Genomic DNA, 71690 nt, shown 5'->3' on the forward strand with positions numbered 1-71690 from the left:
GAATTTAACTCATAAGTAAGATTTTAAAATTTTAAAAATTGACGGATGAGATACCTTGGGTGGGAATAAGTCTTTTGGCCTTTATTACTTGTCCCTGCCAAGGTTTGGCCTATAGTCAATTTGTTTTTCATTCTAAGAATTCCAAGCCAATTCTAATCTTCTATACACAGATAAGCATTGAAGCATAGACATGAGACAAAATTCTCAAAAAGCCTTTATTTCTATTAATTGCTGCTGGCAAGTTTGTTTCAAAGTTGATAGAAGAATGTTATCCATGCATGTCCAAAACCCAAGGTCTAATGTTAGGAAATGGAGATCTAGAATCAGTACATAAAAGAAGCAAAGAGAAAAGAGTTGCAGAAGTTGAATGGAAATCAAGAGAATGCATGTTTAAACATGTTGGGCATAATTAATATGACTTGTTTATAGCTAGAATGAAAATGGAAGTCCAGCTTATTTTATTAACGATATAGAAGAAAAGACTAAGTAATACATTTATTTATACAAATTAAATAGCTAGCCAGTGCCAGTGACACCCAAGTCTTGCTTGTTTTCATCTTTTCCAGCACCAAATACAGGTCCTCCTTTGCCAGTCGGGTCTTCAACCTTGTCCTGAAGTTCATCGACCTTAATCCCACGCTCATCTTGCTTTGACCTGATGTCTGTCTTTGGCCTGCTCTCTTGCTCTTGCACTGACCCGTATGCCGTTACCGTCTTTGATCCCGGCGGCTGTGCTCCTTGCGCCCCTGACATCTTCTTCTTCTCTATGATATCTTATGCTGTCCTATATTAATCGACTCCTCAATTTAGATGCCACCTGTGATTCATGCAACATCCTCGCTGAAGCCATAGTTAAGTGTTAACATTAGATCGGTCATGGATCTTTCCACACACACACAATTTGTATAAGGGTAAATTAATCATCTCAACTCAAGTATTAAAAAATAATAAACAAATTAGTATCATCGTTGTCTCACATTATGCATACACCACCAACCTAATTTCGAAGGTTGGTGGTCCTGAGATTCTGACAAGCAAGCAAATGTTTCTTTATGAACAGAACATTCAAAACCGGGTGCATTGCAGCACAAACGGGTGAAGAAGGAGGCGCCAATGACTCATCTCAAGAAGCGTGAAAAGGTATATGATCAATCAAGCCAGAAACTGTAAAAGAACTCTTCATCTCTCAACAGCTGGCTTTCTGAAGGTAATTGTATAATTGTGTTACCATGCTGCTCCTGGTTAATTAACATCATGAATCGAAAACTATATGTAGCTTACAACTGACAAATGCATTCAACAGAAATTCTGATATAAACTCATAAGCAAAAAACTAGAGAGAATCTAACTACCTAGCAAAACTCCAAACAATGTACTATCACCCATCAGAAATGGCTTAAAAAGATCTAAAATGAAGAACGGGCATTCGCTGCCTATAATCTTTACAAAGAATGCTATCTGTTTGTAAGGGCCCAATTATACAATATCACAGAATATATCACTTAATGAAGAACAGACATTCTCTGGCTTAAATTTCACAAAATATTTACATGAAATCCATGCAAAATCTCTTGTTTTATTCTGCAATTTCAGCTCAATACCTCATTATGCAATAAGCAATTTTTGAGATTCACATATCACCAGTCATTGTGTCTTTACCCACAAAGAATACAATATTCTATAAGATTTTCTCCCACACACATGAAACGGGAGTGATACTGGCGAAGGAACGAGGTTCTGATGACTAGCTTGTGCTTGCATTAATTGTTAGTAGCATTCAAGACTATTCATCAATAAGAGTTTCTAAGCTCAGGGTTTAGTTATTCTTAAAACTGATTTTCAAGAAATGAGTCATTACATGGTCCGATAAGCTACAAAGTCCTAAGTTGATGATATAAATTGTTGACGTAGTTCTTATGCAACTAGAGAGACATATGCTGGCCAAAATTGCAAAGAAGGATGAGAAACCACAGATCCCCCATGAGAATGAATGCGAGCATTATGAAACTCTGAAACATGCCTGGTCTTGAAAAAACTTACAATAGCCAAACTGAATAAAATGGGATTCATTCTGATTCAAGTCCCCCGATTTGTAAATAAGTCATCTTTAACAGACAAGACAGATTGACAAATATTTGGAATTCACTGACTGCCATACAAAGATAAAAAATGTCATAATAAAACAACCATACCTGGGCTTCATACATGAGAAGGCCCGCATAAACGAAAGTTAGGTAGAAAAAGGAATCTGCGAAACCCCTTACTCAAACAACAGAAACCAAGAATAATGCACCAACCTTTCAAGAGCAAGACATGTTGCAGTAGCCACAACAGACTATTTATAAACAAATAATAGAAGGTAAAAGCTAAATGAGACACAAAAGTTAAGAAAAAAAAATTGAAATAAGGAAAGAAAAGCATAGAATGAATGAAGAGACGTACTGAGGAATGAGTAGAAAGGAAGCCACCAGCTTGAATGGTTGCTTTTAAATTAAAACTCCCGCCATGAAGAAGCGAGGGAGTGAATGGCTGATATCAAAACCTTCACTTTAGTTTATAAATGTTATTGGTACATACCCAGAACAAGAAATGCATAACAGAACAACAGAAAGAAAGAACTAACCTTGTTATGGACAATTTCGGCCATATCCTCAAATCCAAATTTGATAGCACAAGTGAATTTAGAGCAAGGGCTCTTTGGTTTTTTGAAACCACCAAGGCTATAGTTGGAAGAGAGATGTTTTGGGATGTGAAAAGGCTAAGAAGGCTGTGTATTGAGCTCAAGTACAAGATTGTAATGACATGTTATCCCTTCTTATCGATTGCCAGAAGAGTGAAGATACCAAAGGTAGCAGTCCATACATTAACTGTAATACGGTTAAACGACCATATGCTAGCCAATGAGCCAGTAATATCATATTTCTGCGCAATTAACACACTGTTATAAGACAATTTTATTTTGGTTATTCTATATACTTCAAACTTATGCATTGCAAGGACAGCTACAAAGTTTACCCTCTAAAAAGAATACAGGATAAGCATCAAATCCTCGTTGAATCTTAAATGAAAGTAAGTTCCAACTGTGATCATTACAATGATAGATTTTATAAAATTTGATCATGTTTTGCATTAAATATATGGTTGACATATTGCATTGATATGTCAAATATTCTAATCGATACGGTTGGCATGTTTGGTTGATATGTCAAATATTCTAATCGATATGGTTGATATGGCCAAATATTCTAATTGATATGGATTAATGCAATCAAATATTCTAATTACCTTATACATACCGTAAAACCTCTATTTAGTTGCTTATTTACCTCATTGTATATTTATTGTATATTTTTCTTCTTATTAGAGATAGTTTGATTGTACATATTCTTTCACAATATTAGAATACACAAATTGAAAGTTTTACATAATATTATTTTTTCTTATGGTATCAAAGTCAGGTTCCATATAAAACACAAACGAAATAGATGATTCTCCATACCTTATTTATCCTTCAAATCATCTAGTCTTAATCTTTGTACCAACACCATACAACGATGACAATTTTGCAACATGGAAGAGTTTGATGGAGACAACCTTATAGGCAAAGGGAAAGGGTACTTCATTGACGGAAGTTTGCCTTAACCAAACAATACCTAAGAGATTTTCAACAATGGAAAAAAATGAAGCGATGGTGAAGGCATGGCTCAAAAATTCCTTGAGAAAAAAAAAATCTAAGAGAGTGTTTTATATGAAACGACTGCTCACAATATGTGGAATAAGTTTTGTGAGAGATATAGGTAAAGCAATGCCCCTCGCCTATACAAAATTCAAAAGAAATTCTCAAATTTGGTCCAAGGAGAAAATGAATCATTGATTTAGTATTTCACCAAATTTAAAACCTTGTGGGAGGAATTATAGATGTGTGATCCTATGCCACTTTGCACCTGTCATGTTGCAAAAGATCATCAACGACGTCAAGAGATAGAAAAGGCACATCAATTTTTGTTAGGAATGGATGGTAATTTTGATTGTCTTTGATCAAACATTTTATCCATGGAGCCAACACCAACTGTAAGCAAGATATTTTCTTTCGTCTTGCAAGAAGAGTAAACAATTAAACAAGGACAACAACCACAACCCATGCTTGAAGGTGCAGCCTCTGTAGAAAAGAATGATCGTTCAAGATGACTAACCAAACAAAGTAGAAATAATTATCAAAAGGTATGTGATCATTGTGGAAATAATGGGCACCTTAAAAAAAAGTGTTTTGAAATTGTAGGCTATCCACCAAATTAGAGGACAAGCCAACCAAGGGGACAACAACAAGGACATGGTGCAAGTCTAAATAAGCAACCCACAGGGGCTAGCAATAATACACAACAGACACAACCACAATATAGTTGTTGCAGCCTATAACAAAACACAAACTTGTAAGGGTGCACCATTCCAAATTTGTGACTGACAATAAAACAAATGTAGCATTGTTGGATTCTCAATAAAACAATGGTAATGAGACCTTAGCCAATTTTGCATGTAAAAACACCTCCATGACTAACCCTTGGATCATTGATAGTGGAGCCTTAGGCACATGGTTGGTAATGATAAATTATTTGATTTCACTAGACATGTTTACTGTTATCCCCTTGTTAAAATACCCAATGGTACAACATTAGAAGAATAAGAAATTGGACATGCCCAAATCACATCTAACATTAAATTAAAGGATATGATGCACATATTTGGTTTTACTTGCAATCTTATATTCAGAGCCAAAATTACCAAGGATTAAAATTGTTATACAACCTTTTTCCCTTATTTTTGCGTTTTTAGTACCTACATTTAAGGAGGCTAATTGGTCTGGATAATCTTCAAGATAGGGTGTGTCAACTAGAGAAAGGGCATCAAACTGGAAGCCATAGCATGTTTCAATTAAATCTAATTTTGTGGCATTAATGACTTCAACAAGTATTAAAAAGGTTGAAGTCCAACCATTTGTGTGTGTAGAAAAATATGTATGTGTGTGCAAAAATAAGAAGTGTGGGTTCAATGTGAGTGCTAAGTTAGTGAGTATTGAGTTTGTGAGTTGTAAGTGATTAATTTTGATATAGTGTATATGTGTTGTTTTGTATAAATTTGTAATTATTGTAATTTATAAAATTATTGTTTTATAATCACCACTTTTTACTCAACAGAGATAATATTGTAATTATAATGTCTTTTTTCTTTTTATTCAGATTTTTCATATTAAACTAAAACATGTTATTCTTTAGCTTGAGGTAGGATCTAAAGAATGTAGAAGGAAGTTTTGTTTGTTGACTATTAAAAAGGAAAGGTTGATATTATGATTAAGTGGGAAACGGTCCACTTTGAATTGTTGAGTTTGAAGACAGTGTTAGGTTGGTATTTTACTGAAGGTTAAGAGTACAATTGTTGGGTGTTTTTATTTTTTAATATGGGCTAGAGCAAACGACATTTCTTCGACTAGAAATTGATTTTGTGTATGTTGATATCTACTATACAATAAGTTGCATGGTTTACTAAACTTTTCCTTCCCAAATAAGATTGATAAAATAAATGATGTTTGCCATAAGAGAAAGCAAACTCGATTATCTTTTTCCTTTAAGTTGTACACATAATGTTAAGTCTTTTGTTCCTATTCATGTGGATACTTGGGTCAATATAATCAACCCTCTTTAAGTGGAGCACATTATTTTTTCAACTATTGTTGATGTCTTTTCTAAATGCACTTGGATATTTCTCATTAAATTCAAATTCAAACTTGTGATTACATGGCCATGTTCTATAATTTTGTTGAAACACAATTTGATACTAAGATACATGTTATTCATAGTAACAATGGTATAAAATTTTTGTCTTTAAATGACTTTCTTACAGAACATGGTATCGACCAACATACGTCTTGCATTGGTACTTTGCAACAAAAGGGCCAAGCGGAACACAAGCATTGTCATATACTTGAGGTAGCCCAAGCATTACCTTTTCATGCTTATTTGCCTTTGAAATTTTGTGGGAAATGTGTTTTAATTGTTGTTTATCTTATTAATTTGATGTCTATACCCATTCTTAATAATAAATGTCTTTATTAAGTTCTTTTTGGTAAAAGATCTAGTTATGAAAATTTGAGAGTGTTTAGATTTCTTTTTTATGTCCATAATAAAACACATGATAAATTCTCACCTCACTCTACAAGATGTATTTTCCTCGGATATCCGCATGATAAAAAAGGTTTTAAAGTGTATGGTCTAGAAAAAAGAAAATATTTGTGTCAAAAAATATTATCTTTTATGAAAACCATTTCCCTTTTCAGCCGAAGTCTTCAGTGACAACCTAAAAACCAATCATGACAAGTAGTCCAACATTACCAGAAAATTTTGAAGAGTTTCTAGTACCCACCACAACAAAAACACAATTGCAGGAAAAAGTTTCTTCCCAAACAATTTCTCAACCAAGCCATGAAAGCTATGTAGAAATTGCCTTGCAACAACCTGACTCATCGACATCGCACAACATAGCCAATACCAAGCCACATCATAATTGATAGTTGTCCACAAAATTAACAAGCTATGGCTATGAATTATTGCCCTCTTTAGTTCCACCTTTTGTAGCTCCTCTACCAATAACCAATTTGGGTAACGTCTATCATTTTCCACAAACTTTATCTTATTCTCACTTTCCTAGCCATATAAAGCTTTTCTAACTTATATTTCCTCCATAGATGAACCTAGGAATTTTAACCAAGTTGTTAAAGACCTAAGATGGAAACATGTTATGCAATAAGAAATTAATACACTTGAGCAAAACCAAACATGGAGCCTTGAAAAGTTGCCACCAAGAAAAAAGACCATTGATTCAAAATGGGTCTACAAGATCAAATATAGGTCAAGTGGAACGATGGAGCGCTCTAAAACATGTTTAGTGGCCAAGGGTTACACTTAAGTTGACGAAATTGATGATCATGAGACATTTGCACCTGTAGCTAAGATTACAACCTTGCAAGTTCTATTGTCCCTAGCAACAATCCGTCATTGGGAATTACACTAATTAGATGTGAACAATGCCTTCTTACATGACAACTTAGAAGAAGAAGAAGTATACATGAAAGTTCCACAAGGTTTTGCAAAGCCTAGAGATAATTAGGTGTGTAGATTACGAAAATCTCTATGGATCAAAACAAACATCTCGTAATTGGTTTTAGAAGTTTGCCATTGCTCTTTAAGGAGTTGGTTTCCATCAATCCATGACTGACACATTTTTTTTTACTTTTATGAGAGGCATCTTCTTCACTATTATTCTGGTTTATATAGATGATATGGTTATTGTAGGAAATGATCCAATCACCATTCAAAAAATTAAAGATCATCTCAATAATGCCTTCAGTATCAAAGATTTGGGAACCTTGAACTATTTTCTTAGCATTAAAATAGTCATGAATAAGGAAAAGATTGCGATGAGTCAATGTAAATATATCTTGGATTTGCTTGATGAAAACAAACTCTTAGATGCCACACCTACAAACTTTCCAATCGAATCCATGCGTCATTTGACAAAAGATACAAGAGATCTATTTAAAGATGTAGGCTAATATCGACGACTTGTAAGGCGATTGTTATATCTCACTATCACAAGACTAGACATTAAGGGTGTGCATAATTTGATTCAAACTGTAAAATTATATTGAACTCTTTACAAAGTATGGTTTGGTTTGACTTGGGTTAAAAATTTTTTGAAAAAGGTTTACAGTTTAGGTTGCGGTTTCCAAATCAAACCAAATTGAAAACCATATATATATATATATATATATGCATGCTATTTTATTTGTTAAAAGTTTCAGTCATCATCTAAAGCTTCAATCAATTCACCATCACCGGTAAGTCATTTGCATATCTATATCCCTTTCATGGTTATTTATGTACACTAAGTTTCTAGGTTTAACTGTCATGGGGTCATAGAAGTGGTTATATGTATACTGGTTTAAGTGGGAGTACAATTTAATTATAGACCTGGTAAATATAGATTGGAAATGTAAAGTGAAGTATAAGAGGTTAAATAGGAGTACAATTTAATTCTAAACCTAGTAGGTTTAACATTCATGTTGTTGAGTGTTTTTTTAGGTGTTGTTACTACTTGTTGTGTGATTTTTGGGTGTTGTTGTAATTTTGTCTATCTCCTATTCTTCTCTAGTTTGTCTTTGTGTGGTGGACATTAACTCTGGTGCATTTCCTTTTCCATTTATTGGCTTGTGTCTTTAAGGGATAATGCTTATCATGTAACTTGTTTATGCTTATGTTGTTGTGTGATATATTTTTTAGATGTTACTGTTGCTTGCTTTGTGAATTTTTTCAGTGTTGTTACCTAAGACATTCTATTGCAATTCTATTGTTTTAGTTTATTTTAGTTGTTGCTAATAAGCCTAGTTGTTGTGTTTTTCTCTACAAAATTTACTCTCATTAGCATCTTCGACAATTTGTAGACAGGTTATGGTGGGTTATGTTTTGTCGCTTGTCTTTCCTTGGGTTAGTGGTGTGGTTTTGGGAATCCTTTATGCTATAGGGTTTGTTTGGGTGGTTTTTAGGTCTTACTGTATAATGAGCATTTTAGACATTTGTATAGTGAATCATAATTCTTTTGTATAGCTTGTTATCTTATTCCATATTTTGCTTTTGTGAAGATAGTTTAACAAGATGAGCTTAGATCATCTCCTTTTGATTTTGTAATATATTCTTACTTTCCAAAAAAAATTATTGGAAGTCAATGATTTTTATTCTATTCAAATCGTAAACCAAACTGCACTAAATTGTATCTTTTTAATTTGGTTTGGTTTGGTTTGTAATCTAAAATGGTTTGATTTGGTTTGAAATTTTTTTAAATAGCTTTTTTCAGTTTGGGTTGAAAAATATTGTAAATCATACAAAATCGGACCGTGTTCACCTCTACCAAACATCATTTATCCAATGCAGGTACTTAGCCAGTTTATGTTGAAGATTTCTAGATGCATTTCATGTGACACAAGTTCATGAATATATTTTTATGTGCATCTCATGTGACAAAAGTTCAATGTTTGCACAACTCAAAGTTCAATGTTCACAACACAAGTTTATGTTCATGCATGATTCATGTACAAGTTCAAGTTCATGTTCATACAAAAGTTCAATGTTAGTAGTATAAGCTTAATGTTAAGTTATTAATGGCTAATGTATAAGTTCAATGTTAGGTTCATATATTTAGGAATTTAAAAGTCATCTTTGTACCTATAAATACTCTAGTGGTTTTGTATTTGAAGTATGAATGATAATTGCAAGTCTTCCTCTCAAATAATTCTTTCTCACACAAAGCCTCTCCCTTATAAAATTACTTTTCTTCTTTCACAAAGTGGTATCAAAGTGTGGTTCTTTGAAATATGGCAAAGTCACACAAAGTCTACTTGTTTCAATTTCCTTGCCTCACAAAAGGAAATTATGGCACATAGTGTCTACGTATAAAAGTCATACTTAGCTCACAAGATACATGGGATATTGTTGAGAAAAGTTATGTACAACATGAAAATGAAGCAGATTTACCACAAAATGAGAAGAACGCCTTGGTGAAGATAAAGAAAAAGGATCAACAAGTTCCCACCCTCATCCATCAATGTTTAGATGATTCAATGTTCATGAAGGTGGTCGATGCAACTACCTCAAAGGTAGCATGAGAGATTTTGCAAAGTTTATTTCAAGAAGTTGACAAAGTGAAAAGAGTACGACTTTAATCATTACGAGGTGATTTTGAAGCTTTGTGTATAAAGGATTTCGAGTCCATTTCGGATTATTACTTAAAGGTAAAGGTCATTATAAGTCAAATGAAAATGTATGACGATCAAATTGAAGATATTCGTGTGGTAGAAAAGATTTTTTGTTCCTTGACTCTGAAGTTTGATTATATGGTTTGTCATTGAACAATCTAAAGATTTAGACTTCTTGTCACTTGAACAATTAAAAGGCTTTTTACAAGCCCATGAAGACAAAAGTAAAATGAGGGAAGATAAACCATTGGAGCAAGCTTTAAAAGTAAAAGTTTCTATGAAAGATGATAATGGCAAGAGTAACCACAAAAGAGGGAAAAAGACTATTTCCTACCCAAGTTTTAGCCAAATCTCAAAAGTATACCCATTCCTGATGAAAAACCCAAACACTCACCCAAAGTTTAATTTGTTGTCCAAGAAGGACGACCATCGTCCAGATCTTTAGATGACGAAGCGTCGTCCATTTTAGACTACGAAATGTCATCTATTCTAGACGACGCTCATCACTCTCCCTTCAGCCACGTCGTCGTCAGTGGTCGAAAGGAAAGTGAAAAAAAATTAGGGATTTGAAGGGTTAAAAGTCACTTTTCAAAGTTTAGGTATGGGGTAAAAGTTAATTTTTAAAATCGGAAGAGAAAAATACAATAAAATTATATAACTTGAATATAAACAGTAAAATGACAGTTTTACCTCTATATTTAATAGAAAACTTACAGCGGTTTAGAGATGGGTGGGTGTTTGGGTTTTTTATCAGACATGAGTATACTTTTGAGATTGGACTAAAACTTGAGTGGGAAATAGTCTTTTTCCCCCACAAAGGACAAGAACGAGAACAAGGTCGGGGTTAAAGAGGACGAGGTAGAGGTGATTATAACAACTTCACTAATGATGAAAAGAGTCATCAATCGTATAGAGGTTAAAGAAGAGCAAAAGGATGAGGAATAAGTAACAATCTAAAGTTGAGTGTTACAACTGTCATAATTATGGTCATTATTCTTGGGAATGTTATTTTGCAACGACTTGTGTTGAGGAACAAGCGAATGTTGTTGATGACAAGCAAGAAGTTGAAAAGCTCGTTTTGTCGCTTACATTCAAAGACGACAAGAGAAAAAAAGCAAAACGCTTAAAAGTATATATGAGAGATTCATCTAAAGAAGAGGTTTCCATCGAGACATATAGGGAAGTGCTTGTGAAGTTAAATAGCGAAAGACAAGCCCGATAAGCAATAGAGAATTCACCATCATAATTGAGTGAGAAATTCAATTGATTAAAGATTATAACACAGAAGTCAATCAAGTAACGCGACAAGTATGCAAGACTAAAAAACGAAGCATTACATGAGAAGGATGAGGTTATAAGACTGAATGAGAAGTTGCCATAAAAAATTATTGAAGCTAATAATGTCAAAGATCAGGTTTATGAGGAGTCCAATGCAAATCAACAATTTTTAATTAATGAAGTGCAGAAGCGCAATAATATAAAACCTTAGATTCTAAACTCACTCGAAATGCAAAACTAATTTAATTCATGACTTCATTCTAAATAAAAATAATTTTATAGCATAACATATTCTTATTCTTCCCAAAAGTAATTAAACATAATCATGTCTTATAAATAATAATCCACAATTACATTAAGACTCTTCAATCTCTCAACTCATTTTGAGTTCATTTTATTCAACTCCTCCTAGCTAATCTAAAAACCTTATTCTGTAAAATAAAAGAGACAGGGAGTGAGTTGTCAGCTCGATAAATAAAAATAAACATAATACATAACTTTTTAATAAATAAACGTTGTAAAACTTCTTTATTTTCAAAATAATTAGTCCTAAAGAACAAAAAAAAAAAACAAATAACAAAACTCTTGATATTCTTTACCTATAATGAAAATAAAACATTTCCATAAATTATAAGAAAAACAATGTAAACAAGTTCAAATTCATTATCATAAGAAAAAAACAAACATAAATATTTTATATTCACCAATCCTAAAGACAATCAAGATTCATCATTTGTCATAAGATAATCTTAAAATAATTCATAAACATAACTCATAAATAGAAAACATAAAATTTGTACTTAGCCTTTGTCACATAGTGTCACATATATCCACGGTGACTTGGTCCGATTCTTATTCATATTCATCATAAGCCCACAAATTTTTCATAATTCATATTCTTATTCGTGTTGGTTTGCCAATCCTTTATCGTATTCATATACGTAATAGGTCTACAAACCCTTCATCATATTCATGTTCATGTTCATATTCATAATTGGTCTACAGACCTTTTATCATTCAACATATGTCTCTGGATGCTTTATGATCTGGTCATATTTATCGATTTATAAATTCGTCAATTTTCTTATCATAGTATGGATATTTGGCAAAAACAATCTTATAAAACTTGTTTTTCTAGCAAATCTTTATCTTTAAAAAATATTCAAAAATTTTTATTCAAGAAACTCATTCAAATACTTTCGTCTTGGCAACCATATAATATAGCATAAGTTTTCCTTCCATAGAAAATATCAAAACACTTTTCAAAAGTATTTTAGACTAAAAAAAGATTATATACTTCTAGCATATATTCATAAAATAAAATCATAATATAATTTATCAATCTTAATAAAAAGAATTTTATAGCATAAATAATCATATAAACATTTTCCATATAAAACAAAAATCATTACATATTATGTAATACTTACTTCAACAATTTCTAACTACGCCTTTAATCATCCAACGAAATATCAATATCTTCACGTTATCCTAGTAATCATAATTCAAACTTAATACTATCAAATCTTAATCTTAAAAGTATCCACTAATAGCCTATAAACTTTACAAATCACCATCCTAGTGTTAAATCATACTAAACTCCATTAAAACCAACTATGCATATACAAACTCTTCACTGGATAGTTATAGATACAAGAATTTTTAATAAATTAATCACTCATCGTAAATTTGCAAAATTTACAGAAATTAAAGTGGACATGTAATAAAATATTCATAAAAAGTTTCAAATGAAACGAAGTTAAATTTCACTTTCAAAACGTTCAATAAAGAGAGGGCATCAACACTGTCAAGGAAACTAGATCTTTACTAGCTAACCCTTATTACTTGGTTTTTAAAAATTTCTATAGGCATTGAAACTTTTTGAAATTTGGGCATAAATGACTAGGCATATAATAAAATTTGCAGAAAAATCTTTAGATAAAATTGAGTTCAAATATTTTATCAAAATGTTTAAGAAATTCAGATCATCAAATTGCCCAGAATGCAATTTTTTTATTGAATAGTCATTGCTCTAAGTTTTTTAATAAATTCTATAATCATCAAAAATTTATGAAAATTTGATATAATTGAAAATACATGTTATAAAATTTCCAGAAAAATTTTCGATTGCAAACAAAATAAATTTCCTCATCAAAACATTTAATAAAGATATAATAACAAACTGTCCAGAATTTTCAGTTTCTAATATGCACAAACACAAGTTTTGACCTAAATATGATTCTAACACACTTTAAATCTAAATAATCAATTATCTGATAGAGAAAATTAAAAACTCAAAATTTAACTTAACTAAATAAAATGAAATTGAAAGTTAAACTTACTCAAATCTCTAGCCTTTTTATTGATTGAAATAACTCTACACCTCCTCCTTTTTCAATTGCCAAGTGTAAAAATAAAAACTAATATTATTGTTTTTCTTATGAGGCCTAAATTCTTGAAAAAACAATTTTATAGCCTATAACAATCTATTCAAGGGGATAAAGACTCTTTTAATTATAATCAATTAATATTTTTCTATCTCCAGATTAATCAAATCATATCTCTTGTTTCTATTAAAAAAAAAATCCATCAAATCCTTAAATCTTCTTTTTTTTTTTTGGTCAAAGAAAATAATTCCTCCAATATATAATTTCCTTAACCTTGCTTTGCAACCATATTTATTTAACCTTAATATCTCCTCATATTTTCTTTATCAAATAGTGGACTTGTTTCCGTTTTCTCTTTATGCAAAAATTGTATATTACAGATAACATGATAATACTTGTATAAGGCAAAGTTGGAAGAACAACATAAAAAGCAAATTGATTTTTATAAGCTTGAGTGTGAACTTTGTGTTATGACAAATGTCTTTAAGGGATATAAAATTTGCTGAATATACAGCATGATGCCTATAAACTGATAAACCACTTTACATGGATCTTATAAGTGGTAAAGGTTTAGTTCTAAGTACTATGAAATTGGAAAAACAACATGTGAAGCTAGAAGAAGATGAAACTTTGAACCATATGCTAACTAAAAAGAAAATTAAGGAGTTTGAAAAAGGATGGATTTCATAACAAAAGGTTTATGAAGATTTTCATCTATCACGAACATATATTAGACTGAAGAAGAAAATTTCAAATTAAAAGGGAGTGTTGAAGATTAATTTGAAGATCTCTAGGTGCATTTCATGTGACACAAGTTCATGAACACATTTTTAAGTGCATCTCATATGACACAAGTTCAATATTTGCACAACTCAAAGTTTAATGTTCATAGCACAAGTTCAATGTTAAGTTATTAATGGCTAATGTATAAGTTCAATGTTAGGTTTATGTATTTAGGATTTTAAAAGTTATCCTTGTACTTATAAATAACTTAGTGATTTTGTATTTGAAGTATAAATGATAATTACAAGTCTTTCTTTCAAATAATTCTCTCTCACACAAAGTCTTTCCCTTATAAAATTACCTCTCCTCTCTAACAGTTTATACATAGTTCTCGGACACTACGCTTACAAATTGCACATCGTGTCCTCAGATACTTGAAGCAAGCACCAAGTCAAGGAATCCTTTTGTCCTCATCTAGTTCCATCTAACTAACTGCCTACAACCACTCTGATTGGGCTAGTTGTCTAAAGATGCATAGGTCCACTACAGGTTATGTTATTTTTCTTGGACATAATCCAATTTCTTGGAAGTCCAAGAAATAACCCACAGTTTCATGTTCTTCTACATAAGTTAAATATTGTTTTATGGCTAATGTTACTAGTGAATTGTTGTGGGTTCAATCCTTATTTTTAGATTTGCAAGTTTGGTTCTCTAGTACAGTGTCTTTAATTTGTAATAATCAAACGACTTTTCATATTGTTACAAACCTGATTTTTCATGAATGCATAAAACACATCAAGATTAACTGTCATTTCATTCAAAATCAATTGTTCACCAAAGAAATATGCACTACGCACATTTCTTATTCTCATCAAGTAGTTGATCTTCTCACCAAAGTGTTAGAAAAAAGTATTTTTCTTCCTCTTCTTAGCAAGTTGGGCATTCGAGATCTTCATACTCCAACTTGAGGGAAAAGTGTTAAGAATATACAGTTGACATATTGAGTTGATATGTCAAATATTTTAATTGATATGGTTGATATGGATTGATATGACCAAATATTTTAATTGATATGGGTTGATGCGATCAAATATTTTAGGTACCTTAAGCATGCTATAAGACCCTTATCCAGTTTTTAATTATTTCATTGTATATTTTTTTATTCCTTATTAGAAATATTTTGGTTGTATATTTTCTTTCATAATATTGGAATACACAAATTGAAAGTTTTATCCAATATTATTTTTTCTCAACACCAATTCATTGTTATCCACCTTCTACATAGCAAGCCAAAAGTAATGACAGATAAAAATAATCAAGGCTATAAAAATATTTAGAAATTAATTAATATGAATTGAGTAGTAGAAAACCACATTTATCGATTGTAGTCGTAGTTTTGCTTTGGTAGAAATAAAGCTCTCCGAAAGCCACCTTCGCCTTGGCCTCTTTATGTACCAAGCAATACGATAGCGATGATATAGTTGGTTGCATCTCCATCACCATTTTTCAAAGAGCAATTATAACACCCTTGGTCTATTAGTCTAACCCACTATCAAGATACTATCTACTTTAGATACACAGTCTATCATGTTTTTGTTTCTAAGCTTTGTAACCCAAAATGCATCTTGATAGTTTGAGAAGCTCACAAGCTATTTAACAAGTCCAATCTTCTCATACCTTGTAACCCAAAACGCGTTTTGATAGTTTGAGAAGCTCACAGGCTATTTAGCTAGTCAAATCTTCTCATCCCTAACAGATGTAGGACACATAGACAAAGTACAGGCAAACCTAACATCTCTCTCGTGTTTTGTCGATATTAGATTTATCTAAGGATATCACATACACCTACAAGATTTGTCTAAGAGTATCACATACACCCCCGTTACAAGACTCAATATCTTTGTTGAGGTTTGTCTTACTATCACTCAAGAGGAGAGGCAAAACCGCTCTGATACTATTTATAATATCTCTAGTCTAATAATCTAACCTATTATCAAGATATTGTCTACTCTGGACACACAGTCTATCATAGTTTTGTTTCTGAGTTTTACAACCCAAAACGCGTCTTAACAATTTAAGAAACTTATAGATTATTTAATCAATCAAATCTTTTTATCCCTAACTGATACAAAATACACAAACAAAGTACAGATAGACCCAACATCTCTCTCATGTTTGTTGATATGAGATTTACCTAAAGGTATCACAATAATGTTACATGCACAAATAATGATATATCAATATGTGATTATGTAGTTTTAAATTAGAAATAATCTAACATCCAATTACAAATGATATGTCATTGTTTATGCAGAAAGTTGTGCATATAATTTTATTGTTTCTGAAACCCACTATGGAGATCACATTATTATGTTGCTTATAGTAATTTTGTTTAAGAAACTGTTGAAAATATATTACAAAATTAACATAAAATGCTTATTTTAGAATGGGCTTGTTTCACTCAATGGGAAGTCAAAGCAATAAGTTTATACGGGGAAGCAACCAGTAAGATAACAAGTAAAAATGTAGAATTTCAGATGATTTTAACGAAGGGTCGAGGAAACAATAGAGAAAGGTGGTTTTGTTAAGAGAGAGTAAGTAGGTAATTGTTGAGAATGGGAAATAATATAATTGATGGCACGTAACAAAAAAAGGAAGAAAACAGTTAAAACAAACTAGTATTAAAATTGTACAGAGAGGGATAAAAAAAAGGTGATCCATGGAGTTCACCCCGCTTTCATTGCAATATGCCTATGACCATTTCCCTCTCTCTCATTCCAAATTTTCTTCTTCTGTTATAACTTAATCCCTCAAAAGCCAATCAACTTTTGTTGTCCCTTCCCTTTTGTTTTTTTTATTTCTATGCATGGGCCAAAATTTATTACCAACTCATTCCCATTACCCCTCTAACCACTCCACCTCTCTCTTTTGTTTCCTTTTCTTTTCATGAATATTTATTCATTCTTCTTCTACTTCTCAAACAAGCCTTTTTCCTTTTTCTTCCTCAATTTCTGGTTTGTTCTTCTCTCCTTTTTTTTAATGTTTGTCTATTCATGCTTTTCATTTCTGTCTCATCATGTTCTTCATATTCAGTGTTATGAAACATGTTAAACAAACAAACTTTCCAACCTGGACGCTTAATTTGTAATATCAAATGATTAAAATTAATATTAATAATATACATGACGTGCCCCCCACAAACCAATCTTCACCTGCTAATATATTACATGCAATGCAATTCACAGCCATAGGGTTGGGGTTCAGGATATATATTGTTAACATAAATATTAATAATGGAGAAAGCTAAGGTATATGAGAATGGCCTAATGCAGTTTAGAATTGTTCTGTTATTTTGAATCTAGCATACTATTACTTTGATGATACTAACTTGCATATTCCATTTTGACATATTGATCAGGAAAATCTAGTGAGGGGTGTTTTTGTATTGCCCCATCGATGTCATCAAGGCCGATCAACTGGCTCAACTCATCTGAGGTAAGTATTAATTATATGATGTTTTGTTGTTAGAAATTCTGAAGCTTGATTTTGATGTGTAGAAATGAATCATGTAATGTAGTTGGGCTATAAAACAGCACCGGAAGAACTACAGAAAAGGGATGCCGCTGGCAAGAATAGTTCCTTAAATTGGGATGGGAGAGCAAAATTAACTGCGAACTCAGGAGCTGTTGGTTCATTGACAGAATCTGGACATTCAACCGCGATTTCAAAGAGTGTGGATCCTCTTGCCAAATCTACTTCCAAGGCGGATCCTCTTTCAAAGCCTAATACCAATTCATACAATAATCATCAACGCTCCCTGCCAAATCCAGGTAAACCACCAAATTCTGATCAAACAACCACTACTTCAGCAAGAAATTCTGAAATGAAAAGCAATTCCATAACGAGCCATGGACAAGGATGTGGCAATTCCAGTCGTAGTGACAGCATAGAGAGCTCCTGTGCACCTCATAAACCTCATACTGGTGGTGATGTTAGATGGGATGCCATTAATATTATGAAAGCCAAACCTACTCCAATTGATCTCAGCAATTTTCGGCTTCTCAAGCGCCTTGGTTATGGAGACATTGGTAGTGTCTATCTTGTTGAACTCAGAGGAACCAACGCACACTTTGCCATGAAAGTTATGGACAAAGCTTCTCTTGCAAGTAGAAACAAGTTATTGCGAGCACAGACAGAAAGGGAGATTCTTGGACTTTTGGACCACCCATTTTTGCCTACTCTGTATTCTTACTTTGAGACTGATAAATTTTATTGCCTGGTAATGGAATTCTGCAGTGGAGGAAATCTCCATTCCCTTCGACAGAAGCAACAAAACAAGCACTTTACTGAAGAGGCTGCAAGGTTTGTTGCTTATTGTTTCATAGGTTTTGGTAGGTTTATCTTTTATGCATATAACTGCTTTTACAGATACATCAATATCAATCATAACAGAATGCATTTAGAAATCGGTTTGGTGCTTGGTTGCATCGTTAAGGCCATTTCCTATGATTGCCTTGCATGTAATGCTTACCTATTCTTGCAAATGATTGAATTCTCCACTGGTTTTTTCATTCATTTTCTATTTTGTATTCAACTTCTTATATTGAAGAGTGAAGTTATCGATCATTGATCTTAAAGCTCTGTTAATGATCCTACAAGATATGTTTGACGTTTCTTGTTGAGTACTGAAACTTCCTGTCTGCATCTGTCTGCTTTTAGCCGTATTAAGTCCTTTTTTTTTCAACTGCTTTTTTTTACTAAGATAGTTTTTTTATCTTTTTCTGCTCCTCTCTTCAAATTGAGAGAAACAAGCCCTTATCCCCCATATGTCAATATTTAAAGTACCATCATTACGCTGGACGTCTTTACAATGAAGCCTTTTTTCATCTGGCCTTTTGGGCTGCTCAGTTTGGTTTCACCGTTCAACAATTTCTGCTGCTTAATTTTGCTTCTTGTATTTGTCTTGGCAAGACTTACTAAATGAATACACCGTCAAGAACTCAATAGATTTACCATTCATCCCCTTGTAGAATTACCATTAAACTGTCCAGGATGCTCTAACTATCATTGTAATTAATTAAACCCGTACATTCTCAGTTCAGCATATGGGAATATTTTCCCACATACGAATGACTTTTTGCTATTAATTCCATATTCTAGTGGATTTATGTTTTTCTGCAAAGATTAACTAGATGGGGAAAGGATGCCTTATTTCTTCATTATCTCTCCTTTTACAGGTTTTATGCATCAGAGGTGCTACTGGCTCTTGAGTATCTACACATGCTAGGCATCGTGTATAGAGATTTAAAGCCAGAGAATGTGCTAGTAAGAGATGAGGGACATATCATGCTTTCAGATTTTGATCTATCACTTCGTTGCTCTGTCAGTCCCACGCTAGTCAAATCCTCATCTGTACATGTCAACAATGGTACTTCTGGTTCTGGAGCAATTCTAAATGATGAGCATGCAGTGCATGGTTGCACGCAGCCATCAACTTCTTTTTTCCCACGTATTTTGCCTTCCAAAAAGAACCGCAAAACTAAATCAGATTTTGGTAGCTTGGTTGGAGGTGCCCTCCCAGAACTGATGGCAGAACCTACGAACGTACGGTCCATGTCATTTGTTGGTACGCATGAATATTTAGCCCCTGAGATTATCCGTGGAGAGGGTCATGGAAGTGCAGTGGACTGGTGGACATTTGGTATCTTCTTATATGAACTGTTACATGGCACAACTCCCTTCAAGGGACAAGGAAACCGCGCAACCCTGTTTAATGTTGTAGGGCAGCCATTGAGATTTCCAGAAAGTCCGCAAGTGAGTTTTGTGGCTCGAGATCTTATAAGAGGACTTTTAGTGAAAGAACCACATAATAGAATTGCCTATAAAAGAGGTGCTACAGAAATAAAACAGCACCCATTTTTTGAGGGAGTCAACTGGGCTCTAGTGAGAAGTGCAATGCCTCCCCATATACCTGAACGTGTAGACTTTTCATTATTTGCAGCAAAAGAGTCTGCTCCTGGAGCTGCAGCCAAGAAGGTGGCACCAGAAGCTGTAGCTGATAAAGACTATGGAAGTCCTAAAGATTCTTATGTAGAATTTGAGTATTTCTAGAATTTGGATAAAAAATTGTGCTTCTTTTACTTGTGTACAAACAACTATAAGGGAATCCTAATAAGACACTTTAATGGAAGGCGATCATAGATCATGTTACCAAAATTCATTTATTCATTTTTTAGGTGAGAAAGAATAAATTTTGTATATGTAGGAATGGAACATTTTCCCCTTTTTTTTAATATTTTAATATTTTAAATCATATAGATTGTTAAATTTGCTTTGAACAAATATAAGCCCAATACAAATGCCAACTTTTGAACCTCTCTCTCAAGTCTCAAGTAATGTTAAATATGCAGATGGCACTTTAGGCTGATATTGTTTGCAGCCCTTAAAGGGATTGAAGGCACAATACAAATAATGAATAGAAATCTGGGACAGTTTTGCTTTGCTTTCACTCAATGTTGCGTAGCTTAAGATGGTGTCAATTGTTTGATGGTTGACAATTTCTCTGGAGCTTTCGGGCAGACTTGGTTGCTGAAGAAAGCAAAAGAGTGCAAGCAATAGAGACATGAATTGTGAATGCTATTATTAGCCCCTGACTCTATCAAAATCCTTATCTGATAGACTCAGCAACAGTCGTCTCACATAATCCTCAATCTTAACTTGCAATCTTCTCAATAAAAAAATGAGGATTCAAGAACAAGAACAATGGATAAAAGTCAATCAGTCTTGAGGGCAAGTTACGCAGCAGAAAAGGGTCCAGGATTTCTGCTACAAACTCAATTAATCATCATCATTTCTAGCTGTTTTCAATTTCTTTTCTTGATTTGAAACATCAACCAGACAGTCTTTATACATATGTTACCACTATAAGCTTTATGGATTTATCATGTCTCTAACTTTCACATTTGTGGACTTGGACTAGTATTAGTTTACATACTTAATGGAATAATATTCTCAAACATATTATTGTTATAGAATTGACGTACTTCTTATGTACTACAACTAATTAAGCTATATTTATAGACATAGCCATCTGATTCTGTCCATATATATATGAAACAGAAATATTTTACCTGTTCCACATTGGATCCTTGCAACATAACTATATCAGCTAAATGATATTCATATCCTCATATTTATGTATCCAGACAGCTGAAATTATATCCAAGCACCTTTCTTACAAATAATCCTTGAGTGCTAGAGATTTATTGTTAGTTCTAGATATCTTTGTTAATTTTTTGGATGGTTTTGATTTGTATATGTACCGAAAAGTCCAGTCATGAACCGCGTGCAACCTGACTCTTGAATCAATCGATTTCATCCTATTTGTCTTTTTCCATCTTGTAAAGGAAGGCTTTTCTACTTTGAGTCGGCCAATATTTCTTCAATAAGGAAGTCAAATACGAAATATACAAATAAATCAACGACAGGATAGAGTAATATGCAGTAAACTTACATATAATAATACTAATCACCTGATGAAATGCATGGTAAAAGTTGAATTCAGTTGCAGCCAGCTGGGCATGTTGAGTAATCACACTTTGTGAAAGACATATTTTTCTCTTTGGTGCACGTTTGCTGTAGTTATTTTCTTTATTCTTCAGGTTTTTCTAAGGCCTTGATTGTATGAATCTGGGAATGCATCAATTACACAAGTTACATCAAATACAAATATAAACTACTGTTTCTGAAAATATAAGATATGGGGGTTCTCATATTCATGGGCGGCAGCAGCCCCCAACTATATTTGTTTCATGTCAAGACTCTTTTACAAGCATAGACCCTTTTTTTTTGGCTTATACTATTACTTTAAGGCATGATTTACAGATTATATGGAACGGCTTGCTTGTTTAATTTCACAAATCCCAATCATTAACATGCCTAAGCGTATGTCAAGACAAAATGAATTCAAAATTATTATATAGAGGAGGCTATGAAATCTATCTATATACCATATTTTAATGATATGGATCAGATGAGAAAATTGAAGCCAAAGTCTATTTAGGGAGAGCTCAAATCCAAATAATTGCGCCTCCCATTCGACTTCACAATATCTAAGTTTTCAGTGTGAACCAAATGAACATTTTCCCAACTGCCAAAGTACCTTCAACGCTCCTATTTTAAATTCTTTTTCTCCCTATATATTCAGTTTTCTCATTTTTCTTGCTTGTTGTTGTTCAATAACATCATGGTGAAGGGGAGGCCTTGTGCCCTGTTGATGATCTCTTTGGTTTTTATCATTCAATGTTCTACTTCAGCTTTCGCAAATTCTCATTCATCTTCAATGAGGATGGAGTTGATACATCGTCATGCTCTTTATCTAAATACAAGGCCTAAAACTCAACTTGAGCTGATGAAGGACCTTTTCCACAGTGACATTATCCGCCAAAAGATGATTGCTCATAAACGCCGCCTGAGTCTAAGTCCAATAAGAGATGCTTTGGAAACAACTAACACTAGTAGTACTGCCATTGAAATGCCATTGCGTGCTGGTAGAGACTGTGGAACAGGCGTGTACTTTGTTCAAATGAAAGTCGGAACACCAGCACAAAAGTTTACCCTGGTTGTTGACACAGGAAGTGAGTTGACATGGGTGAATTGTCGATACAAATGTGGTGCCGATTGTACCACAAAGGGAAGATTAGACAAAAGGAGAGTGTTTAAGGCAGATTTCTCCTCTTCCTTTAAAACAGTTGCTTGCTTTTCTCATATGTGTAAGATTGAGTTAATGAATCTTTTCTCTCTCACACGTTGCCCCATGCCCTCCAATCCCTGTGCCTATGATTTCAGGTATCTTCATTTTCTGAACTTTCATAATCAAGATTTTGACTTTCAAATTGCAAGCTAAATGTTAAGACTGTGACGTAATTAAGTTTTAAGACCATTTATGAGGTTGGGTTACAAGGTTGAGGTTTTTCCAGGTATGTCCAGTGAGGGGGAATTGGTTCGGGTAATTGAAAAAGTGTCATTATCATTTAATAAATAGAAATGGTTGCTTGTGATATTTGCTTTATCAATGATATTCATGTTAGTAAATGTCAGTCTCAGCCTAAATTGTAGTTTGGTTTTGGATGAAGACAAAGAAGAAAAAAATGGAATCAGAGAAATCTGACGGCCAAGTCTCAGCCATTCACATGAAATTGTTAGTTAATGTGCTGCTGATAAAGAAACAACTGTGCTTACCAACATCTAGCAATACATATAAATGGCTATTAATGTTAGTCCCTTTTAGCTTCTGTGTCATTAATGCGACCTTCCAACAAAGACACTTCACAGCTCTCCCTCTTTAAATGATAAATCTGAATGCGTTTGAAAGCTTTGATAAAAGGAAGATACAAACTTTACGATTATGCAACAACTGGATTTTTTTCTAAATTTGTAATGTTCTCTGCTCTCAGGTATGTAGATGGGTCAGAAGCAATGGGAATTTTTGCCATGGAAACAGTCACTCTAGGCCTTGCAAATGGTCAGAAGTTGAGACTAAAAAATGTGTTAATTGGTTGCAGCGACTCTTTCCAGGGCCAGAGCTTTGTGAAAGCTGATGGTGTAATGGGGTTAGCGTATGGCAAGTACACTTTTGCTAAAACGGCCTCCGAAATTTTTTATGGCAAGTTCTCCTACTGCCTGGTTGATCACCTAAGTCACAAAAACGTTTCAAATTATATCATCTTTGGGAGCAACAATAATGAATCATCATCTATATTGGGGAAAAAAAGATACACCAAGCTGCAGCTTGGTTTGCTCAGTCCATTTTATGCTGTAAATGTTATAGGCATGTCCATTGGTGGGGTGATGTTGAAAATACCAGTTCAAGTATGGGATGCAAACAGTGGTGGTGGTACAATTGTTGATTCTGGTTCAAGCCTAATATTTTTAGCAGAGCCAGCATACAATCCTGTGATGGCTGCATTGCAAATGTCTGTGTCAAAATTCCAAAGATTAGTGCTAAAGGGAGTGCCAATGGACTATTGCTTCAATTCAACAGGATATGATGAGAAATTGGTGCCAAGTTTAGTGATTCACTTTGCAGATGGAGCTAGATTTGAGCCGCACAAAAAGAGTTATATGATTGATGTTGCTGCTGGAGTTAAGTGTGTTGGATTTGTGTCAGTAGCTTGGCCTGGAATTTCTACAATTGGCAACATTCTGCAGCAGAATTATTTGTGGGAATTTGACCTTGCTCAAAGTAAATTGGGTTTTGTTGCCTCCACATGCACCTAGAAAGGAATTTTTTATGTTGAATTTCTCCAACTTATACACATGATCTGTATCTTTATACATACACTGATTTCAACTTTCTGATTGCAACCGGGGTGATGTGAATGCATGTAGATGCTTCTAGTTAGGCAAGCCATGTAATGTATTGTGTCATTATTACTAGAAGAAATGTGGATGACTAGTGCTAATTAATAGTAATTCATTCTTAATCTTCAATTATTAAAACATTCCAAATGACAATTTATAAAATAGTTTATCAAAATCAAAATCTTCTCTGTTCATTAATATAATCATACCAACACTATTCTGACGTGCAAGTCTAACATATCAATAACAGTTGTCGTCTTATAAAGTTTCTATTTTCTATCAATAAACAACAATCTGAATAGTTTTAAGTCTAGAAAACACCACAAACACTCAATCTGAAAGAAGATTTAGGCGACCAGATTGCAGATTGCATGAATTATTATAAGCATATATAGATTTTAAAGTTGAAGGCAGGCAGATGGAGAGAAAATGACTCGAGAATGGTTCATGTTTTGGGTTACAAAAATCAAGGCGACTTCCCCGGTACCTAACGTAGACAACTCTAGTCAGTATTCTGTCGTTTGCATTGAATTTGAACCATTCTCAGTCTAGGCCTTTTGTTAAATGTGCTTCTCCAATTCTTTCATCTACCAACACTTCAGACTTTATCAAGAGCCAAATATTCTGTCTCTGAGGGAAAAACTGTTCACTTTACAATATTTGTCGTGCGCTTGGCTATAACATCAGCCGCCTGTCAAGACGAGTTCTTTTACTGGTGACACTGACACAGGTGATCGTAATTTTAGCTTCGGTCATATCAATGAATCAGGCCCAAAGGGCCTCATGCTGTTCTCAAATGGATAAGATTTTTGGCCATTAGAAATCTAGCTCCAATTATGACTCTGAGTTGTTGAACATTTCTGGGCCTTAGATGTTGCATCATGATCCATTAATCCAAATTATGGTCAAGACATTACCTGTTTTTGTGTTGTACAACTTGATTTGAAAGTTTAAAAGATGATAAGTTATTTAACTAGTTTTATTTAATAATTTTTAAGGTATATAGAATATTTATACATATTTAGTATTTTATATTTTATAATATGAGATTTATCTTGGAGTAAAATATTTACCGTTTACAAGACTTGACACTTTTGTTAAGATTTGTCTTACCTTTTTTAAAGAAGATACGTAAAATGACTATAACATTTTAATCTAATTTGCATAGTGTTATATCTGAGATGTGGGCAATAGGGCATATGGCAGATAGATCCATAACTAAACTTCAATGAACATTCTAATTTTAAATCTAGAAGAACAAGTAATGTTTTTCCAAGAACAAATAAGTTTGGAAATGTCAATTGAATATGGTCAAAACGTGTATGGGAATACTTTGCCTTTGCCACTAAGCAATTCTTGATAATATCATCTCACTTGCGGTTCCTTCTGGTTCTCTTCTATACCATCTGGCTTCTTCTGTGATGACTCCAAAGCCCACATTAATAAATTTACAATTAAAGCTTCCCATTTTATTATGTATGTATGTATGTATGTATGTATGTATGCATGTATGTATATATAACCAACATAATGTATTACTTTTCATACCACACAATTTATACACAAACTGCCTCATTTCATTGCTCCAATAATATTGAAAGCTCTGTTGTGTCTGACCACAACATGACGTGGAAATTCCATGAGCGGCCCTTTTGTACTTTCTTTCTTTTCATTTGATTGCAGTCTCCCTCGTCTTTCTGGAGTTTCACAGCCCACCATAATCCCATTCTAATTTTAACTTCCTCAATATATTCTCCTTGTTCAATTTTTATTCTATTATAGAAATTGAAGCTGGGAAGCAGAAGCTAAAGCTTCAACAGAAGGAGGAGATTTTGTGTTTTTTTTTTTTCAGCTTTAGAAGAAATGAAGGGGAAGCTTCAGGTTGATACTTCAACTAACAAGATGCTAAACTAATTTCTTAATAATCATGTTTATTGTGTTTAATATATGGGATTAATTTATAATTTATTGGAATATTTGAAATTTAGGCTCCTTCAAAAGAGGGAAGTTCATCAGATAAAACATCTTGTATTTCTTCAGCTGGAGATAATTCAAGTACCAACTTGAAGGAGACTGATCTGGAGTGTGAATTAAAGCCAACAGATCAGGACTCAACTTATCACAATTATGGATATTACTATCCAGGTTTGTTGTTCTGAATCAAAAGCAATTGCTTTGTTTTACCGTGTGTTTTTTATTGATTTTTGTTAATGTTTTCTCGTCTTACAATAGCTTGTTTGCAGGTTTGGATGTTTCTATTGGTGAATTTGATGATCAAGGATACTACACGCCTGCTGATCGATCGGAATTTCAGTACCCTGTAAGTATTTATCAGTCCTAATTTGATTTAGTTGATGAAATGCTGAATTTGATAATATGCTTTTACCCTTTTGTTCAAGCTGATGGACGCCAGTGAGAAGTTTATATTTCTTTATGAGAGCTTCCTTGGGTTGATCTGGCTCGCTTAAGTGTTTCGCAATGCCATTTTTATGTTCAAAATGAATTGATCATCCGTTCACTAATGATTCATCTAGATTTTACAAGCAGATGGATCTCTTGTATGTGTCATGCCAGCATTTCAGCCTGGCTACAGTTCATTTGGAGTAGATGGGCCATTTTCACCTGGCTCTGTGTTTCAACCATCCATTACTTCCCCAGGATTTTATCCAAACGCTCTTCCTTATGGAAACTTTATTCTCTCACCCTACATCTGGGATCCATCCTTGTTGGTTGGGGATGCAGTATATGGAGATAATCACAGTGGACATCCTGAAATACGTGGTTCTAAACCTCGTATATCTTCAGCTAATCATACCTGTGCTCCTTATTCCAAAAAATCATCACAGTCAGAGTTTACCAAACCATCAGAAATGAAGAGCTCTGTACCATCAGGCTACAGTGTGCAAAACCAATTGAAATCTTCAAGCAAGGTATTATAGTCCTTTTTATTTCGTGTTACAGCTTCTTCTCACATTCATTTTGATAACTTTTGCTATGCTTTGCAGGCATCACAACATGGGTCGATTATCCAGTCGGATGCACCCGGAAAAGGACATTTCCCATTTGCAAAATACCCCTTGTATAATCAAGGGAAGGGTGGAATGCTCTATTTAAACTATTATGTTAATGGTAAAACAAATGCACAGGTTTGGGGTGGAATTGAAAAGACGAAAACAAGAAGCAAGGGCACCAGTGTTAGTGATTTTGGTTTGCTTAGTGAACAGAATCATGTTCCTAGGATAACAAATGCTAAAGGTGCTTTGGTATCTGGAGGCAATGCTTCTGGACCTTTGGCTACCGATGGGAATGGAAGCAACAACAGCATAGCTTCTCTTGTGAGGAGGGATCAATATAACCGTCCTGACTTCCCAACCAAATACGATAATGCGTATTTCTTTGTAATAAAATCTTATAGTGAAGATGACATTCACAAAAGCATCAAATACAATGTATGGGCTAGTACTCCCAATGGAAATAAGAGGCTGGATGCTGCATATGAAGATGCACAAAGTAGGATAGTTGAGAAAGGGAGAAAGCGTCCTGTGTTCCTTTTCTTTTCGGTATGTTTGGATTTTATAGATGATTTTCTTTAGGAATTGGGTAGTTGAGTCGTAGGTTTAACACTTATTGCTGTTTTCATTTTAATCTTTCTCCAGAAGGCAGTTGCTAATGCTTCTTCTTATGCTCTTGTTTGTGGTTCAGGTAAATGCAAGTGGTCAGTTCTGTGGAGTTGCTGAGATGGTTGGCCGAGTGGATTTAAATAAGAATATGGATTTTTGGCAGCAGGATAAATGGAATGGGTTTTTCCCGGTTAAGTGGCACATTATAAAAGATGTTCCAAATCCGCAATTAAGACATATAATACTTGAAAATAATGACAATAAGCCTGTAACCAATAGCAGAGACACACAGGAGGTGCAGTGTACTATCATTTAACTACTACTTTTCTTAGGTTTCTCTTGCGACATATGTTCTTCCCTTTATCAATGCTAGTTGTTTTCCTTCCATCTCCAGTAAAATTTTCTCAGGGTGTTGAAATGTTAAACATTTTCAAGAACTATGCATCAAAGACATCTATACTGGACGATTTCGAATTTTATGAAAGTCGACAAAAGATGATGCAAGGAAAGAAAGCAAGACCTTCTGTGCCTCATTTTGATCATATACAGGTTTGTCCTTTGTCCTTCAATTCTACTTTCTTCTCTAAGAAGATAAGAAATTTGTTCTTTTTCTTTTCATCTTACAATCTTTTTATTAGTTTTTTGGAATGCATTTGAAAATGGGACCATGTTCTTAAAAAAAAAAAAAAAAAGGGACCATGTTTGCATAATTGGAGGTGGAGACTTGGGAATCTAATGGACTGTCAGGGCCATGAGTATGGTGGGTGAATTGTTAATCTTAAGATTCTAAAATCTGTTCTTTTCCATTACTGAATGATTTAGAATAAGGTTCTTCGGCAGGGTTGTGATATTAAAAATTTGCAAATTGGGATTGACTTTATTCTGTTTTGAAGCAAGTTAATGCAAAATAATTTTCTTTTGTCCTTTTAAGATGTGCATGCATGATTCTCCATGATTTGATTGGTTTGTTTATTGATATTGTTTTTGGTTGCTGCAGAAAGCAGATGAGCTAACCACCAGTTTCAAGTCAGTAGATTTATCTTCAAGGGAAAATGTTGAAGAACCTTGCAAGGAATTAACCCCCATTATGGGCATAGTGGACGATTACCAAAAACCAGCAGCTGCATGGGATTGCTGCAAATTTGAGCCTCATCACTGCTGCTGATGGCATTACTGCCTGAATACAATATAGAAGTTTGAAGGAGGAACAGTTTCTGAAGAAGAAAATGTGATATTTTGGATAGAAGGTGAATGGAATTATGATTATGAAGATCTTTTATGATGGTACACTAGGTGAGAATACTTTCTTTAGAAAAGAAAATAAAAGAAAAGAGGGTAAATTCCCATAGGTTTGAGAAATATCAATAAATCTCCCCTACTTTTTAGTTAACAATACAAGTAGAGAGATGAAATTTCATTAATGTCCCACATTATTCCCAAAAAAGATACAAGACTTGTAGGGAGGTTTGTCATTATTTTTCAAACTTGGAGGGTTGTAATTGTAATTTACTTTTCATACCTTAGGGAGTTTGCGTAATTAACCCAAAAAATAATAGGAAGATGATAGTGGTTCGGGCAAGAAGGCGGTCTTATGTGTGCCATAGAAGAAGTTTGGATGATGGTCATTAAAATGGCCTGAATGTGGTGTCACTTAATGCAAGTTTGCTCTGTATACATTGTTAACTTACAAATTGTAAGTTTACATGCCCACATCAATAAATGTATTCCACTGAAATTCCCGTCGTAGTGTGAAGAATAGTAACATTTTAATCATAAATGGTATCTACTGGTTCTTGTCATATTAACATGGCAAGCTATACATACACTGGAAACTAAAATATCTTCAACCGTAAACCATCATGTCAAAGCAGTTTGAATGGTTAAGGTTATAGTTAACTTCCAAGATGAACTGAACATGCATGTTTAAGCCAATGATGTTTTTCCTAGACAGCCCAAACGGTGGCTGAAATGGCTTTCATAAACTGAATTTTGGTACACTTCCTACTATGGAGTCATGTGTATGACCTACTTTAGGGCAAGGACAGGATTTTAACCCCAGCAGTACCTATCAGATTGCAATATATATACTCAGATAGTACGTTAACAGGAAGTCTGCAACCCAGAAAAACATCAACTTGCTCACATATTTGTGAGGAAGACACACTAAGGAGGCAGAAGTGGCAACCACAACAAGAAAATTTAACAGGAGTACTTTGTTTAATAAAAATAAGGGAGGAAAGAACCATACCAAGGCTTCCTTGATTGAGAAACTTCCATTTCAAGTTCATTCATCGAAATTGACCAAATTCTATAAAATCTCACTTCCATAGCCTTTATGCCTCCCTTCAAGCTCTCCTGCAACTTTCCTTATACATTCGATAAGCTTATTTACCCATATAATTGGCAAAGTTATTATGACAATCCCCACGAAATAAAGAATAAAATGCAACTACAATGCCAAAGCATACATCCAGTCTAATGTAATTACCCAAAAAAACAAAATTATATTTTGTTCCACCCTAAAAAAAGGGACGATTGTCAAGACACAGCAAAACGCAAACCCAACTCAAAGGCAGGATCTTCCCTTCACCAGTTATTTTACTCATTCACAGGAGCTATGTAACCAAAAATAATTCAAATCTTTCATTGATTAACTTCCCCTGCAATGAAGGCTAATACTAAATAATATATATGTAGCTAACAATTTTCGTAAACTCACCATTGAAAGCTCAGCAGACAATCGCTCTTCATTGACTGCAGCAGCATCTTTGGAGGAGCAAAATTCATTCTAAGTGACAAAAATAATATGTTGAGGCAACGGTCTCTCAGCCTCAGATTCAGAAAAACTTTGAACGTTGACAGCATTGCCATGCAATAAATTGAATAAGAAATTCATTTCTTATGCAAAACAAAAAAGAACACATTGAACTCACACTGCCTCGTGTCTATTCATTGCATGGAGTCCCACATGGTGTAGAAACAAAGCAATAACTAGACAATAAGTGTATAAATAAGGAGCTCCAATTTCATGTCAACATACTTACCTGGACGGGGTCAATGGGTGTTCCGGAAGGCCCATGGCCTAGGGTGGTGGCCTTCATTGCACTTGGAAGGTGCACCACTCTAAGGTCTCCCCAAGTGGGAGAGCCTACGTCATAATTTGTGTTAGAGGGGGCCTGCGTTCGCGCGGCCCCTACCAATCTAGTCTGAAAATGCTTGGTTGTCAAGAGTGGAGTACCTACTATTAACACAATAGATCAATACAGACGAGGCTCCATAATGAAGAGAGGATTGTCTCTATCAAGTCTTAATTCATTATACTTGAGACGCCCAACAGAGAAGAAGCAATTTGAATCTTCCCTGAAATGACCTGTACTATGTAGTGTTTATTTTTCGTAAAATTGTACCTTCCACTCCGTTGTATCTCTACAGAATCAATATCTCTTGTTTTAGGAAGTCCAGTTGCGGCAGCTGGCAGCAACATCTCTGATACTGAATTATGGCAAAATGGGCATAGCAAGAAAGGGATAAAGAAGAAGAAAACTTAACCTTTGAACAAGTCAAGGAATGGGAGTGACGAGAGAAGCCTTACTCAAAGAGGATTCAAACTCAACCGAATTTGAGCTAAAATTTCTTCAATTTGAACACTTTAAGTCGGATCTACCACTAAATAGAGCAACTAGGTATTAACAAATTGGGTGCTTCCGATTCCCAGGGCCAAAATTTTGGTGAACGGTAATCATGAGATCCAACCTAGCTACATTTAAAAAATCTAAGCCCAAACTTTTAACACCTGGGCCCAGTCTAACCTTTTACTCCATGTCTGGATCCCCAAACAAAATACGCCCACATTGGGCCGGGTGGCCAATGTTATTAACCTCCCAACTTAAATTTGTGTATTTCATATTTCAATTAGAGTATAAAAAAAAGTTTGACTTAAACGGTCTGAAACTAATTCGAATTCAAGTTTAATAGATGTTTGATTTGTCAATATAACAAGTCTAAAAAAATTTAATATAAATTAATTAAGATAATATTATTTTAATTAATATATTTTAAAATGATGTTTTTTTCTTAGTTATAGTATCAAATTGAGGTTAAAGTTTGGATAAGTTCGAACTTGAGTTTAACTCTTTTCAAATTAACTAAACTCAAAAAACTTTGGGGGGAGTTTGACAAATTCAAACTCAATATCTCTCAAATTAAACTGAGATCAAGCTTAGATGAATTAAAGCTCAATTCAATTCAAAATGCAATTTGAGAATTGTTTGGGTCAAGATGCCTTTTTTAACTGATTCTATAATTACTTGGGTGAACAATACAATAAAGGGATGGGCTTGAAGTCCAATATCAAAGCTAATTTTTTCACAACTAATTATATAATAATATATCATTATTATTATTTAAATTAATATTTATTATAAATTCACATAGTATTACTTATATCTTAAAAAATAAAGCTATGGATATTTATAATAAGCATTTAATTTGAATATTAATGATGATATATAATTATATAATTGAGTGATTTTAAATAAAATATAAAAATGAAATTCAATCATATAGTGACACATTATCATTAATGTTCAAGTTAATATTTATTATAAGTATATATATCATTATTCATCTTAAAAACCAATAAAGTTAAGGTTGAATTCAATCCAACCTGAGTCCAAACAAGACCCAGTTTGATATTGGCTCAAATCCAAATGAATCAATTCATGATCAATTTGAAATCAACAAATTAATGCTTAAACTCAACTTAAAACTAATTCAATATTGAATTTAATTCAAGACAACTTGAACTCGATTTATTTACTCCAAACTCAAGTAGTTCAAATCAAATTCAACTTCAAATAAGGTTGTGCCTCATGTTACAACTACTAATATATGATTGCATGTTTTGGGTGGGGGGGTGTGACCCATAATAGTATACATATCACTATCATGCATCATAATTCATTTAATATTTTTCAATATATGAATCCTGATAAATTCAACATGCAATCCCACCACCATTACATTGAAAATTTCCCTATCGGACTAAAATTCATGCCTTCATGCAAGGTACAGCCATATTTTATTGCGAGAGATGGATGCCACGAAAGTGGGCACATGGAGAAGATAATTATACAAGACTACCATTTAATTATTGAGTGGCCACATGCATCGACACAGGGAAGATACTTCTCTTGTGTATCTGGTTAACAATCTTCAAAAGTATAGCAAGGAAACAGTATATAGAAAGCCATTGCTTTGCACATGACAAATGCTTCAAACATGATTTATAATCATTCTAAGAATCCACACCAAATCCAAGATACATATTATTATTGGGTTAATTTTCTGATAATATTCACCCAAAGTCACAAAGGTTAGCAAATACAATACAACTCAAACCCCAAAAGAAAAAGATCAGAGATGACTATAGCTAAGCCAAGGAATATGGATGGTGGGTGGGTCTACGCAGACAGACGCTCCTCCTATAACAGCACGCACAGCCTGTTAAAGGGAAGCAAACGTGACAAATAATTCAAGTTTGATCGATTCTCACATGGAATTTTAAAAGCAACTGACATCCCACACATGCATTTGCCTGCCATTTCCAAATGCTCTCATCTGTCTCTTCCACCATAGCACTTATCCCAATCCCCTTTCTTCCTTTCTTTCTTTTTCCCATTTTCAAAACACTCACACTAGGCAATCAAAAGTATCAAACTCATATATATCCCATATTTTACATTCAAAGTAAAACATATATATATGGTTAGAAATTGAATATATATATTAGATAAGTCTATAGTTGATGATGATCATCAGTGGTTGGTTCTTGATTAATTATGGGGCGGCGGCGAGCTGCAAATAAGGTGCATGGGAAGTGCCGGTGGCAAGTGATTAAGTGATCGTTGGTTAGGCCTGCGGCTTGCATGAATGAATGGACCACTGTTGGACCTACGAACCTCAGTCCTCTCCTAACCATGTCCTTGCTAATGCTCTCTGATTTTGATGTCTTCACTGGAATTTTGTGCCCAAATTTGTACTGTGTGTTGATCGCTTTCTGGTTAACAAATCCCCATATGTATTTGTCCAATGATACAAACTCCTTTTTAATCTGCACTCATTAAATAAACGCACATAAGAAAATGATCATGATCCAGCTATAGATATGTAATCAATGTTTTCATTATTTAAATTTTATTTTGCAGCTGCTTTGTTGTTTCATGGTGCCTCACAGTTCACAATACTTTTCATCATATCAAGTCTTTTGTATATTTTCTTAATGACATAAAATATGTAAATGTGTCCTTTTAACCAACTGAAAAGTTCTTTTTAAGTTTGAACTAGGAAATTTTAGTTATATTAAGGAACAAGCTTCTTAAAAGAAGGATGTGTGAACAAGGGTAGATGATAACGGAGCTGGTTTCGGTTCGAATCTACATTTAGATCGAGTTCAAGGATTCATTGGTGATTCACATTTCTAGAATTTCTGTTTATCTTTCCAATATTACTGTTCACTTCAAGTACAAACTGAATGTTTGGAATTCAAACCTATTTTGAGTTGACTCTTATTTGGATTCATTTTAACTGGAATCTACCCTCTGCGTAGCTAATATAATACCTCAAGAATTCGGATAGCATTGTCGACAACTCCTCTAACTCGGCTCATATCAATGGCATATTGTGTACTAATTGACATCATCTGTTTGTCAGTCAAGTTGGCCACTGTTTCTGCATCAAATCCTGAAAATGCGTCCCTGTGAACACAAAGAAAGAGATTATCATTTACCTGTGTGTTTAAATATAGGCAATAAGTACACATTCTAACAAATTTGGTATAATTAATTGTATATATGACCAACCTGAAATCTTGTCGCTTCTTCAAGATTGAAGTCCAGTCCGAGCCAACTTGAGCACTACTCAGGACAAGCAATTCAAACAACATACTGCAAAAAAATTAAAAGAAAATAAAAGAGCCAACCTTAGCTATATGTAAATTACAAGAGATGAGAGAGAGAGAGAAAGAAAAAGAATGAAAGAGACAGAATCTTACTTATCATCATGAACTGGAACTCCCCATTCTTCATCATGGTAAGCCACATAGATGGGATCTGTAAAATATGAAACCAAAATGACTTTTAACATGAAGATGCAATTTAATGGCAGTAAATATTATAAATTATCAAAATTTTCTCATAATGGGTACCTGAATTTGGCGTAATAAAGCCGCACCTCTTCTCTTCTTCTGTAACTTTTGTTGTAGTTGTGCTATTAGAATCATCAATGGGAACAATTTTGGCTTCAAATTTGGCGGACTTTGATCTCCCGTAATGAGCAATTCTCATCACACGTTGAGCATGTTGTAGAGCCATTTGTTCCCTCCTCACAGCAGCAATGCTTCCTGGTGACTCAACAACCAAAGAAGAAGAATAACTCAAGGAAGCCTCTATATTGTTATTGCCAAGACCAAGACCACCTTCCTTGAAACTTTTAGACTTCATTCTTTCTAAAGTCTTGATGGTGTTTCTAGGAGTAGTAACAACTTTTTCGGAGCTTGAATTCAATCCATTGTTGTCACTACCAGCTCGCTTAATGGCTGGCGGCCTAGGTGACTTGGACTTGGGAGAAATAGGAGGAGTGAGACAAATCTTAGAAGCAAAAGTCGGCAATGGTGGTGGTTGGGGTGGAGGAGGAGAAGATTTTGTTGATAATTTCTTCAACGAATTACGGCGTTCTAAGTTAGGAACACGGTTGCAGGCAGGTTGAAGAACAGGTCTGCCATTAATTTTAGCAACCGCCGGCGTTGCTTCAATGCCAGTGGCGACATTAGCCTTATTAGAACTACACATGTTGGTATGTTTTAGCTAGCCGAAATGAAACACTAGTGTATATAAGAATAATTTATAATGAAAGAGAGATGATGATGAGGTATTGAAAGAAGGGGATGAAGGAGAAGAAGGGGGTTTATATTTGTCGATAAAAAGAGAAGATGACTGGGGACCGGGGACTGGGAACTGAGGACTGGGGACAGGTAAAGAGAAGAAGCAACATGGGGGGGTTGGGGTCTGTCATACAAGCTCTTGTGAATAGAATTACTTTTTGCTTACCAAACCACGAGGTCTGACCATGACACCCTTCTTAATTGCCCTAAGTTTCTTCTAATAATTTATTTTTTTATTCTTATTCTTATTCTATGTACAAGAATCAAAGGAAGTTGATAGAAGGGATTCGTTTGTTGGAGTTATTCATGTCTATACAATTTCAATATCTCAAATATGGATATAAAAGATATTCTAAAAATGTATTATGCATGTTAAACTAAGTAATATATATTTTGTGTGTGTGTGAGGATATTTAGTGTTTACTTGTGAGTTCCTGGTTCCAAATATCATTCAGATGATATATGTAAGAGTTTGAAGCCCAGGAAGGAATAGAGGTGGAGTGGTGGATAAGGAAGGTCAGAATGGAAGAAAAAGACCAATGCTTGGTGCATTCTTTTTAGCTGGAGGGGAATCAATCAGTATCTAACAAGAATTAATTCTTCTGGGTGTGAGGGGAAGGTAACATGGGAAAGCCAGATATTTTAGAGGTTGAATTTATAAGTCCACACAAGACCTTTTATAACATTAATTAATTACAATATTATAAGTTGATATATTCTTAATTAATTATTATACATATGCAAATTCTTAAAGAAGGACAATTCATTTTTCATATATGCTAGCTTTCTATATATTTTTGGCTGCATTAATATGTTACCATCCAAAAAGGGACTAAACCATATATGCAAACTACCCTTTGGCTCTTGGTTGGCTTGAAATGTTGATGTCCCTCTTGTGTGATAGCGTCATAATTAAAATTTAGCCCCACAGAGAGATGGGGTTTTTACATTAACTTGTCCAAAGAATAGAAATAGGAGACGTGGACCCTTTACAAAGGTCACAGGAGGGTTTCGAAAATAGTATGAGAAAAACCTTGCTTGCAAGTAAAACTATCTCCCCCCAAGTAAGAAATCAAGAACTGTAGAGAATCAATTTTTATCCTATAGTTTATATTCTGTCTTTTAATCCTTACCTCGAACTTCAAGATTGGCAGAGAAATTCAATTTATTAAGATTAAAATGGTTTAAAAGATGGTCAATTTTGTCATTGAAATTAAGCCTAAAACATTACATGTGGGATAAGTATGATTAACTATAATTCCCAAGGACAGGACCTAAAAAGAAAATTAATTTTAATCAATCTTGTGGTTTGTGGCATTCATTAGAAAGTGCTCTCACATTATCGTCCTGGTTATTGCTCCATCTTGAGACATCCCATGTGACATAGCCCGATAATATATACCTGTAATCAATAATTAACATAACCAAAGCTCTTAGAGACCAGGCAAAATAATATCACCAATTATATATTGTGGTTTTGTTTTATAAATTTATTACAATCATTTTCTCTCTGAAAACACATGCTTTTTCATTTCCTGGAGGCTTCTATTTTTGTATTTCCCCAATTCTTTTTCTTAAAGGCTAAAACTTCAGGAAAGTACAAGGCAACCTTATTCAATTATTATTGGGCCAAAGGACTATGGCAACCCCAAGTTTAACTGCTATCCCAAGTCACACTATGAGGTTTGAAAAATCTAAAATTTCCCCCATCTATTAAAAATCTCCATTATGATTAGGGGTAAAATAGTTATTTAATAAAAAAATTTAAAAATCTAAAATTTTATTACGTTTGCCCCCCTTTAGCTTGAAAATCTCACAATTCCCTCTACCTGAAGTTTGAAAAATCAAAATTTCTCCCCTAGAGTTTGCAAACGTTGCTAGAGATGGTCGTCTCCGATGGCGTCGGCTCTCCCTCCTGGCTTAACTCTCCCTATAGATCACGTTCCAACCATCAACAAAGGCCAATTCCTCCAACGAAGACAACCGTCAGAGATCTCAAACGAAGACAACGTGATCATCTGAGACCTCTAACGTCATCTTTGTCTCGAACGAAGACTAAATCATCTTTGTTCGAGATGAATACAATCTAATAAAGACGATTTCATTTTCGTCGAAGGGATTAGCCTTTGTCAGTGGTTGAGAAGTGATCGACATGAAGAGTTAAGCAGGTAGAGAGAGCTAACACCACCAGAGATTGTGAAGTTTCTCTTATCCGATGATGATTTGCAAACTCTAAGAGAAAAATTTTGATTTTTTAAACTTAAGGTAGGAGGATTTCTGAGATTTTTAAGCTAAGAGGAGGCAAATATAATAAAACTTTAATTTTTTTTATTAAAAGTCGGTTTTAATTTTATTCTTAATTGAAATTTTTTATAAATATATAAGATTTTAGACTTTTTAAATCTCATATATGTGATTTTGTAGTAACACCGAAACTTGGGTAAGTGTAGTCTGTTGGCCTTATTAGCGCGTGTGCAAAAATCAAGGGGGAATATCTATGTTAAGTGGTCCCACTCACATGTTAGCAATGGCAGAGTACAGAAGCTATTACATATTATGTCAAAAGACTTGTTCCCCTGCAACAGGAGGGGGATTTTTAAAGTCCCACCCTTGAATTTGAAAAAGCTTAAATATTCATTTATTAACCAATTTTTATTAAAATTTTAATTAAATTTAAAAATAAAATAATCATTTTAATTATATTTTTATTTTTAAATTTTAAAAATTAATAAATTTATTTCTATTTAAAAGTTTTTAATTTTAAAAAATTATATTTTTCTCAACAAATTTAAGGTTTTTATCTTTTTTTTAATTTCAATCATTTCTCAAAACTTTTAAAAATTATAGTTTCAACCTCCTCTTAAACTTCAGTTTCGACATCCTTTCGGCATCCTCCTTCATCTGAGCAGAGTCAACGTTATTCTTGTCTTACCTGAGCTATCCACTAGCAACATTAGTGATGGGAAACTACCATGAGACAAAGAGATAGAGATCTCTTTGTCGGACGGTAGTTTCTTATCGCCGATGGATAGCTTTAACAAAACAAGGCTAACATATATTCAATTCAGACAAAGGAGGACATCAAAGATGGATGAAGAGGACAGTGGAAGGATGTCGAAAACTGAAGTTCAAAAAGGGGATGAAATTGTAATTTTTAAAAGTTTTGATGGGTAATTGAAATTGAGAAAAGATGAAAACCCTAGGTTTGAGGAGAAAAAATATAACTTTTTTAAGTTATAAAATTTCAAGTAAGGGAAAAAAATAATGAATTATATATATTTTTAATATTATTATTAAAATAATTATTTTACCTTTAATTCTAACTAAAAATTTTAATAAAAATTAGTTGTAAGTGGAAGTTTAAATTTCTAAAAAATTAGAGAATAAGACGTTAGAATTTCATTGTATCTTCAATGGGAACAACTCTTTTCACCTTATATATTATTTTAGTGCTAGCAGATAAATGCATTGCGTTATTGATTATTGAAATACATTAATGGGAAGCTGACATATGTCCCTAGTAGTACAATAACAATAAAATTATCTATACGTAACTTCTAATATAAAAATAAAACAAGAGGGTTGAGTGCTCGTCTGAATATTGCCATAAACATGAATACTCTCTGAGACAAGAATACATAATTTGAACAAGAGTTTGCTAAGGTGTGCGCGAACTTAGAACAAAATTTCGATTTCTATTTCAGCTAGAACTTGAACAAACATCAGCAGAGTTATACAAGGACAGGCTCAAGTAAGAACAGGAGCTAATACAAACTATAGTACCCTATAGTTATTTGTCATTGGCCTTGGGTAGCTATCATGTTAAAATAATAAACAGAATTTTATGCGAAGAAAATGGACCAACTACAAAAAAATAAGATAAATCAGACTGCACAATTACCTTCCTGGTGCACTCATTGAATAACTTTCTTCATTCTTTCAGTAAAAAGTCTGGTGCTGGTTTCCGGGTATGCTCCAGCACAGTTTCAACTGCCGCATTTGGGACAGAAAGCCCAACGATTCTCTTACTATCTGTTGTAGTTTCTACTCGCACCACCCGGAGCCGCTTATGACTTTAGCAGGCCTGTAGAGATCAGTTTTAGGTTTGCGCTCTTGAAATAAGAATATATATAATAATAATTCATTCCCTTGCTGATGTTATGATATTTTACGCATCAGGTACGAACACTTTTATGCCTGCTGGAAATTTTGCATTAAAAGACAATTTCTTTTCAGATTCTTTTTCAACAAACAAACTCATGAACTATATGCCTCACTCAGATGTGGACATACGATAAGTTCAGCTTTTTGTTTCCTCAAAGATAAGAGCATATGCATCTATCAAATTCTCTGGCAGACCTCCCAATTCAGTTAATCTAATACAATAATCTAAAATTAATTTATAGATTAATCAAACTATATATTGAAATATAAATGAACCAAGCATACTCCAACAACTGCACGACATGCTACCATGCTTCTATAAAAACATTTACTATAGATAAATTATAGAAACAAATTTAGCACCAATGAGACTAGAAAGACAAGAAGTGTTAGTACAACTAGTGATGGGTAGAATAGTAATCTCAAGCAAAAAGTATGTTCACTTTATATGCACATGTGTTTCTATTGTACTGGTGAATATATATGCGTTATAACTAAACAAAAGTGTTCAGTTAATAAAAAAAAAAGAAGGTAGAAAAAGAATCTCTCTTTTCGTATTTCCTCTGTTGTTCTTCAGAAAACTTTCCCAAACCCCAACCTAGCTAAGTGTCAATCTTGACTCAATCCACCGTTCATGGTATCAGAGCGCGAGCCAAACGGCAGGTTTAACAACCTAAGTGTTTCTGGATACAAGTGACAATGCACCCAGCCAAAAATCGGCTGAGCCGAGAGGCAAGTTTAACAGCCTAGGTGCTTGCACTTAAGCGGAGGTGTTGAGGACTCAAATAAAGAAGAGTCTCACATCTAATAAACTTAAATAAAATGAGTGGTATATAAGTGTTGTGGATTGGACCTTAACACAAGCCAATTGGTTTTGTGTAATATGGATTTCAATCTTCACACTTGTAAGCCCAATTTATATTTCCGACATGGTATCAGAGTCATTCGACACACGTCAATGATGGCAAATAATCAAGTTCCAATCTTTGATTCTTCATTTGTCCCTGGACAAGGTGTTGATTCATCAACTACTTTCACAAACCCTAATCTTCAGAAAAGTTCCTCCACTCCCTCGATATCTTCATCAAGCTTGCAAGTCATCTCATCGAATCTTACAAGGTCGAACTACTCATTCTGGAAGTCTCAAGTTCTCTCTACAGCTGCAGCGCACAATCTTGAAGACCACCTTATCGGAGTTTTGCCGCAACCGGCCCCTTTTGTTCATGAAAGGTCTGAAGATCCAAGCTCATCTACTACAGTGGTAAAGATTGCGAATCCTGAGTATGTTCTTTGGAAAAAGATTGATAAAATGCTTATTTGTTGGCTTCTTGCATCGATCGTTGAAGAAATTTTTCCTGTAATTTCAAAATGCCATTCATCCTCTGAAATTTGGAATTTGTTAGAAAAAGAATTCATTAGTTCATCTAAGACACGTATGATGTATGTTAGGAATTTATTAATGACTACTAAGAAAGAAAATCTTAATATTGAAAGTTATGCTTTGAAGATGAAGGGATATGCAGAAACCTTGGAGTCGGGGGGACACTATATTAGTAATAGAGAGCTTATTAATTATATCCTAGATGGCTTAGGACCTGAATATGATGCTGTGGTGGCAAGTCTAACCACTAGGATAGAGTCCAGTGTTGAATCACTTGATCTACAAGATGCTCTGTATATCTTGCAAAAGCATGAGATGAGACTAGATAAAGCCAATTCAGTTCTGAGTTCTGCAGTTTCATTAGACTTTCATAATGGGTCTGTCAACACTGCCAATTTAGTTAAACCTCAAAATGTGGGTGTCAGTGCTTACCCTCATAGACAGCATAATCAGTTTACTATTGATCCAGCTCATGAGCAATATTATAGTGAGCCTACATTCTTAGTACCGCAGAGCCAACCTAGACCAACACCTCAACCCAAGTCTCAGAATCCTGTAAACCACTCCTATCAATTTGGCTATCATGGTGGTTATCCACAAGTCTCAACTATAGGGAGAGGCAGAGGGAGATTTTCTGGTAAAGGCCGAATAGTTTGCCAAGTTTGCAATAAAGTTGGGCATAGTGTTGTGCAGTGTTACTATAGGTATAACACTACCTATAACAATCCATCTATTATACCCCAATTTTATACTGGTGCATCTGGCTATTTTCCAGCAGCCACGGAGTTTAAACAAGCTTCCAGTCCTCTTCCAACTCAACCTACACCTACAAATTCTCACTTTCCAAGACATTATTATCCTAACACACCTATATCACCCTCTTTACCACAACAAAACATCTCACCATTACTGCCTCATCCATCACAACCTAGCCAATCTTATGCAAATACCTTATCTACAAATCAATCTCACCTACCTAACAATAGTCCCCAAGCCTACATTACTCAGCACACTGCACAACTTACACAACCAACTTCAATAGCCACTCATCCAACTGCTCAAGACTATGCTTGGTACATGGATTCAGGTGCCACTGATCATGTTACACCTGACCTTTCTTAGTTGAGTGTTGCAGCCAACTACAAGGGAAATGATCAGCTTCAGGTTGGCAACGGTGAGTCTCTGAACATAACTCATATTGGTCATGTTCTAGTTCCCAGTAATTTTCATTCTAAAGCCATTCATCTAAAAAATGTCCTGTGTGTGCCTCATATAACCAGAAATTTACTAAGTATCTCTAAAATTACCAAAGATAATCATGTTGTTGTTGAATTTTATGCTGACAATTGTGTTATTAAGGACAAGCGCACTCAAGCAATTCTGTTGCAAGGACACCTTAGAGATGGCCTATATCAACTCCACATTTCCAACTGCACAGCTTCCCAATTCAGTCCTAGAGTCAAGCCAATGCCTTCTGCTCAAATTTGCTCAACTTCTTCTTGTGATCCCGACCAAAAACCTGATCCTTTTCAGTCTCAAGAAATTAGTCCTATATCCAACTGTGATGATGCTAAGAACAGTTCTGTTACTTCAATGTTAAATGTTTTTCCTCTCTCTGACAGTCTACATTTAGGAAATAAAGATAGTGCAATTAAGTCTTTTGTAGTTTCTAAAACAGATATAGATTTGTGGCATTCTAGGTTGGGTCATCCAAACAATAAAGTTCTTATACAAGTGTTAAAATCTATGAATAATAGTTTTAATTCTCATGATGTTGCTTTATTTTGTCATGCATGCCAACTCGGAAAACTAAGTCAATCTTCTTTTCCCAAATCCAATTCAAAAACAAATAAACCTTTAGAACTGATTCATTCTGACCTGTGGAGTCCTTCCCCTATATCCACATCTGAAGGTTTTAAGTACTATGTGCATTTTATTGATGATTTTAGTATATTCACATGGATATTCCCTCTCAAAGCTAAATTTGAAACAAAATCTGTTTTTCAATTCTTTTGCAAGTTTGTTGAAAGACAATTTGATACAAAAATTAAATGTTTGCAATCAGATTTGGGGGGGGGGGGGGGGGGGGGGGGGGAGAATACAGAAGCTTAGTTCCATTACTTAACAACCTAGGCATTGCATTTAGACACCCATGTCCATATGTTCATCAACAAAATGGCAAGTTTGAGAGGAAACATAGACACATTGTAGAAACAGGTCTAACTTTGCTAGCACAGGCAAACCTTCCTCTGAAATTCTGGTGGCATGTCTTTCAGACCGCTGTTTATCTTATCAATAGGCTGCCCTTGTCAGTTTTGAACTTTGACTCTCCTTTTTACAAATTATTTGGAAAGCAACCTGACTATTCTAAATTGAAAGTCTTTGGCTGTGCAGTTTACCCTTATCTTAGATCATATAATTCTCACAAATTTTCTCACCACTCAAATAAGTGCGTATTTCTTGGCTACAGCTTACTTCACAAAGGATATAAATGTCTTGATTCAAATGGTAGGTTGTACATTGTTCCAGCTTTGAAGTTTCTTGAAACTGACTTTCCTTTCCTAAGTGATCCAAATTTTGTAAAGAAATCTACTACTCAGCCTTTAAACATTTTAGAGTTAGATACAAGAAGCTGGCAACTTCCTGAACCAAAATCTAAACCTACTGCCAACACAAAATCCTGCACTACAGAATTGCATTCAGTGTCTAGTCCTGACATATCTCATATACAACATGATTCTTCAATTGCACATGATACTTTTGCTACACATGTGTCTGAACCAATTACTTCTATTTCAAACTCTTTACAAAACATTGAACCATCTGAACCTTCCTCTTCTAGTCACAATAATTCTACCCTGAACACCTTTTCTGATTTACATTTGAACCAACAAACTGAAACCACAATAACATCACCTTCCTTGGCTAATCAACATCATATGTTAACAAGAACCAAAACAGGTACACTTAGACCTCCAAACTATGCCATCCTAAATTCATTCAAGCCAACAATTTTGTCTTCTACTAGAACATCCAGTCTTGAGTCTTATGTTCACACAGAACCTACCAATGCTTCTGACGCATTATCAAATCCTGAGTGGAAAGCTGCCATGAAAGCTGAATATGATGCTTTAATGGCCAATAACACATGGACTTTGGTTCCCCATACAGTTGATATGCATCTAGTGGGTTGTAAGTGGGTGTTTAGGATTAAATATAATCTAGATGGTAGTGTTCAGAGGAACAAAGCTAGACTTGTTGCTAAGGGCTTTCAACAAACTGCTGGTGTTGATTACTTTGAGACATTTAGCCCTGTTGTTAAGCCTGCCACCATCAGAATAATTTTATGCTTAGTTGTGCATTATGGTTGGGATATTCAGCAGATAGACATAAATAATGCATTTTTAAATGGTGACTTAGAGGAGCAAGTGCATATGCATCAACCTGAGGGTTTTACAATTGATTGCAAAGGCAAGAGATTAGTGTGTAAATTGAATAAGGCTTTATATGGATTAAAACAGGCTCCCAGAGCCTGGTTTGATAAGTTGAAAGCTGCTTTGGTTGATTAGGGTTTCACAAGTGCAGTAATGGACACAAGTTTATTCTTATACAACAAAGAAGGCAAGGTGATTTATGTGTTAGTATATGTTGATGATATACTACTAACTGGAAATGATAGTGATTTGGTAAAGTGTTTAGTTCAACACTTAAATGAAAAGTTTGCTCTCAAAGTATTGGGTTCATTGCATTATTTTTTGGGATTTGAAGTTATAAGGTCTGTCACTGGTCTGCATTTAAATCAGACCAAATATGCTCAAGATCTATTGACAAGAGCCAAAATGGTTGATGCTAAACCTTGTACAACCTCATTTGCAACTAGTTCTAGACTGACTTTAGATGACAGCCCTGCCTTTGATGATCCCTCTTTATATAGAAGTATAGTAGGTGCCCTGCAGTATCTGACTTTGTCTAGACCTGACATTGCTTTTTCAGTTAACAAACTTAGTCAGTTCTTGCAAAAACCCACACTTACTCACTGGCAAGCCTGCAAGAGTGTACTTAAGTACATAAAAGGGACCATGAGTTTTGGTTTGCAATTCATTTCAAGAAGCATGCTACAGTTGAATTGTTTTTCTGATGCTGACTGGGCAAGCAGTCTCCATGATAGGAGATCAACCACTGGATATTGTCTCTTCCTTGGTCCAAATCTTATTCAATGGAGTTCTAAAAAGCAAAATGTCGTGGCACTATCCTCCACTGAGGCTTAGTATAGGGCTCTCTCTCAAACAGCCATTGAGATAGCATGGGTAAGAAGTCTATTCACTAAGCTGGGCTTGCAATTCTCTGTACCTTCTGTTGTGTGGTGTGACAACCAAAGTGCAAGTTCATTAGCCTCTAATCCTGTTTATCATTCTCGAACAAAACACATTGAGATTGATGCCCATTTTATCAGGGATCAGGTCACAGGAAAACAGCTTGTCATCCAGTATGTTCCAACTAAATTCCAGAAGGCAGATGTCTTAACAAAACCGCTAGCAGCTGGACAGTTTACAACTTTAAGGGATGCTCTAAATTTGTGCAGTCTGGAGCACTTTATATCATTGTCCAACAAGACTCTGTCCTCAAATATCACTGTAAGTAATAATAGTATTCTGGGAATACCAAAAGTTGAAGGAAAATAAAGATGTTCAAATATTGATATGGTGAAAAACCATCTGTTGGTACGGTTAGATATGTTGCTAAAAGTGTGAGTTAAAGCTGTGGCAGAATTGAAAGATTGCTCAGTTTAAGGGGCGATGTTAGTACAACTAGTGATGGGTAGAATAGTAATCTCAAGCAAAAAGTATGTTCACTTTATATGCACATGTGTTTCTATTGTATTGGTGAATATATATGCGTTGTAACTAAACAAAAGTGTTCAGTTAATAAAAAAAAAAGAGGTAGAAAAAGAATCTCTCTTTTCGTATTTCCTCTGTTGTTCTTCAGAAAACTTTCCCAAACCCCAACCTAGCTAAGTGTCAATCTTGACTCAATCCACCGTTCAAGAAGGAACTGGTTATAGGGAAAAAATCATACCTAGAAACTTCTAGAAATCATAAAAAATGTTCCAGATCCCCAAAGACCAAGCCTGACCATATAACCCATATTGCATGGCTCAGATGCACCAGTTGCTGAGCAATATATAGCACCTGTTATATTAAAATTAACATTAAAAATTAAGGTGACCTGGTTAAATCATCCCCTCATTTCCACGGCAGACACAACTAACCCAATTCTTCTTACGATAATAAGTTTTCATAAGAAATAATGAACAGATCTGATTTGAAGAATTAAGGCATGTTTAATGAACTGTGGACATATTAACAGGCTTGTATGTGAAAAGAAAACAAAAACACAAAGAGAGAGAAAGAGACACACAGATGGACACTTCAACAATATCTTGTTAAAAATTTTCTGATGTAGACTAATATTAATTATGATTTTAGTTTAATAAAGTTAGATAATTGAATAGTCTAATGTCAGCTTATAGATGATTTGAGTGATTAATAAAGATAAGTTTAATATACTTAAAAGTTATAATCTGAGTAGACAGTACAAGTGTTAAGGTTTATTAGACTTTAATAGAAGGTCAATTAACCTACTATAAATTGGTTAGATCTCTACTCCAAAACTTAATACAGTATGTATGTAATATAGTTTATCTATTCAAAATTGTCATTCAGAAGGTTTCTAAAGTAAAAGATTAAGTCATGTCAAGATGTAATCTCAGTAGGCTATTTTAGGTGATTTTCAAAAGTTTTTTAAATTCAATTTGTAGAACAATCTAGATATTATTAAACTCCTAAAGTTTAATTTAACATTTCATATCTTGCATATATCCTGTGGATTTATTATTGGTTTATTTTATTCTTTTTCATGTAAAATAAATCTAACATATCTATCTAAAGGCTGGAGCATGCTGAGATCATTTCAGGAAACAAACCTGAATATCAAGAACTGCTTCCCCTTTGCGTGTTGGCTGACTTCCAGATCCTGGCACCAAATTTTTAGCTGTGTGGCACTACAATTAAGTCATTGACCCTTAGCAACAAAAACGATGGTAGAGTGTACTGCAACCGTAGAGTACCCATTGAATCAGTCAAACACAGAAATTTCTAGAAGCTTACACTGTATCAAAATCACAATTTATAACATTTCTAAATTAAACGAAGTCCAGTATCTCATCAAATATGAGAAGAGCATCAAATCCTGCTCCACACCACTGCACAAGCTGCTGCAGACGAGAGCGACCTTTCTTAGAAGAAGCAATGAGGCTACTGTATGTCAAAAACACAACTCCTTCCTTGATCCCAACAGACCTTGAATCAAGCTTAGAATAAGGCAACTTATTCGAAACATGTACTGCATACAAAAAACTAACATTGTTACTGATCACATTCCAGGGAGCTCATAAATTGGATAAACTATAGCGATGATAAAATCATTAATGTGGACTGCACAAATTTGTTGCTAGTCTGTGCGCATTTCTTTATTTTTAACCTTTCTTATTTTCAACTTTACCCAATGGTGGGCTCTCCAAGTACCAATCACATCGCTGCACAAAGTGAAATACCAACAAACTATGCCTTCATCAAACCATATCACTGAGTTCCCGACTAGACACCAGGTAACTAGATGTGCAATATAAATTCAGCAGATTGCAATAACTTAAGATGATAGGTAAAAACCCAACAATAATGTTTAAGCTAACACACCCCTTTCCCCATGCAAATCAACCACAACCACAAGCAACGAAATAATAAATTAAAACGATTTCCCTCACATTTAAATTGCATTAGCTTCCAAACAACCAACATTTCCTCCCAAAACAGTGTTGGAGAGAACAAACCAGAACTGTTTATGACCTGGTCTTTTGTTGGAAATTAGTTTGATTAGCTCTTATATGTTTTTGTACTGTTTTGCTGGCAGATTTTTTTGTTTATTTTTTAGGATTAGTTTGTTTATAATTTTATTCAATAAACTGTCTGCAACTCCCCTATAAAAGGGTGATGTAGTCTAGTGAAATAAAAAATCAGAGTATTCCAGTTTGTTTCAAATATAAAACTTTTGTCAACTCCAAAGAAACCAACAGTGGTATCAGAGTTTTACTATGATCTAGAAAAATCATGCCTTCCAATCTAGTGCAACTCCGTGTACCCATGCTGACTAAAGACAACTATGAAATATGGTGCATTCAATTCAAGGCATTATTCGGCTCATAGGACCTATGGGATATTGTTAGCACTGGCTATGTGGATCCTACTCCAGAAGAAGAAGAGGTGTATACTCCAAAGCAGAAGAATATTCTCAAGGACCAACGCAAAAAAGACAAGAAAACTCTTTTTTTCCTTTATCAAGGACTGGATGATAACACTTTTGAAAAAATTTCAAAGGCCACCATAGGCAAAAAAGTGTGGGACAAACTAGCCATTATGCGCAGTGGAGTGGAACTAGTTAAAAAGTGCTTCTGCAGATATTACGAGAAGAATTTGAGGCAGCTCACATGAAGAAAGGAGAAACCATGTTTGACTATCAATCAAGATTAATTAGTATTGTCAATCAAATGTATAAGAATGACAAAAAACTTGAAGATGTACATGTGATTGAAAAGATGTTACGCTCCATTACTCCGAATTTTGCGCATGTAGTCACAACCATTGAAGAGTTGAAAGATTTAGAAATCATGACAATCGAAGAGTTATTAAGGTCACTTTGTCCATAAATTGCATATTCGATGATATGCTAATATTACAGATTGTGAACAAGTTTTGAAATTGAAAATGTCTTTTGGAAATAATGGTGGCAGACGGGGAAGAGGGTGTGGAAACCTCGCTGATCAAGGTCGTGGACGCCAATGTGGACATGAAAATCCAATTAAGACAAGAAGTTTACAGTTTGGTGAAGGAAAATCAACTGTACATTGTTGGAATTGCAACAATTCGCCCATTATGCTTCTGAATGTCCAATTAAGACAAGAAATTTACAATTTGGTGAAAGAAAAAAGTACAAGAAGGCGGCAATTTCAACTGATTGGAAGATCCTAAAAATACCTTCATGGAATATATAGCACGGTAATAAAACAGGACAGTAACAGATAATTATGAGCCCTAACACGTGGTACAAGATCAAATAAGCAGAGGCATCCATGAGTACATCTCACATGTAACTTTAGTTATAACTTAATCAACATATAAGATCTTCTCTTTTTTTTTTTTTTGTTTGTCTAAAGCTTATCGTTCCTCATTTAAGAATAAGCAGGACACTTGTAGTCCGCATCTCAATTTAATGCAGTTGCTACTCGAAACAGACAGCTAGCAAAAAACTCTCACAGACCAGCAACTGAGCAAACCTTATCACAGCAGCCTAGACCTCCATACTCCAAGGTACCACAACTGTAAGTCAGTAACTATATATCCTGGACCATAAGAACACTCCCATTCTGCTTAGTCGAACTTTATACGAGAATGAGAAACAACAGTGCCTACAAAGTCTTCTAAAAGAACCAATATACAGAATTATTAATGAGCAATTAGATAAGCTTGTTTCACTTAGTAAATTTGCCGACAGCAACATCTGACCAAACTGTCATATTGAATAAGGTATAATTAACACAATTATGTAACAGTACCAGTAGACGCAGACCAAAATAAATCTAGGTTTCATAAATTAGACAACATAAAAGCATAATAAAACCAAACTGAAAATAGAAATGAGAAACCTCGTTGACTTCCCCAGGGGGCGGAGCAGGCAGAAGACGCCGCAGAAGAAGAGGAAAGAACTGTTTGACTTTGGACATATCGACGGCCAACTCCACCGCACATTGCGGACACGAGAAGCGAACGAGTCCATGAGGCACGTTGAGAATTGCCTAACAATTAGCACAAGGTAACTGCATCTTAGTCGGATCGATGCCGTGAGCCGGCACGTGCCTTCGCATTAACATTCTGCAGGTGCCACTGGGAGAGGGAACCATAACTCCTCTGGTAGAAGAAGTATTAGTAGTTGTAGGAGGAGGAAGAGGAAGAGGAGGAAGTGAAGCGGTGATGGTCATGAGCTCCGGCGGAAGCATTTTCGGAAGCTGACACGTAGGAGTAGGACAAATGAGTTCGGTTACACCTGGTCCCACCGTTAAGATCATATGACATCCGGCGCAATGCACCTGTACACCTCCACCATTCGGTGGAAGCACCGGAGTTTGACTCATAATAATTTAGCAATTAGTGATTAATATTCGTTAATTTTGAATTATTATGTTACTAACTTGGGATGCAAGGAGAAGTTCAAAATTTCTGGTTTTGGCGTTGGCGCCCTTAGTGTTTGCTAAATACCGTGGCGTTTGAGATGCATTGTTTCGTTTTGTTTGGCTGGCTCATCTAAATGCTGCCTACTTCCGAGTTTAGAATGACAGAGGGCGTGATATTAACCCATGCAATCATCAGCCTGCTGGTAAGTTTATGGGCCTAATTTGTTAATGGCCCACTCAATAGCCCATGAGGCTTTCATGTGCCCATTACATTACGATAATTTGTTTGGCTCCATATTAAAATTCTAATAGGAGTCGATTTTTTTTTTTTTTTTTCGAATATATTAACAAAAGAAAACCGCTTATTATTAAAGAGGGAGCAGCAGACAAACTAAACTCATCTTAATAGGAGTGGATTCTAGGCAAGTCCAAACAAAGGATATGGCTTGAGTTTGATTTAAATTTTAAACTATCAGTTCAAAATTAAGTTTAGCTTGCTCTATTAGCAATATGTTCATTGGAGAATCCTTAAAGGAAGAAGAAATTATTAAAGATAAAAGAAGGAAAAAATTCATTGATAAAGGCTAGATTTAAACTAAGTCAGCATGATGTTTAAACTTAATATGAGTCAAATTCAAACTAAGAAAGTCTTAGCAAGTTTGATTCAAACACATTTGAATTTAACGGATCATTAACAAATTTATCTTCTCTAATGATTGTTCATCTTTTTTAATTATTTTTTTTTCATACGCTTTTTGAAAGGTTTTTTCATGATGTTATTGCTAATTTGAATTAGATTTTTTTAATTCAAATTGAGCTCAAACTGATCCCATTTTAGATTTGACTCAATTTGAATTTACTTTGATCATAACTTAGACTATACTTAGTTTGAATTTACCATTAATTGTCAAAGAAAATATAAGAAAATATGAATATATCAACAACTAGATTGAGTTGAATTGATTTGACTATATTACGAATTAAGAATATTCTTATTCAAACTCAGTCTGTATAGATTAAACAATGATATAAACTCAAACAACTTAGATTGAATTCACTATAACTCTTCAATTCTCTTAATGGCATGGGGAAGGAAAGGAGAAGGCAACATATCACATCCAAACCTGTACCTTTTTCCCCTTCTTAAAATTAAGGGAAATTATTAAAAATAGACAAAATTAAAGTGGTCAAAGCGAAATTGCCCAAAAAATTTAGGTTTAAGCAAAAATGCCCATGTTTTGTGAAATGACGAAACTGCCCCCATATATAAAGTTAGCAAATTTTCACTGTACAACCGAGAGAAAATTCCAAAGCTTCCCACCTCCCACAGCAATCCCACGGCGAACGTCATTTCCGCCGATTTTTTTTCGTTCCGGCAACCGAAAATGGCAAATAAGGTTAGTACATCTCCCGTAATCTTCTTTGGATCAAGTTATTGCTGATATTATTGAGATTTGATTGAGAATTTTGGGTTTGAAATTTTAGGGTTTACGGTTTGAACAATACTTAAAATGTTTCGATTTTTGGTTGTTTTCGTTGAATTGATTGAGGGGTTTTATGTTATACAATGTGTAGATTTGATTTATGTGAAAATCAGGGGTCAAAACGACCAAAAATTGGCCGAAAATGCTGCCGAATGGATCGGCTGTCTTGTCGTGGGAACAAAGTTTCCCACGGCAAACGATTTCTCCCACGGCAGCTGAATGGACAATGGGTTTTTGGGGGGGTGAACTGGCTTTTTTAAAACATTGGGGTGTCGGGGAAATCCATAGCCCACATCGGGTTTTTATGAAATTTCGCATGTTATCGTGGGAAAAGCGCAATTACGAAACTGCCCCCCTTTATAATCACAGCAACTTCCCACGACAAGTAGCGTTTTCACTGTGCATTTCCACGAAAATTCCAAAAGCTTTCCACCTCCCACGTCAATCCCACGGCGAAGGTCATTTCTGTCGATTTTGAAGCTTCCCAGCAACCGAAAATGGCAAAGAAGGTTAGTATATCTCCCGTAATCTTGTTTGGGTCAAGTTATTGCTGAAATAATTGAGATTTGATTGAGAATTTTGGGTTTGAAATTTTAGGGTTTATGGTTTGAATAATGCTTAAAATGTTTCGAATTTTGGTTGTTTTGGTTGAATTAATTGAGGGGTTTGATGTTATACATAGTCTAGCTTTGATGTATGTGAAAATCGGAGGTCGAAACGACCAAAATTTGGCCGAAAATGGCTGCCAAATGAATCGGCACTCTGTCGTGGGAACGGCGTTTCCCACGACAAGACGAATTTTCCCACGGCAACGAATTTTGCATTCTTAGTTGGGGGGTAAAGTGGGTTTTTTAAAATGTTTGGGAGCTGGATGAAATTCGTTGCAACATAGCGGTTTTTTTGAGTATTTGTCATATAACAGTGGACCTTTTTAATTAAAGAATTTTCACGAGGGGTTAAATGGAGATTTTTCTTATCTACAGTTTCTGATTGTGTAGTTTTCAAATTTTATATCTGTATTTTCTGTTTTAGGTTTTTCTATATGTATTTTTCAAATTTTAAATTCGAGTTTTCGAATTTTGGTGCTTTTTGACACAACTTACGATGTAATGACGTAATTTCAATTTAATATTTCGATTTTTCGTTTATAGGATATATCGATTCGTTTTTTCAATTTTTCAAATGATTTTTCAGTTAGCGACATTCATAGGTATTTCAACTGATAGAGTTCGAATTTCAGTTCCGTTTTTTTCGAATTTCACAATTTTAGGATATACCGATTCGTATTTTCAAGATTTCTGATCGATTTTTCGATTATCGTCACCTTAAGGTATTTCAACGTATAGAATTCGAATTTCAGTTCCGTTTTTCCGAATTTCACTATTTTAGGATATATGAATTCGTATTTTTACGAGTTCCGAACGATTTTTCTATTATCGTCACTTTAAGGTATTTCAACGTATAGAATTCGAATTTCAACTCCGTTTTTTCGAATTTCACCATTTCAGGATATATCGAATCGTATTTTCAAGATCTCCGAATGATTTTTCAATTATCGTCACTTTAAGGTATTTCAGCGTATAAAATTCGAATTTCAGTTCCGTTTTTTCTAATTTCACCATTTTAGGATATATCGATTCGTATTTTCACAACTTTTGAATGATTTCCCGAGTATCGTCACTTTAAGGTATTTCAACGTATAGAATTCGAATTTCAATCCTGTTTTTTCTAATTTCACCATTTTAGGATATATCGATTCTTATTTTCAAGATTTCTGAACCATTTTCCGATTATCGTCACTTTAAGGTATTTCAACGTATAGAATTCGAATTTCAATTCCGTTTTTTCTAATTTCACCATTTTAGGATATATCGATTCGTATTTTCAAGATTTCCAAACCATTTTCCGATTATCGTCACTTTAAGGTAATTCAACGTATAGAATTCGAATTTCAGTTTTGTTTTTTCGAATTTCACCATTTTAGGATATATCGATTTATATTTTCAAGATTTCTGAACCATTTTCCGATTATCGTCACTTTAAGGTATTTCAACTTATAGAATTCAAATTTCAGTTCTGTTTTTTCGAATTTAACCATTTTAGGATATATCGATTCGTATTTTCAAGATTTCCGAACGATTTTTTGATTATCGTCACTTTAAGGTATTTCAACGTATAGAATTCGAATTTCAGTTCTGTTTTTTCGAATTTCACCATTTTAGGATATATCGATTCGTATTTTCAAGATTTCCGAATCATTTTTCGATTATCGTCACTTTAAGGTATTTCAACGTATAGAATTCGAATTTCAGTTCCGTTTTTTCGAATTTAACCATTTTAAGATATATCGATTCGTTTTTTCAAGATTTCTGAATCATTTTCTGATTATCGTCACTTTAAGGTATTTCAATATATAAAATTCAAATTTCAGTTTCGTTTTTCCTATTTTTCGTCATTTCAGGATAACTTTTTCGATTGTTAACATTCTACGGAAGTTGAACGTATAGAACTCGAATTTCAGTTCTTATTTGTTAAGTTTTGTCATTTCTTTTTTGATTATTTGGAATTTCTCATCTTTTTATGTTTTTTTTCACTAATACATTTGTTTACATATTTATTTTTATGAATGTCTAATAAATTTTACGTGATTGTTACAGGATATTTCTCGCAAAAGAAGACGGATTGACAGCGAGCTGCGCATTCCCGACGAGTCCAGAAACTTCTGGGCAGATGCGATATCTCGTGCACAGCGTACTGCATTATCCCGTATTTCTTCTACATTGACCCCTCGTCAGTCGCAACTATTTGAGAGGACATGTTTCGGGTCCTTGCTTCGTTTACCCGAAACCAAATTCTGCGGGATATTGGTTCATGCATTTTTACTCCGACAGTTACATCCACCCTTTGCCAGAGACGAGTTTTGGTTTAGGATTAGCGGGGTTGATGTGAGGTTTAGCTCGTTTGAGTTTGCGTCGGTGACAGGGCTTTCGTTTAGCCGTCGGACTGATGTTTCTTCATATATTCCTCGCTCCTCCGAACATAGGATCAGATCTACGTACTTTCGCGGTTGTTCGAAGGTGCAGTATCACGACATCGAGCGTGTTTTCTTGTCGAGGCCATGGGGAGATGACGATATTGATGCTATCAAGCTCGCCTTGTTGTATAATCTACACATGGTTTTGTTGGGCAATGATCGACGAAAGAAGATGTCTACGGAGTACTTACAGTTAGTTGATCATTTAGACGGGTTTAATTCTTACCCTTGGGGCGTCGCTGTATGGCAGATGACATACGATTCTATGTCACAGGCGAGTGAGAGAGTCTGTTCCGAACGGATGCAGGAAATCCGTAAATACGATCTTTACGGATTTCCTTTCGCATTTCAGGTAAGTTTTATATTATTATTTATATATATTAATTGACAAAAATATAAATTGATTTATTTACATCGTAAATGATTATATTACAGTTTTGGATGTACGAGACTCTAGAGACGTTACACGATTTGATTGACCTTGTCGATCTCTATTCGTCCCCCCGGATGTTGAGGTGGCGTACGCGAGACGTCCCTAGTTGGACTCATATAGGGCGTATTTTCACTGGTGATCCGGTATGTACTAGTTAATTAATAAGTCTATTAATTCATTATATATTACAATTATTTTGACTTACAGTTTCTTCATCATTAGGAGGATGTCACATTCCTTCTTGAGCCATCATCGATCAAGGAGGGTTTACCGTGGTATGCTGAGATTCGTGAGTACACCGGTTTACCTGATGCTGATTTTTCCTCATCTTCTTCGGTTCCGGTCGCTACTAGAGACGGGGCTACTCTATCCTCAGGCCTTTCAGATGTATCCGTCGAGACTCCTGAGACACATGAGGAGCCTATTCAGCATCCTGTTATGGATCAGTCGATATGTTCTCCTGTTGTTCAGAGCCCATGGACAGACCATCCTGCAGTGGAGGACCACCCTAGAGTGGAGGACCATCCTGGACTGGAGGACGATTCTACCCATCATGCCACCGAGCAGTGTCCCTCATTCGTATCACCCAATTTTTCACATTATATGCTACATTAGCGCATTGGGGTGCTACGATTTTACGTGAGATATCGAGTTTTCGCGACGATATCTCTTCCCAGATGACCCGATTACGTGACGATGTCTCTTCCCATATAACTCGATTAGAGGATCGTATGACTCGTTTAGAGGACATCGTCACGCGTACATATACAGGCTCTGTCGCTCAGGTTGTAAAACCACTTTTAATTTATTACTTATATAAAATGTCTACAGTGTTATTATTCTGACAATTATTATTACATTCGCATAGGAGAGGGATGAGGATATCCCACCGACATCCCCCGTTGATACCGCAATACCATCCCGTCGCCCACACGAGGTCCGTATGATATTTTAAATTTATATTTATTGTTAAATGTCATTAGTATATTATAGTATTGTTATATATAATATAACACTAATTAAGTTATTATTACTAATATCTTAGGGTAGTGGGCCGGAGGACGCACCGGTTAGTTCTTCTGTTGCATCGATCGAGGGTTCTCCCCGAACACCTTCCCCGAAAATTCAGGTTAACTTTATTTTTAAATTGTCATTGATTGATCTGTCTTTTCAATTATATTATTTATTTAATGATGTTTTGACTGTTTTTCAGGACGAGCGATTATGGTACTTGTTGATATCCCGAGCTCGACCAAAAAATTTGTGGATATTGGTTCACAGGAGGAGGACTTCCAGGAGGATGATTTTGAGGTCATCCCTATTGAGGTATATCAATCATACTTAGTATATAAGTAGTTGTATATATTGGTCATTGAGATGTTCAAAATTTGTATTTTCTAGTCCGCCGAGGGAGCACGCGTGGTGGATTTGACCGTGATTCATGATTCTCCAGCTAAACCTCCTCCCGCATACTTGGAGAAGGTAAGATAAATCGATTAATGGTAATTGTTACGTAGGATGAATGATGAATTAATTATTTTTTTGGATCATGCAGATGATTCGTAAAGCACGTGGCCGGATCGTCCGGAAGGGTCCGCTGATTCACACCCCGTATACGAATCCACTCAAAAGGAGGGCGAAACGGTAACCTACGGCTATTCCATCCTTTGCCTCTGAGCGTGAGGAATCTTTCCTCACGTGGTACACCAGCGCTGCGGCTTCCGACTCATATGATGTCTACTTCATCGGGTCGAAGTCGAAGGACAGCTTCTGGAGGCTTGTTGTAGAGTTGTGCGAGTGGTTGACCGACGATGTGAGTTGTCTATACTATATAATTTGATAAAAAGCTAGATATATTTATTAATAACTAACACGCGAACTTGTTTATACCATTTTAGCATGTGGACTTCTTTTTGGCTTTATTACGTCGGCAGCAGGACGATCACCCCTCGACTATCTTACAGCGTTGGATAACTGCCCACACATTCTTTGGAGGTCATATTGAGATGGCCTGGAAGAGTTGGGAGACCACACCGATTGGAGAGTTTGAGTTTTCAAGGCTCTTCACGAGGATAGTTGATGCAGCATACACCCTAGGATTGTTATACAAACCATGGGGGTTGGTCGATCAGGTATAGTTTATATATATTTCTATTACATTCAAGAACATAACGACAACGATAAGTAACTAAAATGTCTCATTGTTTATAGGTTTTCATCCCTATAAACTTCGAGAACGCACATTGGGTCGTCGGAGTTATAGATTTTCGTGAGTGGTCGATTACGGTGTACGATTCAGAGGTTTCATTTTAGGGGAATATAGGGACTCTAGAGCAGCGCATGCGACCATACATGACCTTTATTCCTGCGTTATTAGAGGCGACGAGTTTTTGGACAGCTTCTGGGATGACTCTACGACATGATCCCCTGACTTTGCATCGAGCGTCAGATGTCCCTCAGTAGGGGGTAGGCTCCGGTGACTGTGGCGTCTTTATGTTGCGATTTTTTGAGTGTTTGGCATTGGCACAGAGCTACGTTTTTCCCCGAGAGTCGTCTACCTCTATGCGTCGACGATTAGCGACGTAGTTGTATTTTCACTGTATCGAGTAGCTCACGGATGTATATTTATCATTATTCCTATGTTTAGATGTATATATTTATTGTATGTGCATATGTGTATGATATACTTTATTTGTGGTTATATATGGATGTGTATCGTATTTGATTTCATTTTTTAAATAATCTTATCATGAAAAAACAATAAAAACGTATGATTACTCAAACATTTACACACTTGAAACAATTAGAGAAAATAAAGTAATACTGAAATAACTCATACGAAATACTAAATTTATTACATCAAATGACAATACAATTACACGTTTGAAACAATAATAAAAATACATCGGTTACATAAAACTGAAGTACAACAATGAAGAATCATATAACAAACAAAATTGAGTATAAGCATGTCAAGATTTCGTTCCTTTGCCTTTTGTATGTGAACGCTGGGGGGCGGAGCTCGGGACCGGTGCTGGGGATTTACATTGGGTTCGTGTATGCCCTGGTTCATGGCAACGACTGCAAATCCTCGGTATAACAATTTCTCCTTGCGATGGACGTCGATTTCTATTGGATGGACGACCTGGATGACGACTATCGAGGACGGGGGGCAATATTACTCTGTCTTCCGGTGAGTGTAACCAATCACATTGATTTCCAAGAGGATTGATCGGTTTCTGATATATTGCACGGTAAATATCAGTGCGGAAGAATGGATGAACCCATGCGTGCACATTCGTCAGTCTCATATGTCGTGCAACGGCAATGACATGCTTGCACGGAATACGTGAACACTGAAACTTTCTATATGCGCAAGACATGTCACCAAAGTCCACAATACCCATGAATCCACCAAATCCAACAACCTGATACCGAGTAGGTGTAATCAATCGAACATCCAGACTTACAGACTTTGAAAGACAATTACTGATCTTATCTTCCGCCCAAGGGGTGAGGAAGTTATGACATTCACTTGTAATTCAGAAAAAATATTAAGAACACATTTGGTAATATGAGTAACAAAGTGGAAAAAAGTATATGAGACAACTTTTAATTAATATCGATTTGATACTTACTTGCATGGGTTCTCCTCTCGTAAAACCATCGTTGCATTGTACCACGAATAAGCTCCAAGACCATGGTTATAGGTAGGCCCCGTGCTTGTCTGACAAGGGCATTAAATGACTCAGCAATATTTGTGGTCATGATGTTGTATTGATGTCTTGGAAAGTACGCTCTACTCCAACGGTGAAAACCGACATCCCGTAGATAAGCTCCAGTTTGGGGGTTCATTGAGTCAATAGATTGCATCATCAAACCAAATTCAGACTCTGTGTATGATTTAACGGCTTTCCAATATGCACCCGCGACCTGTAAGAGGGAAAAAAATATGAAAACTCATTGTAAGCAAAATGTTTGAAAATGATAAACTGTTATAAATTTAATTACTTGTTTACAATATACCTTTGAGTCCCGTTTATACTTTGCCCGCATGTTACACAGAAGGTGATGACAACAGCATCCATGGTGGACATCTGGAAAGACTTCAGCCATTGCCGAGTAGATAGCATGATGTCGATCGGAGATTATTGCAAGCTCAAAGAGGTCAGGGATGCATTCTTTAATTCTCGTAAGAAACCAACACCACGTGTCGTGATCTTCTTTTTTGCCGACACCGAAACCAATAGGGTATATTTGATTATTACCATCAAGAGCCACCGAAATAAATAAATGTCCCAGATATCGACCTTTAAGGAAAGCAGCGTCAATGTAAATAATAGGGCGAAGATATTGACTAAACGCACGAACGGAACATCCTAACGCCATGAAAAAATTTGTAAATCGATGCTCATCATCTGTTTCAATAGCAGTAACGGTGCCCGGATTAGTACTTTATAAATTGTAGCAATAATCTGGTAACAGCATAAAAGATTCCTCCGGTGAACCCCTCAATGAATTGATAGCCCAATTTCTTGCCCGTCAAGCCTGTGAGTAGGAAATATCAATTTTATATCGGTTGGCGATGTCTATAATTATTTTTTTAGGCCGATAAATTCGATCAATCATCACAAACTTTGATCTCATTAATTGACCTAAAGCTCGGGCCCCAGCTTGTCTGTGATGTGGTAGGATTTGATCAACTAAACATGTGTGGGTAGGATTCATAGAGTTGATCCCCCACACATCACCGACAGTGGACTTGGTTGCATGTATATACCACTTACAATTTTCAACCGTGCATTTAATTTCCCACCATTTCTTGTCAGGCTTTTTGACACCAAATTGAAATCCTTTCAGTAAGGCGAATTGCTTCACAGCGTCTTTGAATTGGACTTTATTATGAAAAATATCCCCTATCTTGACACCATGCTCCTCTCGGATCGATCTGGAACCACCTGATGATGCTGATGGCTGTGGAGGAAAATCAGGAAGCCACCTAAATGGATCAGTAGGGACATTGTCAAAAAATAGCCTAGAATAATTTCCACCACCTGAAATAGGATCTTCAAGCTGCAAACTATCCATACCCTCGGTAACTGATGTCATATACTCAGGCTCTACATCTTCTGAAGGAATGTCGGGCATATCATTTCCATCAAAGTCACCCCAATAGGGAACTATATCTTTTTCTCCATGAGCCCATGAGTTTGCAATATACAACGGGTCATTACTAAAATCAATCAACTTTTCCAAATCGTATTCTTTTTCGACCCAACTACTTTCTTTTTCATCTTCATCTTCATCTTCTTCCTTCTGCCCTTCAATTGGGGTACATGTAACAAAAACAGGAATACATTCCTGAAAGTACTGGGACATATCAAGAAGACCCTGGACATCTTCATCATTTTGGATCTGGATGGGGCAGTCGAGCTCAATTTTTCTTGGCTTCATTGATACTTGAATGTAGTTTTTCATTGGATCAATACTGCAAGACTCCGTCAAAAGCTCAATAAATCCCTCGAATGTTGTTCCATAAGGGATTTTAATCAATTGTTTGGCTCCTCCAACATATTTCATTGTGTTGTTGCGACCTTAAATCCATTCTCCCTGGTAACGAACCGATGCATAACCATCCATTTTAATTATCAATCCTGTAATGACAAGTTTTTGAAGATAATTATTCATTTATAATAAAAAAAACAATAATAACTATGTAAATCAGTCGTACAATTATTAATAATTAAAAAAAACTCCTCATATTTTTCTAATATTTTATTTATCCCCCTATAATTATTTAACAATTTATATAACACTTTCGTATGTTATCTTATATCAAAATGCATCTATCTGTTTGTAACGTTCCATTTAAAACGTTTTTATAATATCTATATTTTGAAATAGATATTCAAATTCTATACTTTGAAATACTTTAAAATGTCAATAATAAAAAATTTCTTCAGAAATCTGAAAAATACTAGTGGATATATCCTAAAACGATGAAATTCAAAAAAACAGAATTGAAATTTGAATCCTAAAAGTTGAAATACCATAGAATGACAACAATCAAAAAATTCTTCAGAAATCTGAAAAATACGAATCGATATATCCTAAAGCTATGAAATTCGAAATAACAAAACTGAAATTCGGAATCTAAAAGTTGAAATAACCTAGTATGACAATAATCGAAAAATTCTTCATAAATCTGGAAAATGTGCATTGATATATCTTAAAGCGGTGAAACCCGAAAAAACCTATAATTTCAATTATAATGCACCTACAATGTTTAATATGAAAATGCGCTCTAATTTTAATAACATTTCATTTGACCCCTCAATTATCTCTTTCTTTATTTAACACCCTTGTATGTTGTCTTGTATCAAATCAATACCTATCTATTTTTAACATGTTATATAAACCCTGTATATATTGTAAAATATCTAAAAACCCCCCGTATTTATCCTAAATTACATTTAACCCCCCATACTTGTCAAATATTATATTTAACCCCCATATTATGACATCAAAACTAGACTTAACAAATAAAATGAAGTTTTAGGCTAAGATTGATATAAATACCTTTTTTTGATAAATAGTATTTTTTCGAGTCGAATTCAGAAATACGAACTTCTTTAGTCCGAACGAATCCCTACTAATTGATGTTGAAAAAAAAATGAAAGTGAGAGTGAGTGTTTGAGTGATATGAGAAGTGTGTGTAAATAAAATGAGTGAGGAGGGTTTATATAGATGAGGGGAAGAATAATTTTGACATTTTAGAAAAAGTAATGAAATAAAAAAATCAATATGAAAATGCCTTTACAATGTAAAATATCCAAAAACCCCTCATATTTATCCTAAATTATATTTAACCCCCATACTTGTCAAACATTGCATTTAACCCTTATATTATGACATAAAAACTAGACTTAACAAATAAAATTAAGTTTTAGGCTAAGATTGACATAAATACCTTTTTTTGATGAATAGTATTTTTTCGAGTCGAATTCAAAAATACGAACTTCTTTCGTCCGAACGAATCCCTACTAATTGATGTTGAAAAAAAATGAAAGTGGGAGTGAGTGTTTGAGTGATATGAGAAGTGTGTGTAAATAAAATAAGTGAGGAGGGTTTATATAGATAAGGGAAAGGGTAATTTTGACATTTTAGAAAAAGTAATGAAATAAATAAATAAATATGAAAATGTCTTTATAATGTAAAATATCCAAAAACCCCCCATATTTATCTTAAATTACATTTAACCCTCATACTTGTCAAACATTCATTTAACCCCTATATTATGACATAAAAACTAGACTTAACAAATAAAATTAAGTTTTAGGCTAAGACTGACATAAATACTTTTTTTTGATGAATAGTATTTTTTCGAATCGAATTCAAAAATACGAACTTCTTTCGTCCGAACGAATCCCTACTAATTGATGTTGAAAAAAAAATGAAAGTGAGAGTGAGTGTTTGAATGATATGAGAAGTGTGTGTAAATAAAATGAGTGAGGAGGGTTTATATAGATGAGGCGAAGGGTAATTTTGACATTTTAGAAAAAGTTTGAAATAAATAAATAAATATGAAAATGTCTTTATAATGTAAAATATCTAAAAACCTCCCATATTTATCTAAAATTATTTTAAGTCCCATAGTGAGTGAGGAGAGTTATATAAATGAAGGGAAGAGTAATTTTGATATTTTAAAAAAAGTTTGAAATAAATAAATAAATATCAAAATGCCTTTATAATGTAAAATATCCAAAAACTCCTCATATTTATCTAAAATTATATTAAACCCTCATAGTAAGTGGGAGAGTTATATAAATACGAGGGGAAGAGTAATTTTGGTATTAAAAAAAGTTATAGGCGTTTTTTTTTTTGGAACAGTAATTTTGGGTATTTTGGTTTGGAAATAGTGATTTTGGGCATTTTTGCTTAGTGGAAGAGCATTTTGGCCATTTTTAAAAATTTCCCTAAAATTAACCTTGTAACTTCAGTTGTTAGTGGAGCATCTTTTTCAACCAGTCAGTACCGCGTTCTCTTTTCCACAACCATATCATTTGTTCAACTATATCATCAGCTCCCTTAATCATACATTCCATCAATACTTGGAAAAAGACTTGATAAACGTCTTTGTTGCTTGTGTTCACGTAGTTACCCATTCATTCATGCATTTTTTTCTACATTCAATGCTGACCCAGACCCAATAATCTACAGAAAAAGCAAGTGAGGCTCTCTACTACAATGGAGACGTTCACACTTGATCAATCCAAGCCAACCAATGAAGACTTTGAAGAATCTTACAAAGATAATCTCTCTCAGTTCCCATCGAGTTGTAATTACATTAACAACTTCTTACGAACATTCATTCATGCATTTAGAGCTTTTTTCAATCTTTCAAGCCATTAACAATACCACCAAGCTTCCTGCTATTCCCTTCATATTTATGGGGAAGATCTGCCAGAGAAGATTGTTTATGGTTAAGCAGAAACGGAAATGTATAGTCCTACATTCTACATTCAACATTTCATGCAATAATTCGAACACTTCAGCTATTGAAACTGTAGATGTGTTAAGTGACATTTAAATTAGGGTTGGAATAGAACTCTATTCCCAGATTGGTCATCAGAAAGTGGGTGGGTGGTTTCCACGCCGGAAAACAGCTAGGGAGGGAGGTAGGGAAAAGGCTAACCAATAGACTTTCTAGATTTATTATCGAAAAATGATTACTTGGAAAAAATCAAATCCTATAAGAGAAAATGTAATTTTTCAAATTTTGAATGAAAAAAAAATTAATTTGTTAAATTAAAAGAGAAAAATAAGATAAAATTTTAGTTTTTTATAATTTTGTTAAATAACGGTTTTATCCTTAATTATAACATAATTTTAATAGAAATATGAATATTTGAGTTTTTGAAATTTTAGGATGAAAGTTTCAAAATACAGTAAACCTTGGGTGGGAATGAATCTTTAGCCTTGCCTAAATTACCTCACACATTATCACGCAAGGAACTACTAAGTTATTTTTATCATATTTTCCAACTTGGTTGTAGGCTTGTCCAGTTTGCTTGACTAGTTCGAAGGACTTGGCATACGGTTGTGGACATGTACAGACTGTAGGTCAAGAGTAACAAACTGTCCCATATGTCGCCATAGGATCACTGTCGCCTTAGGTTATATTCTTGACAGCGGGGAGTTTTGGATTCAACTCAAGTTCGAGGTAGCCTCACTTTAGGCTATTTTAGCTCGAATTTACTCTTAATTGTTAAAGCAAAATAAGAAAAGATGAATTTTTCAACAAACTGATTTAGTAGAATTAACTAGATTATAGCATGAATTAGGGCTATTCTTATTTAAATTCGATTTGTTTGAACAGAACAACTATACAAATTTGAACAATTTGGATCAAATCCACTCTGACTCTTCAATTCTCTTCTACGGCATGGGGACACGAAAGGAGAAGGGAAACATATCTGCTTTTTTTTTTTTTCTCCCTTCTGAGAAGTATCCTTGTAACTTCGGTTGTTAGTGGGGCATCTTTTTCAACCAGTCAATACCTCATTCGCTTTTTCCACACCCTTACCATTTATTTAACTATATCATCACCTCTATTAATCACACTTTCCATTATTCATGCATTTTTTTCCACATTCAACACTGACCCAAATCCAATAATCTTCAGAAAAAGCAAGTGAAGCTCTCTACTACCATGGAGACGTTCACACTTGATCAGTCCAAGCCAACCAATGAAGACATTGAAGAATCTTACAAAGAATGGTCTCTCTCAGTTCCCATCGAGTTGTACTTACATTAACAACTTCTTAGGAAAGGACTCTTATTAGCCAATGGGATGTCGAAACTTGTAAGTCATATGGGAGTCTAGGACCCAATAGTTGCCCATGTCAGCAAAAGCAAGTCTTCAAGAAGGAAAATTTCCTTCTACTCTCAGTTTCAGCACATTCTTGTAAGAGAAGGATACACACACACACACACACACACACACACACACACACACACACACACACATATATATATATATATATATATATATTGACAACGAATAGTATTAGTAATGGTGTTACTATTTTGCTCCATATATACCTTCCTTGATCACCATTTGATTCTCACAGAGCGATAGAGTGTTGATTGATTATTGATAATTCTACGAGCACTTGTAAGTAAATCCCTGCTTAAATTCTTTCTGTTTCTTTGATTAAGTTCTTTGCTTATTGATATTTCCTTTGTTGTGTAATGTATGAACTAGTTTATATGTTGCTGTGAATTTGATGCTTTTTTGAGATTTAAATTGCTTCTGAGTTTTTTTCATTTCTCTATCTTGTTAAACAGTCTGTTCAGTTCCTTTTTTTTTTAAATGGGTGGTAGCATGTACTTCGTTAGACATTGACGACTTATAAGAAACTATCTACTAGGGCATGGCCTCAAAAGTTCATTTTCAGTTCAACATTGTTCATGTGTAATATATTTGCAGAGAATAACTTTGTTAGAGTTGCTAACTTTTGTGTTGGATATGGAACTGCAGTTGAAATTGTCACGACGAAATGGCTAAGACAATCAGCTTGTTTGGCTTTGCTTCAATTAAGCCTGAAATAGCAGTTAAGGAATTTGTGGAGGGATACACGGGTAAAGGAACAGTCTATGATGTGGTTAAGGTTGAGCAAAAAAAAGGTTCAAGGGCATACGCCATAGTTGAATTCACAACCATGGAAGCTGCAGAGTATATCGTGTCCATGGCTGCTGAACGACTTATATGGGATGGAGATTCTTATCTGAAAGCTCGTTATGTTGACCATGATAGAAATTCAGCTATGGAGAAAACCCCACAGGACAGGACTGATAACGCAAGATTGAACTTTGGCTGCCAGATTTCAGAGGAGAAGTTTTATGTGCTCTGGTCACAGGAAAATGTTTCTGTGAAATTTGACTCGGATCTCAGAAATTTTAGCTTCTTTCTATCTTATGATTCTGTGGATTATAAGCTTAAGGTTCCGTATGAGACAATTTGGCAAATCCAGCTACAACGCCCACATGATCAGTCTGTGAAGTTTCTTGTCATCCAGGTTAGCCATCAAAAAAAGTTATTATTATGAAATTTTGTGTTAGCATTTGACAAAAATGAGTAAAACTACTTAATGTCCACCGTGTCCATTGCACACGTAAATGTTTCTGAGACTTCCTGAATATGGCTTTCTTCTAAAAGAACTCTACTTATTCTTTGATAGTTGAACTATATGTCATCTGGTACGCCATTTATCTAATTTCTTTGCTTTTTTGGTTGTTACATGTCAAAGTTGTTTTCTTTACTTCAAAATAGCAATTTATTTCTTTTATTTATTAAATTAATTTCCTTTTCTTTCTCTTGATAGTTATATGGTGCTCCTCTTATTTATAAGAGAGAAAGCCACTGGGACCGGACAGTTGATTTTACTCCATCCTCCAGCATTGGACAATCATCTGCTATGTGTTTGGAGCTTCCAGGCGGGGATCATGTTCCAAAAGCTCTGAAAGATTTCTTTTTCTACAAAGAAAGTCCAGGGAAGTTCAGTCTAAAGAAAGGTTCTACTTTCTCCTGCAATTCTGATCTTGTTCCAATTATAAGTCCACCACAAGGCATCGACTTGCCATTTAAGATCTTGTTCAAAATCAATTCCTTGATTCAGCACGGTTGTATTCCTGGGCCAGTACTTGATGTCAAGTTCTTTCGCTTCTTTGATCCAAGCAGAATGGATATAGCATTCATAGAACATGCATTGGAGAAGCTGTTTAATCTAAGAGAATGCTGCTATGATCCTGTAAGCTGGCTCAAAGATCAATACAAAAACTATTCTAAGTCTAAGACACTTCTTGGATCACCTCCCATTGCCTTGGATGATGGGCTAGCGTATGTGCACAAGGTTTTTGTAACCCCCACAAAAATTTACTTTCGTGGTCCAGAAGTCAGTCTGTCCAATCGTGTCTTACGCAGTTATCCTGATGACATTGATAATTTTCTTCGTGTTTCATTTGTTGATGAGGATATGGATAGATTGTTTTCAACAGTTTTATCTCCTAAGGCATCAGGAAAAAAGCGTACTAGAATTTATCAGAGGATACTGTCAACTCTCCGAAATGGCATAGTCATCGGAGACAAAAAGTTTGAAACTCTTGCTTTCTCAAATAGTCAAGTTAGAGAGAATACTTTATGGATGTTTGCATCTAGACCTGGGCTTACTGCAGCAGATATTAGAAAGAGCTTGGGTGATTTTCGTGAGATAAAAAATGTGGCAAGATTTGCAGCCAGACTTGGTCAGTCTTTGAGCGCATCCAGGGTTGCTGTGCCTGTTGATAGGAAGGACATCGAAATCATTCCTGATGTAGAAGTCAAAAGGAAAGGAATTAAATATGTTTTCTCTGATGGGATCGGAAAAATATCTTCTGAATTAGCCCAAGAAGTGGCTAAAAAATGTGGTTTCACAAGTTATACTCCATCTGCATTCCAGATACGATATGCTGGGTTCAAAGGTGTTGTAGCTGTTGATCCAAATTCTTCAGTGAAATTATCATTAAGACACAGTATGTTAAAATACGAATCAGACAGCACTAGTCTGGATATTTTGGACAATAGCAAATATCAGTCTTATTTTCTAAATCGCCAGTTGATCACCCTTCTCTCGACGCTTGGTATAAAAGATGGTGTTTTTGAAAGGAAGCAGAGAGAGGCCATAGCTCAATTAGATGCTATTTTGACAGACCCTTCAAGGGCACTTGAGGCGCTTGGATTGATGTGTTCAGGGGAGAGTGCAAATGTTCTCAAGGAAATGCTTAAGTGTGATTATAGGCCAGATGAAGAACCGTTTCTCTCACTGATGCTGCAGACATACCGTGCATCAAGTCTGCAGGACTTGCGAACTAAAGCAAGGATATTTCTTCCCAAAGGACGAAATATGATGGGAACTCTGGATGAGACAGGGACGTTAAAATATGGACAGATCTTTGTGCAATATTCTCACTCCAGATCTAGTCATTTTTCGGATGATTTCTACTTCCAGTCTCGTGGAAACGCATCAAATCAAACTAGTGTTTGTGAAGGAAAGGTGGTGGTTGCTAAAAATCCATGCCTCCATCCAGGAGATATGCGCGTTTTAGAAGCTGTGGATGTGCCAGCTTTGCACCACATGGTTGATTGTGTGGTTTTCCCAGCAAAAGGAAAACGGTAAACCTGCTTTGCACCACATGTTAGATGTTTCTGAAACTGAATTACTTGAATAATTTCAAGGCATATAGATTCTTTATGTTCGGTATAGTGTTTATATCCTAGATTACATGAAATATATTTGCATACATGTATTTACTAATATTTGTTCTGCCCTATTTTCCTGCTTGGTGAGTTTATAAATTTATACAGTGTAAGCTCAAGAAATTCCTAAATCCTGTATCTATTATCCTAATGATTATGCATGATTATCAATTTAGAAACTGACACTGGTTTCATTATTGATTAGGCTCCATCCAAATGAATGTTCAGGAAGTGACCTTGATGGAGACATGTATTTTGTATGTTGGGATCCTGATCTCATTCCTCCTTATCAGTTTCGGCCCATGGATTATACCCCTGGAAAAGCTAAGGTTTTCCATCGTGATGTTACGATTGAGGTATTGCTCAACTTATAGCATCATGCATGTTAAGATTTATTTAGTCACATTCTTGAATCAACTCTTACTAGTTTCATTTGAATTTAATTTCTGCAAGTACACTACAATGAGATAGGCATCTCAGCAATAAGTCTTACGATCTGTCATTGCAATTTCCTTCATTGCAACATTTTTCATATGAAATTGCAACAAAACATATATCATTTTGTCCTCACCATTGATTTGTTAAACTAAATTTTCTCTGTAATTGATGTGCAGTTTGTTTCTCTTGGCTGCTGTCTCTACACTTTCTATTGAGTTTTCTGTAATATAATATAGTGAACTAATCATTGATATTGCGCCTTGAATTTTTGTCTTACAGCGCTCTTTTAGTAGACTATTCTCTTATAAATAGGTAAAAGTCACCTAGTTGTAACAATTAGTTGATGTAATGATTGATTGATTAGTTGCTTGGGGTTTTGAGCACATCACTTGGGTTGAGCCGAACCAACCCAAATATTTGTATGTTCCTTGTTTTGAGGTTGCTCTATATTGTTTGCAAGTTTGGGCGTTGCATGTTTTATTACCCAACACTAGTATTCTACTATTGCTGGAAGCGTAACTCGATAGCTTCAGAGAGTCTATGATTGGTAATTAGGATACTCCTATGAAACATTTCATGAGATTGAGAATGATTTCTATTTCAGTATGCATCAGATTGTAACAGTAAATGGTGGTGTTTGATCAATGCTGTAGTCTTTTGGCTTAACATATATATCATTGTGCTGCAGGATGTTGAGGAGTACTTCGTTGACTTTATTGTCAATGACAGCTTGGGCATAATCAATCATGCCCATGTTGTCTTTGCAGATAAAGAACCTGAGAAAGCAAGGAGTACGCAATGTCTTCAGCTTGCCCGCCAAGCCTCCATTGCTGTGGATTTTCCAAAAACTGGTGTGGCAGCAAAAATACCAAGTGAACTTCGTGTCGATAAATATCCAGACTTCATGGATAAGCCTGACTATATGACCTATCAATCAGAGCGTGTGATGGGAAGGCTGTATCGAGAGGTAAAAGGCATTGCACCACATGCAACTGCTATCAAATCCTTCACAAAGGAAATTGCATTGAGGTCTTTTGATTCTGATATGGAAGTTGATGGTTTCAAGAAATATGTCATTGAAGCTCTCCATTACAAATGCAAGTATGATACTCGGCTGAGTAACCTGATGAAGCATTATGGAATTGAGACTGAGGCAGAAATAGTTAGTGGATACATCATTAAAATAGCAAAAGGTTTTGATAAAAGAGGGGATTTGGATACAATTACTTCTGCCACAAGGTCCATAAGGAAGGAAGCTAGGGCCTGGTTCAACGAGTCTAGTGAGTCAGGTTCTAGTAATTCTGATGGTAATGATGCATATGCAAAGGCTTCAGCATGGTATTATGTAACATACCATCATAGTTATTGGGGTTACTGCATCAAAGAAGGAATTAGCCGTGAACATTTCCTCAGTTTTCCATGGTGCATTTATGATACGCTCATTGAGATCAAGGAAAAAAAAAAAAGAAAAATGAGCGGCTAAGAGCAAGTGATGGACATTATTTTTCATCACTAGTGTGCCATTTCAGTAACGAATTGCACTTTTAGTTGGTGGAGCGATTTAAATGGTGTTCAGTACCTAAGTATCTGCGTACGCTTGTTCCTATATAATAAAGCTACATGTGTAATAGCAACTTTAGTTCCTTTACTCTATGGTGGAAGTGTGTTGTTTTATAATGTATTTTTTCAGAAGTGTGTTGTGTGTTTAATACTGGAAACCTGTATTCAGTTCATGTAATAAAATAAATGTCTGGTTTGTTGCGTGATCTCTTGGAATTTGCTTTGTTTAGCATAGTAGAGTTTATCAAAGAATAATATCCACTATAGGAAATGGCATAGCTATTTGTGATAAGAAGTTTGGAACTCTTTCATTTTCAAATAGTCAATTAAAAATAATTCTTTGTGGATGTTTGGGTCTAGACTCTAGACCTGGTCTTGCTGGAGCTGATATCAGGGAGCAGATGAGTGATTTTCTTGAGACCAAGAATGTGGGGAAATGTGCAGCTAGATGGGTCAGCCTTTCGGTGCATCCATTGAAGTTTGGCATGTTTATAACAAAGAATATAAT

At 34.9% G+C, this 71690-nt stretch overlaps 7 protein-coding genes, 1 long non-coding RNA gene and 1 other non-coding gene across 10 annotated transcripts; 6 read left to right on the forward strand and 3 right to left on the reverse strand.

The window, feature by feature from the left end:
- Positions 1–516: 516 nt before the first annotated feature.
- Positions 517–802, reverse strand: LOC123225059. Its single transcript, XM_044648905.1, has one exon. The coding sequence runs from the start codon at positions 751–753 to the stop codon at positions 517–519; it is 237 nt and encodes a 78-aa protein (XP_044504840.1). The 5' UTR covers positions 754–802.
- A 16998-nt stretch (positions 803–17800) lies between these two features.
- LOC123224947 (serine/threonine-protein kinase AGC1-7-like) lies at positions 17801–20298 on the forward strand. The gene is made up of 2 exons (XM_044648739.1): positions 17801–18549; positions 19425–20298. The coding sequence occupies exons 1-2, from the start codon at positions 18071–18073 to the stop codon at positions 20296–20298; spliced, it is 1353 nt and encodes a 450-aa protein (XP_044504674.1). The 5' UTR covers positions 17801–18070.
- A 1930-nt stretch (positions 20299–22228) lies between these two features.
- Positions 22229–24638, forward strand: LOC123226412 (aspartic proteinase NANA, chloroplast-like). Its single transcript, XM_044650930.1, has 2 exons — positions 22229–23034; positions 23643–24638. The coding sequence occupies exons 1-2, from the start codon at positions 22433–22435 to the stop codon at positions 24463–24465; spliced, it is 1425 nt and encodes a 474-aa protein (XP_044506865.1). The 5' UTR covers positions 22229–22432; the 3' UTR covers positions 24466–24638.
- Positions 24639–26071: 1433 nt separating this feature from the next.
- On the forward strand, positions 26072–29904 carry LOC123224692 (YTH domain-containing protein ECT2-like). Its single transcript, XM_044648385.1, has 7 exons — positions 26072–26430; positions 26538–26694; positions 26793–27479; positions 27555–28109; positions 28252–28471; positions 28564–28718; positions 29167–29904. Exons 3-7 carry the CDS (start codon positions 27117–27119, stop codon positions 29332–29334), a joined length of 1461 nt encoding a protein of 486 aa, XP_044504320.1. The 5' UTR covers positions 26072–26430; positions 26538–26694; positions 26793–27116; the 3' UTR covers positions 29335–29904.
- Positions 29786–31281, reverse strand: LOC123224693. 2 transcript variants are annotated; one of them, XR_006504042.1, is made up of 2 exons: positions 30889–31281; positions 29786–30524 (listed from the first exon to the last, which is right to left on the reverse strand). It is a non-coding gene; the product is annotated as an uncharacterized LOC123224693 (long non-coding RNA). The 2 variants fall into 2 exon arrangements; XR_006504041.1 differs by having other exon boundaries at positions 29786–30530.
- LOC123226605 lies at positions 31206–31366 on the forward strand. The gene has a single exon (XR_006504354.1). It is a non-coding gene; the product is annotated as a U1 spliceosomal RNA (small nuclear RNA).
- A 2073-nt stretch (positions 31367–33439) lies between these two features.
- On the reverse strand, positions 33440–36139 carry LOC123225426 (probable GMP synthase [glutamine-hydrolyzing]). The gene is made up of 5 exons (XM_044649368.1): positions 35374–36139; positions 35221–35278; positions 35030–35113; positions 34789–34924; positions 33440–34281 (listed from the first exon to the last, which is right to left on the reverse strand). The coding sequence occupies exons 1-5, from the start codon at positions 36014–36016 to the stop codon at positions 33967–33969; spliced, it is 1236 nt and encodes a 411-aa protein (XP_044505303.1). The 5' UTR covers positions 36017–36139; the 3' UTR covers positions 33440–33966.
- Positions 36140–45240: 9101 nt separating this feature from the next.
- Positions 45241–45921, forward strand: LOC123225606 (uncharacterized mitochondrial protein AtMg00810-like). Its single transcript, XM_044649699.1, has one exon. The coding sequence runs from the start codon at positions 45241–45243 to the stop codon at positions 45919–45921; it is 681 nt and encodes a 226-aa protein (XP_044505634.1).
- Positions 45922–65948: 20027 nt separating this feature from the next.
- Positions 65949–71388, forward strand: LOC123225543 (probable RNA-dependent RNA polymerase 1). Its single transcript, XM_044649552.1, has 5 exons — positions 65949–66064; positions 66431–66968; positions 67275–69100; positions 69390–69540; positions 70311–71388. Exons 2-5 carry the CDS (start codon positions 66450–66452, stop codon positions 71103–71105), a joined length of 3291 nt encoding a protein of 1096 aa, XP_044505487.1. The 5' UTR covers positions 65949–66064; positions 66431–66449; the 3' UTR covers positions 71106–71388.
- The last annotated feature ends 302 nt before the right edge of the window (positions 71389–71690 follow it).

Source organism: Mangifera indica, chromosome 9 (assembly GCF_011075055.1).
Source record: "Mangifera indica cultivar Alphonso chromosome 9, CATAS_Mindica_2.1, whole genome shotgun sequence".
In the NCBI taxonomy this organism is placed as follows: Eukaryota; Viridiplantae; Streptophyta; class Magnoliopsida; order Sapindales; family Anacardiaceae; genus Mangifera; species Mangifera indica.

What these genes read in the sequence shown, in the direction of transcription:
- LOC123225543 (XM_044649552.1), top strand. Translation starts at nt 66,450, where the DNA reads ATGGCTAAGACAATCAGCTTGTTTGGCTTTGCTTCAATTAAGCCTGAA. An exon ending in TGAAGTTTCTTGTCATCCAG is followed by an intron (nt 66,969 to 67,274) that starts GTTAGCCATCAA and finishes TTCTCTTGATAG; the next exon opens with TTATATGGTGCTCCTCTTAT. An exon ending in TTCCCAGCAAAAGGAAAACG is followed by an intron (nt 69,101 to 69,389) that starts GTAAACCTGCTT and finishes ATTATTGATTAG; the next exon opens with GCTCCATCCAAATGAATGTT.
- LOC123224692 (XM_044648385.1), top strand. Translation starts at nt 27,117, where the DNA reads ATGCCAGCATTTCAGCCTGGCTACAGTTCATTTGGAGTAGATGGGCCA. An exon ending in CTGTGTTCCTTTTCTTTTCG is followed by an intron (nt 28,110 to 28,251) that starts GTATGTTTGGAT and finishes TTTGTGGTTCAG; the next exon opens with GTAAATGCAAGTGGTCAGTT. An exon ending in AGACACACAGGAGGTGCAGT is followed by an intron (nt 28,472 to 28,563) that starts GTACTATCATTT and finishes TTCCATCTCCAG; the next exon opens with TAAAATTTTCTCAGGGTGTT.
- LOC123226412 (XM_044650930.1), top strand. Translation starts at nt 22,433, where the DNA reads ATGGTGAAGGGGAGGCCTTGTGCCCTGTTGATGATCTCTTTGGTTTTT. An exon ending in CCCTGTGCCTATGATTTCAG is followed by an intron (nt 23,035 to 23,642) that starts GTATCTTCATTT and finishes CTCTGCTCTCAG; the next exon opens with GTATGTAGATGGGTCAGAAG.
- LOC123225059 (XM_044648905.1), bottom strand. Translation starts at nt 753, where the DNA reads ATGTCAGGGGCGCAAGGAGCACAGCCGCCGGGATCAAAGACGGTAACG.
- LOC123225426 (XM_044649368.1), bottom strand. Translation starts at nt 36,016, where the DNA reads ATGTGTAGTTCTAATAAGGCTAATGTCGCCACTGGCATTGAAGCAACG. An exon ending in CTTTATTACGCCAAATTCAG is followed by an intron (nt 35,279 to 35,373) that starts GTACCCATTATG and finishes CATATTTTACAG; the next exon opens with ATCCCATCTATGTGGCTTAC. An exon ending in GTTCCAGTTCATGATGATAA is followed by an intron (nt 35,114 to 35,220) that starts GTAAGATTCTGT and finishes ATTTTTTTGCAG; the next exon opens with TATGTTGTTTGAATTGCTTG.
- LOC123225606 (XM_044649699.1), top strand. Translation starts at nt 45,241, where the DNA reads ATGGACACAAGTTTATTCTTATACAACAAAGAAGGCAAGGTGATTTAT.
- LOC123224947 (XM_044648739.1), top strand. Translation starts at nt 18,071, where the DNA reads ATGAAAAGCAATTCCATAACGAGCCATGGACAAGGATGTGGCAATTCC. An exon ending in TTTACTGAAGAGGCTGCAAG is followed by an intron (nt 18,550 to 19,424) that starts GTTTGTTGCTTA and finishes CTCCTTTTACAG; the next exon opens with GTTTTATGCATCAGAGGTGC.